Source organism: Etheostoma cragini, chromosome 6 (assembly GCF_013103735.1).
Source record: "Etheostoma cragini isolate CJK2018 chromosome 6, CSU_Ecrag_1.0, whole genome shotgun sequence".
In the NCBI taxonomy this organism is placed as follows: domain Eukaryota; kingdom Metazoa; phylum Chordata; class Actinopteri; order Perciformes; family Percidae; genus Etheostoma; species Etheostoma cragini.
The window spans coordinates 21,968,804-22,029,751 of NC_048412.1; the positions used below are offsets into that span (position 1 = coordinate 21,968,804).

The 60,948-nt window shown below is 39.7% G+C and overlaps 6 protein-coding genes across 10 annotated transcripts; 1 reads left to right on the forward strand and 5 right to left on the reverse strand.

Annotated features, from left to right (window-relative positions):
* Nucleotides 1–12,320: 12,320 nt before the first annotated feature.
* rragca (Ras-related GTP binding Ca) lies at nucleotides 12,321–25,342 on the reverse strand. Its single transcript, XM_034874618.1, has 7 exons — nucleotides 24,953–25,342; nucleotides 22,327–22,530; nucleotides 20,844–21,043; nucleotides 17,391–17,505; nucleotides 15,572–15,714; nucleotides 15,110–15,258; nucleotides 12,321–14,057 (listed from the first exon to the last, which is right to left on the reverse strand). Exons 1-7 carry the CDS (start codon nucleotides 25,133–25,135, stop codon nucleotides 13,903–13,905), a joined length of 1,149 nt encoding a protein of 382 aa, XP_034730509.1. The 5' UTR covers nucleotides 25,136–25,342; the 3' UTR covers nucleotides 12,321–13,902.
* Nucleotides 25,343–26,453: 1,111 nt separating this feature from the next.
* On the forward strand, nucleotides 26,454–28,189 carry LOC117946457 (c-Myc-binding protein-like). The gene is made up of 5 exons (XM_034874619.1): nucleotides 26,454–26,604; nucleotides 27,078–27,150; nucleotides 27,262–27,310; nucleotides 27,495–27,624; nucleotides 27,721–28,189. The coding sequence occupies exons 1-5, from the start codon at nucleotides 26,590–26,592 to the stop codon at nucleotides 27,760–27,762; spliced, it is 309 nt and encodes a 102-aa protein (XP_034730510.1). The 5' UTR covers nucleotides 26,454–26,589; the 3' UTR covers nucleotides 27,763–28,189.
* A 613-nt stretch (nucleotides 28,190–28,802) lies between these two features.
* Nucleotides 28,803–31,125, reverse strand: cx55.5 (connexin 55.5). 2 transcript variants are annotated; one of them, XM_034875127.1, is made up of 2 exons: nucleotides 31,108–31,125; nucleotides 28,803–30,598 (listed from the first exon to the last, which is right to left on the reverse strand). In XM_034875127.1, the coding sequence occupies exon 2, from the start codon at nucleotides 30,577–30,579 to the stop codon at nucleotides 29,092–29,094; it is 1,488 nt and encodes a 495-aa protein (XP_034731018.1). In that variant the 5' UTR covers nucleotides 30,580–30,598; nucleotides 31,108–31,125; the 3' UTR covers nucleotides 28,803–29,091. The 2 variants fall into 2 exon arrangements, with proteins under 2 accessions (XP_034731018.1, XP_034731017.1); XM_034875126.1 differs by lacking the exon at nucleotides 31,108–31,125 and adding an exon at nucleotides 30,873–31,101.
* A 1,619-nt stretch (nucleotides 31,126–32,744) lies between these two features.
* rhbdl2 (rhomboid, veinlet-like 2 (Drosophila)) lies at nucleotides 32,745–44,442 on the reverse strand. 2 transcript variants are annotated; one of them, XM_034875341.1, is made up of 8 exons: nucleotides 43,987–44,442; nucleotides 42,150–42,414; nucleotides 40,000–40,148; nucleotides 37,799–37,911; nucleotides 36,469–36,569; nucleotides 36,088–36,148; nucleotides 35,928–35,989; nucleotides 32,745–35,366 (listed from the first exon to the last, which is right to left on the reverse strand). In XM_034875341.1, the coding sequence occupies exons 2-8, from the start codon at nucleotides 42,378–42,380 to the stop codon at nucleotides 35,187–35,189; spliced, it is 897 nt and encodes a 298-aa protein (XP_034731232.1). In that variant the 5' UTR covers nucleotides 42,381–42,414; nucleotides 43,987–44,442; the 3' UTR covers nucleotides 32,745–35,186. The 2 variants fall into 2 exon arrangements, with proteins under 2 accessions (XP_034731232.1, XP_034731231.1); XM_034875340.1 differs by having other exon boundaries at nucleotides 42,150–42,393; nucleotides 43,987–44,440.
* cnr2 (cannabinoid receptor 2) lies at nucleotides 36,590–60,545 on the reverse strand. 2 transcript variants are annotated; one of them, XM_034875339.1, is made up of 5 exons: nucleotides 60,269–60,545; nucleotides 59,929–60,006; nucleotides 58,739–59,662; nucleotides 54,294–54,303; nucleotides 36,590–36,836 (listed from the first exon to the last, which is right to left on the reverse strand). In XM_034875339.1, exons 2-5 carry the CDS (start codon nucleotides 59,978–59,980, stop codon nucleotides 36,818–36,820), a joined length of 1,005 nt encoding a protein of 334 aa, XP_034731230.1. In that variant the 5' UTR covers nucleotides 59,981–60,006; nucleotides 60,269–60,545; the 3' UTR covers nucleotides 36,590–36,817. The 2 variants fall into 2 exon arrangements, with proteins under 2 accessions (XP_034731230.1, XP_034731229.1); XM_034875338.1 differs by lacking the exons at nucleotides 36,590–36,836; nucleotides 54,294–54,303 and having other exon boundaries at nucleotides 56,658–59,662.
* akirin1 (akirin 1) lies at nucleotides 45,498–55,704 on the reverse strand. Of its 2 annotated transcripts, XM_034875344.1 has the most exons (6): nucleotides 55,322–55,704; nucleotides 49,619–49,765; nucleotides 48,422–48,532; nucleotides 46,925–47,053; nucleotides 46,137–46,208; nucleotides 45,498–46,002 (listed from the first exon to the last, which is right to left on the reverse strand). In XM_034875344.1, the coding sequence occupies exons 1-6, from the start codon at nucleotides 55,524–55,526 to the stop codon at nucleotides 45,992–45,994; spliced, it is 675 nt and encodes a 224-aa protein (XP_034731235.1). In that variant the 5' UTR covers nucleotides 55,527–55,704; the 3' UTR covers nucleotides 45,498–45,991. The 2 variants fall into 2 exon arrangements, with proteins under 2 accessions (XP_034731235.1, XP_034731236.1); XM_034875345.1 differs by lacking the exon at nucleotides 48,422–48,532 and having other exon boundaries at nucleotides 55,322–55,700.
* Nucleotides 60,546–60,948: the final 403 nt, after the last annotated feature.

The following is a 60,948-nucleotide window of genomic DNA, read 5'->3' on the forward strand; positions in this document are numbered from 1 at the left end:
TATGGCCCTCAAGTTGCATCCACAAGGCTTGCGTAAAAGTGTGTGTCAGCACGTGCATGTGTGGATGTCTATGTGTGTATGCTTTTGTGTGTGTAGGTGTGTGTGTCTTGTGCTTCATCCACAGTGCTGAGGATGCCATTAGTGCTTGCTGCTGATCGCCCTCCCACATTTAAATAACAATAGTGCAGTCAGAGAAAGCATCGGTGTGAATCCAACCCGCAAAACACCCAGGAGCTGCAGGCCCCACTCCCGGTGTGTGTGTGCATGTGTGTGTGTGTGTGTGCGTGTGTGCGTGTGTGTTTGTGTGTGGGAGAGAAAGAGTTTAGTTGCACTTGTGCGCAAATATCCACACACACATTTAAGTCTGAGAAAAGATGGTTAGAGAGACAGGAAGGAGAGCGAGGAAGACAGCAAGAGAGGAAGGTGGGCTGCAGCAGTGTCTAAAATACACATAGTTACTGTGTTGTGCAGATACGTTGTATGATGAGAAACTGCAGGTCTATAGAGTGGCCGCATTAGCATGCACTGGTGGCCCTAGAGCCCTTAGGGAATGCTACCTGTCATTTCAATTGAATATAGTGCTGGATCACAGATAGACAGAGTACTGCTTGTAGGGTCTCAGTCTTATTTATCACCTCAGATATAATAGACATTTCAAGTTTTCCGCTCTTTGGGAAGTGGCTATATTTAAGTTCTGCTTTGGCACTATATCAGGCGCAGCGAGTGACAGCAGAACTTTCACTCAGTATTTCTGTCACTATGAAATCATTTGGGCGGAACATTAAGGGCATCACCAAGTGACCAACATGTGTCAGTGAGCTCACAAATGCAAGATCAGAGACAATGTCAAGGAACCTAGAACCCACCGTTATGTTAGTCCTGACAAAACACACTTCAAACAAGCAACACAGGAGCCAGATGTCCTACTACTTACCAGTTTATAATTTAACCACAATAACAACAAATCCATGCATCCATCCATACCAACTTATCCTTTTTAGGGCAGCAGAGTGACACCATTCCTGCTCACACTGGGCAATACAGATCTCCAGTCTATCCACAACCAACCATCCACAATTACATTCATACTTACTGAAAACTTAGAGCTACCACTTAACCTATAACCAACAAGCCTTTGCACTGTGGGAAGAAACTAGACCACCCATGCAGACACAGGGTTTTAATACCACGTGGAAATGGGGTATCTGAGAACACACAACTCATTAAGGCCTCAGCCAGTTGGTGAAAGTAGCATCTAATATAACTAAAAATAAACTATTATCTAAATTATATCCCTAAAAAACTCAGACCTATGAGACCTATAAGTGCTGGTGGACATTCCTTAATACCAACTTAGCATAGGCCTTTTTCACTGCAGATAATTTGAGTTGTTATAGTTGGAAAACCACAGGTGTTACTAATGACATTAACAATGGCTTCATTCTATTCAAGTGTCCAAGTAAGCTCGCCACTGTTGCACTGTTGCTTGCTCTGGAGGAGACTACTAGAACTGTTGGGTCCTTGTAAATTCTGGAGTGTGGTCTATCTGTAAAGTGTCTTGAGATAACTCTTGTTATGAATTGATACTATAAATAAAATTGAATTGAATTGAATTAAGCCATGACACTGAGCCAGGATGAACAACACTAAGACCCTGAAACTTCAGCAGCTAATCATTAGTGCTTGTCATACTATGACATGTCAAAACACAAGGGACTTCACTGGCACCTGTTCTATACAGTATATTCTGACACCTCTTTCCATGACAATAGCCTATTAGCAAACTGTCACAGTCACAGAGATATGCATGAAAACGGTCTTCATAAAGTAACAGTGGTCTTGATAACTTACTACTCCACCTGAGTAATGGATAATGATGATACGAACCATGTCCTACTAACTGTTATTCTGTACGTTTTCATCCACCAACCTAAACTGTGTTTTTTTTTTTCCAGGAATTAGCACACTAAAATGAATTTGCTTTAGGCCTACCACTATTAGCTAACGTTAGCTTAGATGCTGGGCTGTCCCTGATAGCCAACGTTAGCTCTCAAAAACAAACGTTCAATAAAGCTGCCTCGGGCAACAGTTAAAAATACAAACTCACCAGAGGTAATGTAGTTAGCTCCTCTGCAACACTTCGAGAGAATTTACGTCCATTTCAGCCGTAAGTCCATGTAGCCAAAAACTCTCACGTAACGCAGGTGGGGTGCGGTGCAGGCGAAGTCCGTTCCCGTTAAACTATATTGAGTGACAACCGTGTCCAATATGGCGCATCGTTTTAGTCAGTGCTTGTGATGAAGTGCAGAAACTAGCTGCTGGAAGGTAGTTGGGTTTTCTCACATTCTTTCATCAGCTTTCCTGAAAAGTTACACTTTTTTCTTTTATTTCCTGTCCATAGGCTTATTTCATGCAAAACAACATCACTTAGGCCTACCTACAGTACATCTCTACTAGCCTACTTTAGTAATCAACAAGACAACCCATTAGCCACTTTGTGGCACTCTGTCAAAACATGATTTAGGTAGAGAAACATATATTTTTATTAATTTAATTAAAGACTCAAATAGTCTGCATGTTGCATTATCAACAATCAATTTTTCTATCATTTAGGTTTGGCTCTCAATATAAGCACCTGTGAAGAACCATAGAGAACTCTGGATGTTTGCACCCTCATCTTTTTCACTTAATGTGTGACCCTAATATTATAGGCCTACCATACCACTACATTTACATAACATCTTAATAATGAACCTTTGTCATTCTGGCCTTTAGATTGGTTGAACAGCAACTGCACCCCAGCCCCATAATGCACAATGCTACATGCTTTATATATAGCTGAGTCATTGCTTGTAATTTGTTTGGACCGGAAAGAAGGTGCATCTGATAAAATAGATACATGCAAGTACACATGCAAGGCTATACATTTTCTCTCTCTCTCTCTCTCTCTCTCTCTCTCTCTCTCTCTCTCTCTCTCTCTGTCTAGGATGTGCCAGTGCATCCTGTAGTTTATGCAATGCATGTCCTAACATCTAAAATGCTCTGACACTCAACTCACATTCTAATCTACCGTAACTGCTTTCACTTATAATCAGAAAAACCATAATGCATCAGCATCTTTCCATCTACTTCTAATCTTCTTCCGTCCATCTTTCACACGTTCCGGGCCTACAGGCCCAAACAAACACAGAATACAGTCTCTCTTTTTTCAACTCTCTGTTACACTTTCTTAAAATGTTGACTGTCACAGAACACCTACTCACTGGCGTGTAAATACACTCAAACACACACACACACACACACACACACACAGAAACACAATAGCCATTATACTATATTGTGCATTTGTGAACATACTATGCACACAGTCTGACTGGTCCCATTCAGATTTTTTCAAGTAGATGTCACTGTGAATTAAAATATAATACAAATAATTAAATAAATAAAACATAGACAAAAGCACATCAAATTATAAAAAAATGTTTGAAGGCTGTCAGCAAATAAATACTTGAAAACTTTTCTCCACATGAATCTTCTTTTATTCATTTTGTGATGTGCAACAAAGTGATGCAGTCAAGAACTCAACACAAAGCAAGTATAGGAGGAAAGTAAAGACAGAAGGGAAGCAAAGTATAAGTGGGATGCTGTGGGTATAGGGAGTTCTGAGAGACTTTTGGGAAAAAAGACATAGACAAAAAGAGTGAGAGGCTGAGTCTAATAAGAACCAAGAGACAGCATGCTGGTGTCTTGTGGTGCCATTTGAATACAGGGCAGGAGCAGCTGGAGTCTGTGTCGAACAGCTCTGCACTTCACACAGCATCACCATCAGGAGAGCATAGCTCTAGTAGTACTCTGCTGGAGTCTTACTGCTTCACACACTCCCACAGACGAGTCTGTGTGCAAGCATAAGTGTGTTGCGTGTGCGTGTGTGTATGTGCACAAATGTGGGAATGACTTGGAGATCCATGGTTCTCATTACTCAGCCACTGTAATGTGCTCGCCTTTCTAGCTCACCGTATTGGGCCTGGTGTTCCCACTGTTGGCTTACAGAAAAGGAAAGGACCAACCTCACCTCTGTTCTGAATGCATTAGCACACATCGCATTTTCAATCTGGGCCCCAGCACAGGTTCCCTGCAAGTCTACCATGGTAACAGTGTTCCTGTGTGTGTGTGTGTGTGTGTGTGTGTGTGTGTGTGTGTGTGTGTGTGTGTGTGTGTGTGTGTGTGTGTGTGTGTGTGTGTGTGTGTGTGTGTGTGTGTGAGGGTGGAACTGGGCTCTAGCAAAGTTTAAAAATGACCATACTCCTGTTCGGTTCTGATAAGTTGTGTTATGAGAAACTGCCAGGGCAGACAGTAGGGTCATTAGCATGATTGCCATATTGAGAGGTAGAGAGGAAGGAAGTAGGGAAGGGCAGAAGGAAAGTAGGGAAGGAAGATGTTCTAAGGGAACAAGCACATATCCGGGTGTGATCGTCCGAACCTTTCCTTTCCTTTCTCAGCCACATCCACACTTGTTGATTGGCCCTTACATTCACATATGTCCACCACCTCCAAGCTCCACTGATTCCCTGTTGTGCATTCAGGGAATAGTGGAGTAAATTGATTTAGGTACTGTACTTAAGTAAAGTTGAAGTTTCTCAAAATTATACTTGAGTGTTTCCATCTCATTTCAGCAACTTTATACTTCTTTTACGTTATACTAAGTGTAAATGTATCCAATATTCCCCCACAAAATCAAAGACTACAAAAAGTTGTTTTTTTAAAGACAATTACATATTTGTGGCAGGCAAGGCAAGGCAAGGCAGCTTTATTTGTATAGCACATTTCAGCAACAGGGCAATTCAAAGTGCTTTACACAAAATCAGTTAAAAAATAAAAACAGTAAAAAAATAAAAACAGATAAAACACGTGAATTAAAAATAGAAACATTAAGACACATAAAACACAAGAGTAAAAGTTACAGTGCAGCATAAGAAATTAAACATTAAAAGAACATAATTTAAAGAAAGGCAACATCAAAAAGAAAGGTCTTCAGCCTTGATTTAAAAGATTTAAAATCTTTTAAATCAAGAAATTGATTTAAAACAACTGTGTAGCAGAACCCTTGCATAAGTTTTTTATTCCTTCGATTTATCTTGAGCTTTTGAAGGGACATGAACCCATTTGGAAAACCACTTGACCTACTTACCATTAACTATTGACAATCTATAAAGTAGTTTAAACTAGCTCCACTTGAGTTAACTACAAATAATAAAATGCTACACAAGTATTTATCTATCACTAATAATGTAATGTATGATAATATATTGGTCGCAGGGACCTTTTCTGTTTAATATGTATTTTTGACATTTTTTATTGTTACTTTTGCAATCTTTGTACATATTGTACTGCTGCTGTCCAGCTGTCTCACACCTAATTGCATCAGATGTATTGAGTGTATTTCATTTAAAACATGAACCTTATCTTTTATGTTTAGGAGACCTGGGGATTGTATGTGACCTGAGGATCCCTGTCTCTAATGTTCTGTTGCCTTACAATCCCCCTCAGTCTCTCTGCACAAGTCCACTCCATCATCTTTAAATCCACTTCTGCCCGGAAATTCTCAGAGGCCTTTTTTGACAGCTGTTACAACACTATTCTACTGTCTGGTGCCGTTCAACACCAAGGAGCCTGTTCATTGTTTTAATAGCAGCTACTTTAGTATTCTTTGTGCTGTTGTTGCTCCCTTTAGGAACAACAAATCAAGAAAAATCTAACTTCGATGGCTAAAGTACATGTCTGGGCTGCAAAGAGAAAACATAAAAAAGCCAAACATTATTGGAAAGGAAAATAAAGTCTGCATGTCCTACAGTGTTGTGAAGGACATTTTGCTGAAATATCCAGAGCTGGGTTAAGGATGTATGAGCAGGGTTTTCCCCCCCCTCAAATTTCATTTTGAAATACCACGTCCTTTTCAGTGTTACTAACTCAGTTGGTGACCCCTCTTATACTCCTGGAATAAAAGCATCCTTTGAAAATGATCAAAAAAGTACAAACACTACAGATTTAAGTCTCTGACAGGGACATACACAGGATACTCAGGTGAGAAATTAAAGGAAAAGCCTGAATAAATAAGAAGAGAAACACAACATGCAAATTCCTCCATACAGGGCGAAAAAGGGATGGTTTAATGAGAATGACAGTGATGTGAATCAAATTCTGTGGCATTTCCAGCCACCAGATCTCAACCCCGCAGAACATCTATGGGATGTGCAGGACAGCGATCACCTCGTCAAAACACCAAATCATATTTTAGAAAAATGGTTTTCGTCTCTCCAGTTGAGTTCCAGAGACTTTTACAATTTAGACAAAGGGGACGGCTTTGTCCTCGCTGTATCCCTGTATCCTCACCTTTATGACCCAGCAGCAGACAGTTTTCGTGACAGAAATGCAAATCTTGATTTGTTTTATGGCTGCATTTTGGGCTGCCGCGATAGGGACTGATCCTTTGTACATGGGGTGCACGCTCAACCAGGTGAGCTTCCCAGGTACCCCATAAGCTCTATTTGCGTACCTTGTTTGGCATGATTAGTAAAATCATTCGTGGTAAATGTCAGGTATTTATGGGACTATGATCCCTCTATTAAAAGATTCTGGAGGAAATAAGATTGGAAAGAAGTAACCCTTTTACTGTGGGAAAAAAGTTACAGTTGCTCTCTTTTGTCTGTATAAAGCCCAAATATTTGGTTTGAGACACAGCTTATGTCATCCTCTTCCTACCTATGGTTTTACTGATGATCTGGTTTCAGTGCAGACCTTGGAAAAATCCAATGCATCCATGAATCGTTAAGACGGCAGTCGTCAGTTATTGTTAGTCATTCCCTTAAATCTGCAATCAGTGCATTGTGCATCCATTACGTATAGCTCTCTAACCACCATTAGATTTTTCCAATTTAAAAAAAAATTGTCCTTAATCTTTTCTTCAGGTGGTGTTCACAGCAAAATACAGGCCTGCCTCCAAACTGGTGTAGAGTAATTGAACCAAGTTTTATTAAAATTTGCACACTCCAATCAACAACATTGGACTCTGTGAGAGGCAACCTCTGTTAGAGTGAGGATTTTGTTGACTTAGTTTTTTATCAATCTTAAAAATCCTCATTGAAGCCCTTAATATGTGTGTTGTAAAAGTTAGTTCATTAGTCTTGATATAAGAAAGCAAGCAGAATTTGTACGGCCGCTAAAAAAAAGATGAAAATATTACTGCTTGTGTTACTGCCATTAGAAGTAGGACAGTTTGACCTGTTTCGAGCACCATAAAAACTAGGACTTAAAACTTAACTCAACACTCGAGCGTCTCAAACCGAACGGAACACGGGTACAACAGCAAGACACACCGTCAATACAACGTCACAACTGTCTGGTTTGTTCTCTAACACTAATGAGCAAGTGAGAGAGAGGGTATCCTGATTAGTCTGGCAGCATCAGTGTCAGACACTCAGCGGGGCATTCACAGCTAAGTGAGTGTGTGTGTGTATGGGGGGGGGGGTTGTGTGTGTGTGTGTGTGTGTGTGTGTGTGTGTGTGTGTGTGTGTGTGTGTGTGTGTGTGTGTGTTTGTGTGCGAGCGTGCATGTGTTATATGTATACTCAAGCATTTGTATGGCTGCCAGTCTTTGTGCTCTCCTTTTTTTCTTGCCATTCCCCTCTTTCTCACTTTCTTCATCTTTCCTCTCTCGTTCTCTAAGCTCCAAAAACTCTGATCCCTGCATTTGCTCAGTCTGGCAAATGACTGCAGGGGCTGACAATCCACTGTCAGCATGCACCGCCATAGTCAATAACGCTGTCCCATGTCACCGCACTACACTGGCTAAAGCTCACATTTCTTATCCCTCCCCAAAAACTGCTGCTTAACAGCCCTTCTCTGCCTTTGCCAATCCTGCTAAACGCATTGCCATATCCCCCTCATATCCCCCCTCCAAAACCCCACCCTGAGACGTTTTTGGTTCTCCAAATGACCAGAACATCCTTGGGTGAAGTGAATGCTGCTGCATATTTTAAGGTCTAAAGTAGCACCCCAGTGAAATTTGGGACCAAATGTGATGTGCTTTTCACGATGCCCCTGAATTCTAAGCAAGTGATGGGTGACTGATCTAGCTGCCTTACTATAACAAGACAGGGTCATGTAGGCTATACTCAAGTACACACTCCAAATGCATATGCGCATGCAGGGGGTGCAAAGAAGCTCAGACAAGTGTTACCAAGAAATTGTAGTCTCCGTGATAATCCACTTCTCCTCTATCGTGTTCCATTAACCTCACAGTGTACACACACGTTCCCTGTCTTAGCCTACACGCACACACACACACACGTATAATTATAAACCTTTCATTGCTTGTTCCTGCAAGACGCTTCCTTCCTCAGCCTAAATACCCATCGCTGCTCCACTCCTCCACTAAACTACAGGAGAGTTTCACAGAAACTCAGCAAATACTGATGTCTGCAACTCGCTCACAACTACAGGATACCTGTTTATCCCCCTGTGCCACACCAGGGGTCAGTGACGTCGCCGACATATTATTCAAATCAACTTTGCACACACACACGCACACACACACACACACACACACACACACACACACACACACACACACACACACAAACCCAAGCAGAGTCATGCACGTCTGTCAGTGTCAGGGCCTGTGCCGTCCAGCTCCATTGTATCTGCATGAGGCTGAGATAATGGCATCTGTCGCCGCTCCTTTTGTCAGCCCTGTCCCCGGCCCCTGCTCACTGCTGGTCCCCATTAGCTGGCTGCTGGCCCGCTGGCCTCTCCGCTCCACGCTCTGCTGCCTGACCGAGAAAATATAGGAGATGGCTGTCCCTTTCTCTAACTCCCACTTCCGTTATCTTTCCCCTATTCTGTCCCTCCCCAACTCCTCCCCCGGCTTCAGATTAAGGGTAGTTGGGTAAACTGGAAATGTGTGAAATTAAAGGGGAGCATATCTAATCGCAGGTGTGTTTTGATTTTTATATTACCTCATATTAGACTCAATTGAAACAGAATCCTCAAACTAAGTTTTTGATCAGTGCAACAGCTATGTGTTGATATGTTGTAAGCGTTTTTGAAAAATTGGATATTCTAGGCTAAATCATTTATCGTCAACATCCCTTGAAATACATCATGTTTAGGCTCGAGCGTTTTCCAACACAGGTATTTAAACATTGAAAATAAATCAACCTTAGACTTTAGGGCTGCAGCAAACAGTTATTTTAATATTAATTAATCAATCAATCAATTAATCTGGCAATTGTTTTCTCAATTAATCAATCAATCATATGGCCTGGCAGAAGGGAAGATCTGGTATTTATGTCTGAAAAATAAACCTTTAATTTATAGTTGACAATTAATTTTCTTTAAAAAAAAAATTGAAACAGGAGAAGAGTGGTAAAGAGAAATGTGTCGCAGAAATTCCCTTTATTCCATGGAAATAGAGACGCATCAAAAATCATGAAAAACAGAGAGATTTGGCACATATTAGCTCATAAATCAGGTTTTTAATTTTAAGGATGTACAAATTCCTCCAACGTCAACAGCTAAATCTGAAAGTCTGCACTGTTACTGTATTGTCTGCTATTATGTAAGTTATATCTTTACCATCACTGGGCATATTACTGTGTTTTTGTGTTTACGATTTTGAAAGTTAAAGCTTAATATCACACCAGCAGACTTACAATCAAAGTATGTTGTCATTGCATTATGTCCCTTTCATGAACAACTGGAAACTTCATAATTTCTCATTTTGTCAAGAAGTGAAGTAGCACTGTCAAAAACATCATTGCCTTTAGAGACATGCTGTTGAGAGCTCTCTAAACTGTCCATCATAGCAACAACTTCCCTTGTCCATAGTACATAATTAGACTCACTGAAGCTGCATTACCTCACAATATAACAAATGAAGCCTGTATTACATTCATCACCTATCTTAGACGTCTCACTTAGTCTCATCATTTTCCCCTCGTCTCTCATAAGCATGGCTAATAAAATGTACAGATGGGAGATAAGACATGGCTGACTGAATTTTATTAAGAACCTAATGGCAATATCATTGTAGTAATGATAGTAAGACATCTAAGATGAAGGGTGGACCGGCGTTCGGAAGTGAGCGTGACATCACAGGCAAAAGTATGTTCTGCTGGCTTTATTTCATTATTGGTTAAGCTTCCTTATTAGGGACAGGGTGCGAAGCAATGTTGCCTTTGATAAAGCAAAGCAATTTCAGCAGCTGCTACGGTGGCAAATTACAGTTGTACATCATGCAGCTCCCTCTCTCTACTGCTACCTCAACTTCTGCTCAGTCTTCCTTTCCTTTGGCTCTCTCGAGCTGTGTGTGATGCTGATCTCCATGTTGCCTGCACTGTGAAGCAGAAAGGCTGAGAGAAGAGTGAGGGACAACAGCTGAAACAGCAGACAACAGCCCCATCTAGAGATTGTGTTGTGTCACTGTATTGTTTGAGTAGATATGACATGATCCAGGTGCACTAAAAATCCTTGCAGTGTAGGTGAGTCTTTTACCAATTTCATGATTCAAATTTTGACTCAACTCATGTTGGACATTTTGACCTGTCTAATGAGTTGTTGTTTTTTTAAGCTTTGACTTCAGCGAGGGCTGTTGATGTCATTTTATTACAGCCATCAAGTAAACACCTTGATTAAGAATGAACACACATATGGGACAATGTAAATCTTGGGATGAAGGTGTCTAACATTAGTTGGTCTAGATTATAGAGATGTTGCCATCTGTAATCTTTTACATTACTATCTTACATTATAAGACACACACTTTTCCCTTTCTGCAGTCACACAACCCTCTAAACACCATTCAATTTCACACCCTTGAAGTGTAATTTCTGATTTCTTTTCATATCAACTTCACAACCTTTTTTTCTCAACACAGTTGATAGTTACTTTTTATGGCCGTGAATATGTTTGAGACCTTTTTTCTTATTTTTCACTTGGATGTAGTACCTGTTCATAACTACAAAGTGTTATTATTATTGTTATTAAGTTAAACTTACTATTCTGTCTGCTGGTATAATAACATTGTGTATCTTATTTTATTAACATTTTGAGTAACTTCATTATGGGCTCCATATCCAAATGATCTTCAAAACATTGTAAACATGACCTCTTCCCTTTTCCAAACATGATGGGGTGGCCGATCAACACACCGTCAGACTGACAGGTCTAACCTATCTGCCATTAGGCGTAGAGATATCAGACTTTGCTTTAATTCACCATTTTTCAGAGTGTCACACTTTATATTCTTTGGCATGGGTAGTCTACATGCGGATGCATAATTTATCTCAAATTAGCGCCTATTTGAGTAAGCATCAAAGCAAGGCGGCTAAGGTTGGAGGAGAGCTTAAGCAACCGCAGGGAAACCGTGGCCAGGATTAATGCGGGAGATTTTTATAAGAAATTACTGGCTTAATGAAGTGGATAAAAAAGCTGTCAGTGTTTTATTGCATCTAAATTGTGTGGAAGTGGTGCTTAGCTGTCTCGCCTACTCCTCACATAATGGGTCGTGACAGTAGCTGTGAGGCTTATTTAACTTAACTGGTGAATAACTTGCATGGCGAAGCCTTTCATCGAGTTGTTGTTTTTATATGCCCTAAACCAGTAAGGGGATTTCTTTTCCTTCCCTTCTTAGTCATTATAATGCCAAAAGAACAATAGCCAACTTAAGAAAGCTGACAATTAACAGTACATCTATTTTCATATTAGAGAATCACTGAATCACTATTTTGAGCATTTTAGCAAAGGTTAAAAAGGTCATTCAGACTGTTTAGATATAGAAAGAAAATCCAGGAAACATGAAACACTTCTTTACAAATTGTATGCGAGCTAAATCTTATGTTACATCAATTCTAAATAATCCAATTTACTCCATTGCTGTGGTCATGCTACAGGCCCAATAAATAAATGCTTTCTATGGTTATGAAAGCGTCTGACATTTACAGTTGTACATTAACAGGCTGTATAATTCACCATACAGGTTCAGAAAGTGATGCATGCTTACTGTACATGTAATAAGTATGAAAACAGTTATTGGGCTTAGAGAAGGGGCAAACATGAATAACAATATATTGTGGGAAAACAATGGCACAGTCCTAGAGCGCCATCCTGTGTTCGCTTTTAGGTTTGCATTAGAGGCCTCTTTAGGAGCATCATTTCATTTCGCCTCTTATGTACTTCCTTACAAAAATACCAGAGACTGTTTTTAGATAGCATTAAGAGGATTCAGTATTTATACAGTTTGGCCAATTATTACATTGACAAAAATAAAATTAAAATGTTCATTTATTTCACATAGTATAACATCACATTACATGAAATCAATCATCCATCACAGTTCTGATGTGCAAGTGTTTATTTTCCAGGTGACTGTTAATGACTAGGCTGATAGGATCCCGGGGCCTGTTTGAAGAAGCAAGATCACAGTTACTGGAGTAACTTTGTAGAGTAAAATCCAAAAACACCTTTAAATCTGGAACACAAATGTTTTACAGGCGCTTTACTCCGCAAATGTATCAAGACAACTTGTTAATCCTGCTTTGTGGGTCAGGATTCTGGTCTAAGTCCTGATTAAAGAAACGGACATGAACATATAATGTGTCTTTGTAATGGCAAAAGTAATGAAATTTGGTCTTTTTCTTGTTTATCGGTTTAATCCTGTTGGTTAGTTTCACTTTCACTTTCTCACCTTTGAATGCAATGAGCAGTGTTACGGTCAAGAACAATACAAGTTGACAACAAACCGATGTATTCATGCTTGGAATGGGTATATTTTGTTCTTGTGAATCCTGCTGAACTGAAGCCAAACTAAATACAAAACATGGGTTAATCATTTTGGGCAGGACTGAAACTGTAGGTGGAAAAACATGCAAATTCCAAATCAGTTCATATCGTCATCCCAAAATGTCTTAAGACTGCTAATGTGGAGTGTGAACCCTTCCACCAGTCCTCCATGTCAGTCTAATATGTTCTTTCTTAGATGGTAACAAATAAGGTCTTAACCACAACATATTTCCATTGTTTCACCGTTTGAGTCATTTTGGCAGTGACCATTTCCAACCAAACAATTTTTATACAAAACCAACCAACCAACCAACCAACCAACCAACCAAGCGCACGCACACACACATACACACACAATCCCTTTTCAGTTTGCTCACAAAACTTTGTTTTCCCTTCAGAAGTGAAACCAAAAAGCGAGTTTTGGGCAGCATTCAGGTAGGGTGAGGTGAGTGGTGATTAGAGAAAGCTTGCACAGCGGACAAGCTTTATCTAAATAAGGCCATCTCTGAACGTATGTGTGTGTTAGGACTAGCAGTTCACATCCACCATCTTTTATTTCTTTTATCAGCACAGATGTGGTCGGGGTGGGTTCATCACTAGATAAGATTCCTGCAAACTGATATCACAGTTTGTCCATAAACAAGAGGTTACAACAAGGGTTTGTTTTCCCTCCTCCCATTGTTCATTAAGGAGGGACCAGCAGCTAATTATCACAGCCTTTGACTGCTTTAGGAAATCCAAAGAAAGATCCTGAACCTTTTCCTGTCCAGATACAGTTGGATTCTTTTTGACTTCTTCAGAGCCATCACTGTGCCTTGCATTCACCTGAAACAAATGCTGGAATTTCCCTTCTATTACAGCTTGAGAAGCATAACCCCGATGTGCTCCCGTGTTGTCTCACACCCGCTTTGCTCAAGCTGTCCCGCAGTACTTTGAGTGCTAGGAGCAAGGGATTGTGATTGGCGCGCCGGTGAGCCCCAGTTGAGTAGTCTCTCCTCCACAGGCACTCTAGCTCTTCTCCATCTTTCCTTTCCCATTTTTTTATTTTTTTATTTTGCATCAGTGTCTAGACAGTGTTGCGCGGCGTTCCATTCAGTGCAACGGCCTTGGTGCAGGGCGAGCCCACCGCCTGAGAGCCCGCTGGACGCTGGGTGGAAACACCCACCTCAAATACTTCATGGATGGCCTTCCGGAAACAGTGGAAGTTGTAGTCTATTAATCCTAAGGAGGCAAGAAAGACACACAGATTTTATTATGGCATTTACAGTTTGATTTGTAGCAATACAAAAAGGATGTTGATTTCCCTCTATGGTCACTTTTGAGACATTGAGCTGTAGTTAGTGGTCTGGGACACAGGAAACACCTTGTAATAATGACATTTCTCTATATGTAATTAAGTTATAAACCTAAACCTCATACTACAAAAATGCCAAACAATAAGGATTTCCCAGACACATAGTCACACAAAATCAGAACCTTCTAATATTTCAAAATGCAGCACTTATTGCAAAGTTAAAGAGGCGCTGGACCCATTTAATGGATCATGATCAGCATACTCATCATGAGGAATACTACCACGATCGTTTCATTTCTATTGTGGCTTTTGAGAGAAAATCTATCAGTTTTTTTTTGTTTACCATTTATTAAAATCTGTCTCTTGTAAATTCCCTTACTTAATGAAAGTACGATGTATTAAATAGCTGTGTTTTCCCTTTAGTGTACTTAATTGGAAACACATTACAATGTATAGGTGCTCTTGTTTTTGGCATCATACTCTCTATATACATGTAGATACAGACATGCTGCAGTTAGAATAATTTAAGACTTAAGGCTACATCACCATTAGCCCAGTCTATAGCCTCTTTCCGACAAGTTAGTTAAAGGAATGTAGTTATCGGAACAGTCCACGTCTAAACAGTTCTAACTACTCTTTCCCAAAACCGTTTTTTTTCCCATTTGATTTCACACTGGCCAAGTGGCCATTTGAACTTAACTTTTGTTATTATAACAGCCATCTAACCAACACTATGTGGAAAATGGAAAAGAAGTAGGAGCTTAAAGAGTTACAAGAACTGTGGTCGGAGGAACTGAATAATCCCCAAAGTGCTTGGCCCGGCACTCTGTGCTCCCCAAGACGAAGAAGAAATGCCAATAAACCAGAGCACGTTTTTCTCCTATCCGGAAGGTTGTGTGGACTAGGCAATGAGAGACTACCCTTATCCTAATTAAGCTAAATGAGCTCCAGGGGATCACTGAATTCTCTGACAGTTTACCTTTGCGCTCAAAGCTTTCTTCCCGCAGGATGCAGACGAGGGCCAGGAACTTGGTGACCTCTTTCAGGTACAGCACAGTGGTGTTGTTGAGCTTGATGATGGCCATGGACTCTTTGTCGTAGGCACTGCCACTGCCGTCCTCCCTCAGACTAGTGTGGCACACCACCACAGTGTTCGGGGGGAAATTAAAATGAAATTAATTGCAGCTTGTTTTTATGTTTAAAATAATAAGTAAATGCATAAATTAAAGTATGCTTCAATAACATCATCCTCAGAAAACCCAGGGTTGAACTCTATCTCAACTAATTAAGAAATGTACTTTTTAGAGTTAATTTAAAAAAAAAAATCTACTGTATCAATGCTCTTCCCTATGTCTTCAATCCACTTATTATAAAGTTAAGTTTAAGTCTGCAAAAATGCAAAATGCATCTGAATGACAAGGAAAGCTGAAAACACACTCACCCATAGATGCAGGAGACGTCAATGACCACGTCGATCATATCACAGCACAGTTCGTAGGACTGCATGTCTACAGGAGAGCTGTCTGTAGCGATGTAGATCTTACTGACCACATCAAACAGGAAGGCCTTCTCTATCCCTGAATTCTGTCAGGGAGAAATATTAGGCAAAGGATGATGGAGAGGAAGAGGGATGAAGGAGAAAGAGACAAGGGAAAGAAAGGTGTTAGAAAGGTATAATGCGGTAAAGACAGACATTTGATAGGGGTGAGAGATATGACGACAAATGCTGTGAAACAAAACTTATTTGGCAACAGTAATAGATTTTACTAGGGCAACAACTAACCATTTTTTCTTGATTCCTTGTTTGGTCTATAAACATGTCAGGACCATAATAAAACCACATTTTCCTGAAATAAATGTTGGCATGATAACATTAATTTGTCCAGCCAAAACCCAAAGGCAGTCAGCTTCCAATCATAGAAGATCAAATTAACCAGCAAATACTTACATTTCAGAATTTGGATCTGGTGAATTTTCAATGTTTCTGCTTAAAAAAAAAAAAAGTACCTGCACATCAACACTTTACATATTCTGTGTTGAGCACCATAACAGTCTCACACTGTCCTGCTAGCTACATACTACAGCACTGACTACAAACTGTACCATTGACCGTTTTAACTGTTTTTAAATGTTTTTATCTGGGTTTATATATATTTTAGTCTATGTATGTATTCTTACGTATGTACGTCTGTATGATTGTTGTCTTTTCCTGTAGCACAGCAAGAAAACTATGACAAATACACTAATCTTAATCTTACTAAAACAATGAAATTATGCTAATTGTTTTAGCCCTAGATTTTTTTATGCCACTTCTAGCAATAGTAGCAGCAGGAGGTAGTAGTTATCCATTTAATATCTCAGTAGTGTTATTGTCTGCTAATGTCACAAATCAATGAGATTAATTCCTTTGTTGAGAATATTTAATTTTTATATGATTATTGCATCAATGAAAAACTATTATTTGTCAGGTATTGAATTTGCTCGATTACACAAAAAGCAAATCCTCCCGTCTATACAATTTTTTCATTAACACTTTTTCAATCGATTTTCCAGAAATGTATCAATACACATATTTAATGTGACGGAACTTGTGTGAGCATTCCTAAGGAAGTCAAGTAGTGATGTTAAATTATGTTTTGACTAGCAACCTCCTTCATGTCCCCGTTTGTACTTGACAGATGTAAATATACTGATACTGTGGTTTAAATTCCATATACCATGATACAGGATTGTATTCATATCGCCCATCCCTATGAGAGCCACAAAAAAAGGGATATCCAAAAGAAGGACTGGGCTGCACCCCACAAAGCTTCAAAATACAAGGTTCCACTTAACGTTTTAAATGCAACTTTAACCCTACTGTCAAGGAGACAGGCTGTGTCCTGACAGACGACATATACACGACCAAAAATCAAACGTTTCAAAGCTGAATCTTGCAAGTCATTCCAAAGGCAGAGGCACAGAGTTCAATTAAATGCTCTTTGAAGAATTTATCAGTACTTAATCATGAATTAAACATCCAATAAAACGGTCTGGATAACCCGACTTGCAAGCTCATTTTGGAACACTCAAAATATATTAAAGAATTTGGAAATATCGTGTGAGGCGGTGCTGCTTGTTGGGTGTTATCAACAGCAATATTAAAATATTAAAAATATATGTGCAACATAATAAACAAAACAAAAATAAACTAAATCAAGCTGGTCACTTACGCGCTTACAAAAGCTTCATTCACAAAGTGTTGGCTGTTCTTAACTTACAGAAATGAAGATGTTAAGGAGGTTCTCCAGAGTGGGAAGCTGAGGGATGAGCTTCTGCACCACTTTGCTAAAGGCCTCAAAGATGGAGTGGTCGTAAATACTCGTCAAGTAAAAGCTGAATGAGACAAACAAAAAAAGGAAGTGAATAAGCAGTTACTAGTAGGAAACACGTCTCACTTCCTCAAACACATATGAAAGCAGGTAAAAATACAGATAGTCACGAGCCTGCATGACCAACAGACACAGGATGGCAGAACAGAGAGGTTAATAGAAGCCTTTCAGACATAAAAACACTGGAATGAAAAACAGATGTAAGCACAAAAAAAACATTTTCATATGACAAAAGTGGGCACATGATCCATTGGCTTTAGGAACTAACATATAAATAAAAAAAGGTCCTAAGACCTTAAGGGAGCAAGTGACTTGAGCCAAATGGAAAGGTCTACATACACTTGGCAAAGCTCAAATTTACAATGCATTACAGTGAAGAAAGCACCAGAGAGCCACAAGGCAGAGCCAAAAAAACAAAAAACATCTCAGCTCAGTTATATATCCTGGACTGCTCAGGCTGTCAAGCCGAAATAAACAACCATCTCACCCCATATAAAACACAGTGCAGCGTGTGCCAACCCAGAGCAAACATCAACGGTAAAGCTGTTGCAGAGCTGACCGGGATCAGACAGGCAGCCTGTTTAATGTTTCTCTACACAGTGTGTCAGGGGGAAGGCTGCAGTGACTCATTAGTTTTTATATTTGTTTGGGGCCGCAGCACAAGATCAATTCATCTGATTGATAGATACACTGCCTATTAAATGTAATAAAACCTTGAAAATCAACTGTCAATTTTGCAGAACCCCAATTTATTTCATCTTGGTGTCTTTTTGGTTTTATATGACCAGTGTTTAAAATCACCAAAATATTACATTTATCAACAATAAACCAGAGAAAATTATCATAATAGTGAAGCAGTTTGGTGGGCGGGGGATCTCATCGCTGCTTTATGCAGATGATGTGGTCCTGATGGCATCATCGGTGGACGATGGATGGATAAAGCTGGAACTTTTTATAATAAAGTTATGTTATATTATATTATATTATATTAATTATTTTTCTGTAGTTTGCATTGATAGAAAAAAAAAACGTAATTGATTGCATCAATTACTTAAATTGTTACCAAGCAATTGTCTTTACATCAGCTAATCTATTATTCTTTCAGGGCTATTATGGAATAATTTATTTATAACCTGATTAGTCATGTGATGAATGGCTATCAAAAATATGCCCAAAAGGTATTCAATCTACAGACTATAATGGCGAAAAGAAAAGAAATCCTCACATTTAAACGAGCAAATAATTATCGTAGTATTATACTTGAGAAATGACCTTAACCTTTGCGTTGTCTTCCCATAAAAATTGAAAATCAACAATCACGCTTTGTAACAATGTTTGTTCCTCTTTTCTTTGTCCCCTTTTCAACACTTTTGCCGTTTTTTCCCCAAATGTTTGTCACTTTTGACGTTTAACACTACGTAACAAACTTATTAACTTTAGTTTCAGTTATTTGGGGATTTTATGGTCAACAAACCTCATTTCTAGGAAATTATACCTAATGTTTGAGTTAGAAAAGCAGAAACTACAAATTATTGACACTAAAATTAAAGGAATTATGTTGATGGATAATCACAGACTTGTGTTTTATGTGTCCTAATGTTTCTATTTTTTTTTTAAACTGTCTATTCATGTGTTTTATCGGTTTTTAATGCTTATGATTTTTAACTGTTTGTACTTGTGTTTTATCTGTTTAACTGATTTTGTGTGAAGCACTTTGAATTGCCCTGTTGCTGAAATGTGCTATACAAATAAAGCTGCCTTGCCTTGGAATATGTCAACTTTTACTCAATACTATTTCACAACCACACGTCCCAAATGCTATAAAATTGAATAAGACCCCCCAAAATTAAAGATAGTAGAGAATTGTACTTGCCAAAGAGCATTGTGTGGAATCAATCAGGTTAGTTTGGGTAGTTAAAAAGATGATTGATATAGGAAAACGGGTCAATTTGACCCGAGGACAACAAGAGGGTTAAAGGACTTCTATAATCAATTAACAATACTGTCATGAACTAGGTTTTTGCTTATTGACATCATCACTGCTGTTGTGAACTACTGTACGATGACAATATGGACCATACAACGCACATGTAATTTAGCCTATACTTATATATTATATTAAATATATATATTAAATGTCAGACCATGGGACATTGGATCATCTCAGCTCTGGTATCTGAAGCATGGGTCATTGTTTCTTCATTATAAGGTCAAAGAGGAATCTCACAGTAACACTAAGAGTATGCAGACCACAGGCTGCTGTAAATCAACACTACAACCAAAAAGCTTCCGCCCTGAACTACTGTGTCACACACAAATATCTTCACACAGTCTGTACTCTCAAGTTTACGCTTTCTGAAAGCACCTCCCTACATTATCATGTTGTCTCATGTTACCACTGATACACACAAGCTTTTATATTAATGTTATTTATTTACAACGCTACTCAGGGAAGTTTAACATAATGTTGGAACCATCTTGATAAAATTCCTACTCTGGAATTAATTTCCAAGTCACATGCCTCAGATAATGATAGTGTTGTACTACACGTGCAGACTCAGGCGACAAGAATTAGGACACTTTAAACTGTTTGTTGAATGAAGCCTTATATTCAAATTTGGAACTTCTGTGTGTGCTATGGTTAATAAAAAAAAATTTGCAAATGTGTGAGCATGCATTGTGTAGTAAGTAGGTTGTTTAGCTCCAATTTTGGTGACTGATATTTCAGATGAACTGAAGGATTAAAAGTTCCTTCATGAGTTGATATCTACAGGTTCTTAAAATAAGTAACCCATGACGCTACAATGGATTAACTGAAAAATGAACCGTCAAAAGTTTAAAACTGGGTAATTTTTCTCATGGTGTTCATGGGACATTGACGCATATAGTAACCCTTTCATTTTGATGGCGTATGTAATAGATCTTGCAGTGCATCTGTGCAAGTGTCTGTTTTTAAGGCATTATTATAAAAATGAACATGAACATGCAGGCAGAACACCCTGGTGTCAATTCTTTTTTTCCCATATTAGATTAAACCATTATTTATTACAGGTGTTCTTTGCCCCTTTTTTCCTTAAATGTTACAATAGTAATATTGAGGGACTCTCATGTAGGAGAAAGAGCAGAGCCTATTTGCATGACTTTTACAGTAACACATGCATGAGAAATGATGACAAAACGAATATTAAATGGGTACAGATTACAGGTGTGTGTGTGTGTGTGTGTGTCTTGAAATGACTCTACACCAACATGTGCTTTCATAGACAACAGGGATGAAATTATGCAATCTTTAGCCTTTTACAGATGTAGAAAAACCAAATCAAAATGTTAAATTAAGTGTACCTGAGATGCAGCTTTTCTAAACTAGCGTCTGCCAGATCGTCATTGGCTCTCTGATGGATGTCTCTCTGAGTCTCGATCTTGTGATCGTCTGACAGGCCATCCACTTTGTGGATAAACACCTCGAAGTTGATCTCTGGATTGACCCGATAGGCCCGAGACACTGTGAGATGAAGTCTGCCCAGGGCCTCCACATAATCATCCTAACAGGTAGAGAGTAACACATTAGTACACATATTGAAAAAGTACATGTTTTCAGACAGTAAATAATAAATTGCCGCAAATACATTAGGGTATTCATAACATCCAAGTACCCTGCAATCCATATTTTGGTTCAATTTTCTTGCATGACTGCATTAATGCCCACAACTCACTATATAATGAATGGCCTTTATTTCTGCTATGCTGTTGGCTGGGTTAAAGCATTTGAGATGTAGTAAAACATAATAAAAATAAAATCAAGCTTCTTTAAAACATTTTGTTCTTGAAAATGACAATTTTGTCAAAACCCCATGTAAATCCTGCTTTGATGAACAGTAACAGGCTATTTTAAATATGTCAGTGCAGCAAACGATTATGCATTAGAGGTTAAATTACAAATACAACCATGCCACAGCTAAATCAGGTCAGTAAAATGAATAGGAAAAAATCCACCCATGTTGCATACTTAAAGTATGACAACACTCACACACAATCATCATCTTTTGTAGGTGAACATTCTCATCAGCTTTAAATCAGGTATGAGGAAATGTAGTGCTGCATTGTCTTCCAAAACAGCCAGACAAAAACAAGTCTCCTCAGATATCACTGTGTGACAAACCGCCGAAACAAACTGAATGCGATGCACCTCCTGGAGTACAAATAAACCCTGCAATCAGATCAGCTGTGGCTAACATCATGACAGATTACTTCTTGAAAGCACTGGCATAAAGGCCATGGCGTGTAATTGTGTTTTATCCTGGCTACACTGGCTGTCCCTTCTGGACGGCTTCTTAAGGGAACTTTTTTTAAATGCTCAACAGTGAACACTTAACAATAATTTAAGTTTATTTTATTACAAGATTTGTTTTGGGCTATTCCGCCTTTAATGGACAGGTGAGAAAGGGGGGAGACAGAGGGGGAGGAGATGCAGGAAATCGTCACAGGCTGGACCTCTGCGTTGAGTTATAAACCCCAACATAAATGTGTGCCTGCTCTACCAACTGAGCCACCCCGACCACAAGTTTATTTTCTTTCAATGTGCAATTTCACCTTGACATAAATGGAAACTGTGTGTGCAAGTGTGTGAGGCCATTGTCAGATTTTCTATTTGTAACATGAAATATCCAGTAAGTATGAAGATATTTCTGGTCAGCACATTTAAAACATGTTGCAGTTTGTTAATGGTGTACAGCTACTACACCACCAAAAGTGTTGCCCTAAAAACAACATCCCTTTACTGCGTTTAGGACCAAGTCATATCAGTCACTCTTATTCAGTTCTTCACCTGAGCATCGATGACAAATATCAAAGCCCCGGTTCCCCTGAAGATCATCTCGTAGTCGAAGGTGGGGTCAAAGAAGTCAACCTGACCTGGGAAGTCCCAAATCTGGAAGTTGACAAAGGAGCTGCTGGAGATGTCGTCCTTGTAGATCTTGTTGGTGCTCTCCAGGAACAAGGTCTCATTAGGGGACATTTTGTGGAACACCACCTGAAATCCCAATCATGTTCACGTTCAAGGAATGCAGATGACTTGTCTTTGTGATTTGGTGCAGGTAAAATAATAGTATGCAATAGAGGGATACCCAAATGAAATTAAAATTGTAATGCATTGCTAATGAAATTTACCTATTGCTATCAAATTTTGTTTTCATAATTTGACACTGAGATTTGTTTGATAATGTATCTGGCATCAACCAGATACGGTATGGAAATCCTCCTTGCTACCATGTTTACTAAAAGGTGGATGGCTGTATTGGTTTGGATCATACAGATACAAAAATTTAAGTTTTATGAGATCCAATTCCCTGTCTATGTTAGTCTCAAGTATTTGGGCTCTTTTTTTAGCTACTGTGCAGCACTTTCAGAGTACACTTTTTTGTCAGCTTTTATCTTTTTTGTTTTAATACTTGTTAAAAGGACTGGCGCTTATGACACCTTGTTACACATTATTTAATCTCCTTTGCCTATAAAATTACGAGGAATAGTGAGCATTGAATAATACAGCAACTTTATATACAGACAACATTTTTAAATAGTGTTATTTGGGTTTTCTTCACTAGTTACACAGATGATGATTTCCTCACAATATGTTGCATCTTGCAATATTACCTGTATGAAAATAATATTGTTTTCATGGGAAATATTATTTGACTGTTTTCTGGTTTAGGCAAGGATTTAAGCACAAAGACATCATTTGGACGTCACATGAAGAGCAAGCGGAGGGGAAAGGGCACAACATTGCAGACTCACTCTGATGTAACACATCACTCTACATTCAGCATTTTTCAGCTGCACGCTTTAAAACATAAGACAGTGAGTTTGCAGCTCTATAAAGTGAAGTGTGGTTAAGGGTTGATCAGGGTCTTGGTCTGCTGATTAGAGTAACAGGTAGAAAATAACCTGGACCGGGGAGTGTTCTCTCCACCACTGCCATTTTGAATCAGTGTGTGGGCCACTGAGGTCACAGGCCAATGAACCAGCAAAGAGCCAAATCCCATGTTTTCAGCCCATACTGGAGGCTTACAGGAGAACATTAATCTGAGACTTGGCGGTGTGTGGATTACAGAAAAATAGTACAAAAGGTACACTTCAGTACAGAAAACTGCCATTCATTACTTGGCGAGTCACGCTATATCCAGCCTGATTCTACTTCCTCCTTGAAATTTGACATAAATAATAAAATATCATAGACGGCACAACTGCATCTCATCTATTATTCAAATACAGTGCCAAGACTTGATGAATATAACGGACTCAGCTAACCTTGGAGGGATTACCGACTGTCCCCAAAAGCCCCACGCTCATTGCATTTCTATTAGTTTTGATAAGTGGATTCATTGCAAATGTGTTAAGGCATTTACACCACTAAAGTGTGTGGCCATTTCTTGTAGAGGGGCCCTGTGTCAAAATCAATCTATTGTGCACACATGATGCATATTCTTAATTAAGTTGTAGTTAATCACATTTCCACAAACAAACACAAATTAACTATGATAGCTGTATAGAATTCAGGATTTCGTGCAGTTGTTTTTTTTTTCCTGTAGAGGTGGACCATCTCACCTTAAACAGACAAGACAACCTCCACCAATACCATAGAAATGATTACGCTCTTAATAAATATTACATTAAGCTATAGGAAAAAACAGAGGTGCTATTCCAAACAGCATAAGTAATACTTGTGAGTACTGTTTAGACCTTCAACTACTAAGTAGATTGATCACAAGACGTGCTGCGTCAGGATCTGGGTAACAGCACAGCAAGAATGTCTTGTAGGAGAACTGGGAGTACTGGTTAATCAATGGGAGCTTGGAGGCCACAGGGTTCATATTTCACAGGGGGCAGTTGATGGAGGTTCACTCGGGGCCCTATAAATCATGATTCCAGCCATAATGTAAACACATAATTAAAGAGCACGTTGGCCACACCGCCTGTGCTGTGACTAATAGTGCACGGATTAAAACAAAGTGTTTATGACTTGAAGAATGAAAGGTGTGGTCAAGTTACAGTCATGTGAGAGAGCTACACATCAGACCTACCTCACAGCTGGGTGGGACTAAGATATTCTAGGCATGTGGGACCAAGTTGTGAACAAGACAGTCACATGCTTTATGTCGATAGCTATATCAGTTAAGATGCACACAATGCGTCTCCCGTCCACCTTGTTAATAATGTACTGCTACACTAACGTTAGCTAACGCTAACACTGAAGGCTAGCTGCTCATTCGCTGCGGGAGGGGTGTTTCATCTCAGTTATCCCCCTCTTATGTAGCTAGACATGTTATCTGCTGGTTCCTAGCTATCATCACTTACGACATGCTAAACTAACTCGCTAGCTAGCTATTTTGGCTAACGTCCTGTTTACTGTGTGAAGCAGGGGGACGGCGCAGTTTAACGTTCACGTCTTTCCCTACCTTCTGTATGGATGATTTACCACTTCTTCTCAAACCCATGAGCAGGATTCTCGGTTTGCTGTCGGACGGCGCCGGGCTGTCCTCAATGTCGGCCTCCTCTTCACCATAACCGAAATCTTTGGGGAACGAGTCCGCAACCCCGTAGCTGTCAGCCAGCTGTTCCACCTCGTATTGAATCGACATTTTGACCTAACGACGGTCGCTTCCCCTCTTCCCCCCCTTACTTGTCACTCACCACACCCGTGTTTGTATCGGTTGATCGGTGTGCACCACAAACTCCCGTCACACAATGAAAATAGTTTATTAATAATGCCCAGGACACTCCGAAACAACGAGCGTGATCCCACACATTTCCTAAGGATTTCCTCTCCTTTGAAAAAAACTCAACCTTTGCTCCCGCCCCTTAATTCTGATTCGCTGTCTGAATTACAACACGAAAGATTATTAGTTGACCGCCTGTCACTCCACTGAGGTTGGTCGCTGTCACCTGACTAGTGACCTATCACCCGAATGTGAAGCAATACACGTTCGCAACACACGCTTAAGGTGATTGAGTTTGCCAGAATTATATACAAATTAATATATTTGTATTTCTTGTAAAATAAGTGAACATTTGATCACGGTAGTCAAAAAACAAACAAACCAGATAGCGTGCAGCGCTGGTGTTCTGCAATATCACCGGCAGATGGTAGCAGAAATCCACCACAGTAAAGTGAAGACTTTAAAGACATTTTCAAAGTGTCGGAATAAATCGACTCGATGGATTACATTTAGAATGACGTTTGTTAAGCGTAGACCCACTTGAGATGGAGTTTTGCGTCTTGTATCTATAGGATTAAAGCCATGCTTTTTATTGTTTCTTAATTTCCTTGTTGTTTGCTAATTGTCTTTTTTAGTCATTGTTGTTTCAATTGCTGTGTTTAGTGATTGTAACGGGTTGTCTGTCTGTTTTACATGCCGGTATTAGGCTATTGTATTGTGTGTTTTATTTCTTTAAAGGTGCCATGGCATGAACATTTAACTTTATGAGGTTTCTATGACGTCCCCCCGCTCCTCCTCAATATCTACAGACACAGAAAAGGCACCTCCTAAGGAAAGTTCATTGTGGGACTGGCTCTAGTGGCTGTAATTCTGCACCAAGGCGGAATTTCAGGAAAGAGACTTCAGATAGAGTATTAGGGAACCACTAAGGTCTATATGAAACCATCCAAAAAGCACCATGTCATGGGACATTTAAAGCCTAATCAGGGAAGATTTCTGTAAATTATACAAATCCTAATGTCCTATATATATTTTTATTTTTATCATATATTTAATCGGTTGCAATTCATTTAAATGTAACAATGCGTGCATGTATTTCCCCTATCAAATTAATTAATTATAAAATATGTCAAATAAAATAAAATAAAATTGTAGAAATACGGAGGTCTGCGCTGCCAACGGCTTATACATGTTTTTGTTTTTACCTATTTTAAGATGAACAAGTGAAGGCAGCATCCTGACCATTGCTTGAAGCTAGGTGATAAACGAAACATAACTTCTCCGGCGCTTGAGTTTCAAAATTCAGACGGGACACAACAACTTTTTGAACATTTGACAAAAAACAAATTCAACTTAATAGCCTATCTTACATCAGTATGGCACATTATAGAGTAAGTGTATTTGTTTTCTTCTTCTCTTACACTAATGCTCCGTAATCACTTTTCAGTTTCTTGTCTATTAACCACAAGTTTGCTAAGCTAATTTTAGCTAGCTAGGAGGTTACAAGGTGTTCATCATCAGTGATTCGAAAGGCCACCTGTGACGCCTCATGTTTTGGCTTCGGTGTCGGATGAACTTAGTTAAATGGATGTCAGTAAACTAGCTTCAAACTACTTTTTGGCTAATATTATCTGCTGCAGGTTGACAATTTAATGTTTAATAACTGTTAACTCTGAAAGTGATATAAAAAAGCAGGGCATTCAGGCAAATAAACGACTGATGAGAGATTAGTCTAAAGTACTTTTTCTAAAACCAATTTTTGACATTTTCATTTCTCTGGTGTATTTTAGTTATCTTGACTTGACAGTTGGTTATTGGTTAATAAATAAATGATGAGTAATAATAAACTTTTGCCTTCATACAGGGCCCAGACCCTAAAAGGGAACAGTTTCGGAGATACTTGGAGAAAGCTGGTGTTGTTGACAGTCTTACTAGTGGTATGGCACTGCTAAGAGTTCCAGTATAGACAACAAAACGATATATATTTTTTTCAAACCTTGAAGGAATACTAACATTTTATGTAACCTTTTTCCCCTCTTGGATTTCAGTTCTAGTGGCTTTATATGAACAACCTGAAAAGCCCAACAATGCTCTGGAGTATCCTTCTATACACACATCCTGAACCATTGTGTCATTGCAGAAATTGTCTCTTGGTTTATTTGGTTGTGAGTTGAGCCTTGGACTGAAGTTTATGCTTCTGCCCCACCACTCCAAACAAAGATAATACTAAAGCTAAATGTTACAAAGTTAATCGTAGGTTCTTTAACCAAATCATTCCCAGATTTGTGACGCAGCACCTCAATGCTGCTGGTCAGACGTCAGCAGACGCTGAGGCTCTGCAGCAGGAGGTGAATGACTTAAGGCAGAGGTGTGCACGTCTGGCAGAGGAAACCAAAGACCTCAAAACAAAGGTACGCTTTTGCTGGTTCTCATCATAAAAGTTGTGTATGTCATCTGAGACAACGTTCTGTTTAACGTAGATGCCCTTTTTTCTCCCATCTTTCTAGCTGCAGCGTTACGAGCCTGAAGATGGAGCCACAGCTGACTAGGCCACAGCAGCGCTTTGGCTTCTTTATCATAGTTTTTGTTTATTTTGCTGTCACTTTCAAGACGTGAATCCTCTTTTAAGAGAAGGCCAACCCTTTTTATGTGTCTATTTTTTGTAAATCTTATTTTCTGCTATGTTTCTTAGAATTTAACTTATTCTGTACATATATGTATATTTCTGTTGTTATTCTGATGTTGCTTGTTCAGCCTTTAGCTTAGCTTTACTGAAAGTGCCCTGTTATACCGACTGGACAAGTCAGTTCATTTTTTTGAGGGACGTTTGTTAGAAAATAACTAATGTGCTAATAATTTTATTTTTCTGGCATAGTTATGAACAAGCATAAAATCTGTCCATATTTTATTTCCAAAGATCTGGTAAAACACTAAAATTTAAGACACCAGTAAAATAAAGCACAGTCTTGTAATTATTGTCGTATCACTGATTTAAGTCATTTCTAAGAGCAATGTATTACTTAGGCCTTTTATTGGAATATCAGTATTTTAATAGTGTGGTTACTGGGGCCCGATGCAGCTGTGTATTTCAATATAACAGTCATTGCTTTCTACTAAAAATGATACAAAGAAAAATGAAGACTGGAATCAGCACAACTCGTTTGTTTAGATTTAATAATTTATGAGTCAAAACTATGAAGCCGAATAGTGATCAAACAATATTCTTGTTGGTGAGGTCAATGCTGCTGTGTTAGCTGCTTATTGATATGCTCAGGTTATGGCTGCTTGTGGATTTAATCCCCTTGCTAATGCTGTAAAACATAGAGAGGAAACTGAACTGTGAACTTCAAAATTATATTAATCTGTTTATTTAGTTTGACTTTATGGCACAAATTTATCTTTGATGCTGTTACATTTTCAAAGGCGTACTAACTATGTGACTTATCAAAATGTCGCCGTTATGAAAAGTAAATCTGTACTGAGAAAATGGAAGTTGCCAGCCTAAAGAGCAATTGCAGTAGCCAGAATGAACTAACAATATTGGAATTTTTTCAATATTATGTCACACTACAATTTCAAACAGGTTAAAAAAAATATCCTGTAATCCAAAATCTTGTATTTCTTATTTAAATACAATATGTCACTAAAAGCAATTTAAATGTCTATTCCATTGGTTGAACTGTAACAGGTTAAGGTTAAAGCATGCCACATTAGTAAGCATGAATTGTTAAACATTTAGAACAAAAACTAAAACTAAAATATGAGTAAACTCTCACCAGGCAGCTTATAGTGTGTTAAATCCTTAATGCAGATATGGCAGTCGTATCGATAGGCCTGTTGTTGCTCCTACTGCTGTAAGGAGAAGGTGCATTCACAGTTTAGATTTGCAGGTCTGCTGCTCTTTTGCTTGCGTTACTTGCCACTGATGTTTTGCTGCTGGAGGAAGGTGGTCTGGGGTTGTGCCTGGATCCTGAGCTGGAGTCATCCACTGACTCTGGGGTGGGGGGCCGACTTTGATTCTTGGCATCTGATTTTAGGTGTCTTCGAGTGGTGGGAGTTCCACTGCCGGCTTTTGCACCCTCATAGGAGTCTACATCAGAGCTTTTACCCTCTGACACTGTAGAGCAATTAAAAGAACCATGAGACCTCCACGGCCTCCTTGATGCACTAACTATTAGTGTGGGAGTGTCAGCAGCCTTCTGTGGGGATTTTGGAAAGTCTGGGCTCCCTCTTTCACAGCCACTATTCTCTTTATTGTGTGGGCGAAGATGCAAAAGGTCCTCAGCCTCAAGTTTTAGATAAATCAGGGAGTCGCAGCACGGCGAGCAGGGCTCGTTGGTAGTCAAGGGGCAGTCACAATGTTCGGGACTTTGAGCTGAACATCTGGAATCATCCAAATTGTGCGGAGTGGCCAGCTCGCCCTGAAGAGTTAGACAAGTAGAAGGTTTGATTAGGTTTGGGTACATAATTGTGCCCTGTATCCTCTCCATCATGAAGTTGTAGTCACTTGGTGCAGAGGCAATCGTTGCCTTTCGGGGTAAATTGGAGCATATTTGCACAACAGATTCTTTTTTACACTTGTTGGCATAGTAGTCATCAAGTTCATCTCTCTCGTCTCTCAAGTGAGGGTAAAAGTCCAAGATGCCCCTTTTAATCCTTTTGTAACTCAGATGTATGATCTCCAAGATGTTTAGGAATAGGGAAATTGCAGCAATGCTTTGCATGAACACCATGAAAACACTTTTCTCTGTTGGTCTGGAAACATAACAGTCCACAGCATTGGGACAAGGGTCCCGCTCACACTTGAAGAGTGGGTGGAGGTGAAAGCCATAAAGGAGGTACTGTCCTGTCATAAAGGCCACTTCCACAACCGAGCGAGTGACAACGTGAGCAACATAGGTACGCAGCAAAGAGCCCCTCAAAGGAGCTTTGTTAAGCTTCCCCTGATCCAGCTGTTTCATTTCCCGCTCAATCCTCTTCCTTGCTTCTGGCAACTCCACATCGACCAACTCCAGCTCTCTCCGCAGCAGCACCTTCTTCTTCTGCCGTGCCTTCTCCATCGCCCGCAGCCTGTAGAGAGCGTGGCCCATGTAAACCAGCGAAGGAGAAGACACAAAAATGACCTGCAGCACCCAGTAGCGGATAAGGGAGATTGGGAAAGCATGGTCGTAGCACACATTTCTGCAACCAGGCTGCTCAGTGTTGCATATGAAGTCAGTTTGCTCGTCATTCCACACGTCCTCAGCTGCCACCCCGAGGACCAGCATACGGAAGATGAACAGGATAGTGAGCCAGATCTTGCCTACCATAGTGGAATGGATATGCACCTCCTCCAAAACCCCCCCGAGAAAGTTCCAGTCCCCCATCTTCACTCTGCCATTGTTACTGGGAAAAAGTCAGTGAAAGATAGGGATGAAATAATTAGAAGAAGAAATCTGATTAAAACACTAGGTACAGTACACCTTTGAAGAAATAAGTTGGATTTTAAGACAGTGAGCAAAGGTATTTTGACAATATAAGCAGCCCTTTTAGATTAAAAGAACACAATATAAAGGAGCACAATATACAGTAAAGGACCAAAAAAGAAGAAAAAAATAGTTAGTGATCATAGTAATGTAGATTTCCAAGTTCCAATGGAAGTTTGAAGAAATTACAGTACCTCTCAATTGGAAAAATGAAACATTAACTAGTAGAAACGTTGTGAAGTAATATGTGAAGTGTCACATATTTTCCAAAAAAAAGATATATTTAAAGTAGACAGAGGACTTGTACATCCAGTGATATGTTCCCTTGGCTGGTCAGCTATCCAGTGTTGCCTCGATAAAACCATTCCCCTCAGCACTGTCATTATATAAACCAGGGCAGAGTTCTGTGCAATTGTCGTTTCCATTTACCTTGCTGCAGCATGGACAGACTGCCGGTGGTGACTTAAATCTCCTCAGGTCATGCAGCCCTGGCGCGCTCACCAAAAAGTTTAAAGAAATCGTTAGCACCCTCCACACGAAGCCCAGTACATCACCTAAACCTCTGTGACCCGCCTCTGCTTCAGCGTTGCCAGAAACAAAGTGGGAACAACTGAGCTGTTGAGGGGAAGTTGCCAACACAACTCTGGGCAGAGAAAGTCAATACCAACAGCTTCATCAATGCATTTGGATCACAGCCGCACAGTGATGGGGCTGTAACCGGTTGTAACACAGAGATATTGACCTCACTGTTTGCGGGCCAGGACTGTTTTTTAAAAACTTTTTTAATTCAGTAATTCATTATTTTGTTGTTTTACCTTTTCGAACAGAGATGCTGCATTCAAAAGCAGAGATGATAACTCACTGAACATATTTGTTGGTGGTGCATTTAGGTGTGCATAACAGGTCTGGGTGTAAATAACCAAGCTTTTTCCAAATAGATAGACTACCTTGCTGGTCTAGACTATAGGCTTAACATTTGTTAGCACTCAATTGTTTGGGCCTATTTGCTCCACATGTACAAACAAAGAGAACAGTCACTGTGGTTAGAATCACCACATTATCAATACCAGTTAGTTAACCACACAGCCCTTGTACGATCAATAGTTTTCTTCTGTAGTGATGTAATCAATGAGTCATCATTTCCAATTTCATACCCTGCTGCACCTCTCTGGGTGTAATGAAGTTCTTATGCACTTGACACATAATAATGTGTCATCCAATTTTAAAAGAAATCTATTAGAATGGATAAGTGCGCTTGCAAACTGCTTGTTGCCAACTTTGCACACTGTCCCACTTTAAATGCCTCTGTGTGATCAACATAATTGTTATCTAAGGTCATGATGGTACAGCTTAATGTCCATGATACAAAATGTTCATTAATTGTTCTTTCGCTTAACAGAGCAAGACCAACTGTCTACAAGAGTGGGAATAGTTGGCCTAATTTGTGAGTTGACAACATTCAACCCACCAGCTCAGATTCCCCCCCCGCCTGTTACAATGAAGCTGAACTTTTCCCTTCCGACCTAGAATCTGTCATTCTCCGCGGAGCAGGATTGATTGAAACTAGTCTGGTAAAAACACATTATAGGTGCAGAGGTTCACACTGGGGTAACATATTGGGAAAATCCCAATGTTATTTCCCCCCATTTGAATGCAAAAAATCAATGTTGGCATGTACTTGTACCCCAGGACATCCCCTGGCGGACTGTCTATCAGCACAACTAATTGGTTCAAAAATACTTTTTGGTGGAATTTCATATCTGCAATCTGAAAGTCTTTTATTTTATCAAAATATTTTGGAGAAGATGTTTGCAAAATGTGATATATACTGTATACTGTATATGCATCACACTTCCTTGCACAGTATGTAAACTGGTTTGGCAATAAATTTACTAACCCTTACATTTTCATAAAAGATTCTGGACAAATATCCTTCTCGTTTTGCTTGTGGTTACTTCACTTGGATGTTTGACCTTTACTATGCTGATGTACGATGCATTCTATGAAACTAAACATATTTGTTTAATCACAGAGTCAACATTCAAGGCAGAAGGAGTAAGTGTATATAAGAATTTCTAAGTTGTTCATTGAACTTTATTCTGTAGAGAAACCATATCAGACAATTTTGATGTAAAACATCAGTGGAGGGGATCTTTACATTTAGCTTCAGTTTCTCACTGGCAACAGCACAGCATTTAAAGTCTAAAAGAATGAACGTATATCAAAGTATAAGATTGTCACTTTATGTTAACTCTGGAATTATGGTTCATAATAATAAAAAATACGGGATGAACAAATGAAGATATTTTGAACCGGAAGGTAATGACAATGGATTCAAACAGTGGATAACCAAGGCAATCGCAGCAGATTTTGTATCAGATTTCCGTTTTTTTTCAATTTCTGGACTACAACAGACCATTTCCCACTGTTTCGGGATGCACTAAGTTATATTGGTGAGCTACATTTGGAAACTATAGAACGTTCCACATGTAAAAAAGCAGTCACTCTCATGTAGAAGTCAAATACATGTAACAGAATCCCAGCACCATCACACAGCAGAATGTAGTACACTGTTATCTGCTAATTCACAAATTGAACATCTCCACGGCAAATTCTGTATAAATATGCATCAGACAAAATCAATACCATTCCTGCTATTTCTATATAAGTTCAGATTCAATTTGACAAAAAAATACATTGAAAACATCCCATTCTATTAAAAAATATTGAAACATTGAGCTGTGGAATTCAAAACCAAGTGTAGGAAGTTTGTTTAGTCTTTGGTCATAGTTAAACCTGTAATCTTAAATAAATCAAGTACATATTTTAACTATCTTATTCTATAAGCTCTGTTCCTTTATTACAATATGTACCCATTGCCCTTCTTACACCAGTAACATTAAAGGTGCCCTGCCGGTCTTTGGTGTTTTTTGCCCCCAACATCTCCTTCCAGGCAGCGCTTCAATGGTTATGTTTAGGGTTAAGGTTAGTTGTCTGGAAGGCACTGTTGAAAGCAAAAAACACCACTGAGCTGCCCTGCCACACAAAAACATTTTTACTTGCATTTTTTGAAATATGGTAGATCCATATGTGTCTGTGCCATATTGTGAATGTGAAAATGAACTGCTATCTCCTCTTTCAGCTAAAGCCACTGAATAAGCAGAGAAATCAGGCCAATTATAGAACCTGGTCAGTCTGACGTCATGTTGCCTAAGATTTTTACTATTCATGAACTCGCCCAGTTGCGCTCGGTAAAGGATTCTGATAGCCAGGCTCTCATTGGCTAGCTGTTAGCCAATCAGAGCAGCTTAGCTTGTTAAATATTAGTGAGAACTGGCACAAATCGAGCTAAGTCTTCCTGCAGGCTTTCTATACAACGCTAGATTGGCTTGAAACAAGGCAACCAAGGCAATTTTCCACAGTAAATGTCACATAGTCCGTGGTAGAACTTCAGACATTCCCACGACTTAATGAAAAACATGTGGCAGGGCACCTTTAAAGATTTGACATTTATAGACATATGAAAAAGAATATATACCGTCACTAAGCTATAACTTGCACTTAAGATTCAAAGATGTCCCTACAGTTTAGTAGGGGGATTGTACAATATCAACCACTGTTTAATTTTAGCAACAGTATCTAGTGTTTCCAAAACCTGGATGTTAATGTTTAAGGCCAACATTTTGTATTGCCAAGGTTAAAAAAAAACAAGTATGACAGAGAAGTATAAGAGAAAAATGAATCAAGTTTTACAACTCAACATGTTATTAGCCACGTCCTGTCAACAGGAAGTGGCTGAAACAATGTCATGGCATTAAGCCATGGCCTATTGGTAAACCAGCCCTTTTGCTTACAAAAGGAAGATCAACTCAAACAGTTTAGGATTCATCTCTTTCTTCTTGTCAGTGTTGTCAAACAGTCACGTCTTTATGAAATTTCACGTTTTAATGCGGGGATTTCAACACGTTTAAGGCATATTTTATGAATACTAAAAGTCCATTATGAGTCAACGGAAGATTAGCACAGAATAGCATACAGAGATTTTAAAAAAAAAAGTCTGAGTGTCATTTCCTACTAAACTTCCTGATAATCATGACAAGTACAAAGAGGTCTAAACATTTTTTTATAAAAACATTAAAAAAACACTCAAACACAGAAAAAACAATAACAATTCAAAAAACAAAACCCATTCAAAATGATCACAGATACAATTGAATTAAGTACTACATTACTCACTTTTAAAGGCCTATTGTTGTCGACATTGTCTAAAATGTTTAAATATTCCTTCTGCAATTCTACAACTCTATAAACAGCAGATTGAACCTTTCCCCATGAACTCCCACATTCAGCTTTAAGAAGAAAATCTGATAGCAAAATATAAAAAACCCTGTGCATTAGATCGCTCTGAAATGCATCAGTATAAAATACAGCTTCCTGAGTGTGATATTAAGGCGTTTAGTGTTAATTTAAAAAAAACAAAATTGGTTGGTGAGTGCAGCTTTATGTCCCTATGGTGCTGGGGACAGGAAGATATTAAAGACCACCGCAAAGACCACACAGAGTATATAGCCTACTATACACAGCCAGAAACGTGGGTCTTTGAGTAGCTTCTGGTTGTAAGCGCTGAAGAAGACATAGCCGATGGTCATCCCAGCCACGATTCCTCCAAAATGAGCCACAAAGGACACCTGGGGGGAGAAGACAAAGACAGGTTGCAGAGCTAGCGCGTAGGCATAATTACCCAAATTAAATGTAACATTGGCCCCTTGACTGTTACTGTCATCTGACCTCACACCCAAAAAACACTTGCAGAACCAGTTCAACAAATAACACAGAGTCTGTGAAAGGAAAATGGAAATACCAAGGAGGGGGAGGGAATCCGGTTTTTAAGAGTTCAAAGCCTTCTACAAACGGGAATAAAATACAAGTTTTCATATTTGTTTTCAAAACTGAAAGTATGGAGTCAAAGGACAATGTGGATTACAGATTTTTAAAAAGAAGTGTGTTGTGGGGGAAATGTGTTGTTTTCAAGTCTTTGTACCAATATAGAGAGGTGTTTTTCAGGAAGTACAATCAAGTCCCAGCAAGAGCTACTAGTCTTGCCTGTAGAAACAAGTAAATGAAACCCATCAACAAACAATGTTAAATTTGGGGGAGGCTAGCTGCATTAGCTGGATTGGGCTTGAGGTTCTTTGCTTATCTGAAAAGGTTTAGCAAGTGTTTTTTATTCTGAGGTAGGAAATTCATACCTGCATACCAGCCTCCTGGCTGACAAATCTTCTGTAGAAGGCAAATCCAAAATCTGTGCCAACTGTGAAGAAACAAAGTAATACATGAAACATTTCTAAAGTGTGATGTCAGCCGTTAGACAACTAAAAAAATGGGTGGAAAACACAGCGGTGAACGTACCAAATATCACAATGGCGAGGATACGAAATATTCCAAGGAGAGGAATCATCTCTCGGAAATTCTGTGAAATGAAACCATGTTATCAGTCACTGTGCTAATATTTTTATGTTGCAAAGTGCATTGAACAAAAATAAACTTGAAAACAGAGTGAATGCTTCACAGAGCAGAAATGCCACAATCATTGTGCAGTAGTATAAGTAAAAATTGAGCGTTTGCTCAGTAGTTAAAGAACATACAGTATATTCTCTTAAAATTACATTAACTATCAATCACATTTCTTTTCAAAAACTTTGAAAAATTAAGTGGTACTGTACACACAATATTTTGAAATGCACTGAAATACTGATGTGCGTACCAACTCTGAACTTTATGTAAACTTACCACTACTGCGTTCATAAAATAGCCTCCTAACAGGGCATAAACACCCCCGGAAGCTCCCACCAAAGCACTGTAAGGATCAAAGATGGAGCTGGCCAACGAGCCTGAGGGGAAACAGAAATTATCAGTTTTAAAATCAGTGGCATTTCAGATGGCAGGGACTTGCTCCAACACAAACAAGAAAACACAACTTCAAGGCGAGTAAAAGTTGGGTGCATTCACAAACAATGATCAAGTCCAGCTAGCTTAAGCTGCCTGTGTAACAAATAAAATTAAAGTTTCAACTCAATTTTATTTACAGTGTAAAATCACAACATGAGTTATCTCAGGAAACTTTACAGATAGAGTAGGCCTAGACCACACTCTTTAATCTACAAGACACAACAAGCCCCAAGTGGAATAATTACATCTGGCATGACCAGATATTTTATAAATATTTTAAATAATACAAAACAACTAAATGGTGGAATACATCTAATTTCATATAACAGCTTTAGTACAAAAAAAATGTTCAGCGCTCTGGTTTATGTGACAAGTAGCTCTCACTTAGACCATTGTCGACGCATAAGCAGGACGCAAAAAACGAAAATTACTGTTGCGCTAGTCTGGACAACGTGCCGTGCCAACAGCTTACTAATTGATAAAAATTGCGTTTTGTGTAGATTTGGACTTTTATACCTTTTATTCCACTTTGTTTAAACGGCAAAGTGGAGAGGCCTCGATCACATGTGAGCTGGTCGATCACAATGTGACGATGCTGGATACACTGGGACCCTTTCTGTGGATCTACTGATCGCTGTGGATTACTTTTATTTTTGTGTCATTGGATTACGTCAAAATACAGATCTTTTTTTCCTAACGTGTCTTTATGTTTTATGGTGTGATTGCGCTTCTTTTCTGTGTTTGGAGAGGCGAATTGTGAAATTGTTACGATGTAATTTAAAATCTGCCTAGATGTTTATTTAGCATGTTTGTTTTGTCCATATGTGCTCCTGCCTTGTTCCCCAAGTGTAAGGCCAGATCTCAGCTGCTAGAATAAGTTTTTTTTGCACTCCACTGGTTTGAATGTCAAACTCTGCCTATGACAGAGACACTGATACAGATATGAAAAAATATAAAATCAAAACATTTTTAGCAGTTGGTATAATGAACAGCAGCAATTATGGTACCAATACAGATAACTAGAAAGATAGAACTAGACTGGAAATAATGGTGGTAGCAGTGCAGGGTGTAGAAGGGGCATTGAGCAGGACCACCAATAAAAAGCATCCAGGTGCAACAAATGGGCTATTTTTACTCTATAAGGGGAAAAAAAACGTCAGGTGATGCTTACCTGCCAAGACGCCACAGAGGTAAACCATTCCCACTTCAAATCCTTTGTGGACCAGTTCCAGCGGGATGCCCACCAGCAGCTGCATCAACAGGTTTCCCACAATATGCTGCACACTAGATGGGTGGAGAATAAGCACAATATACTTCATCGTGGAGCTAAAATGTCATAAAGGGGGGGTGGAAGGAAAATCAGAAACACCTGTGGCTCTGCAGTAAATAACAGGTGGTTATAATAATACCAATGTAGGGATTTTAAGGGTGTTTTTTTTCTTTTCTATAGTTTCGTTATTTAAAAAAAAAAAAAAAATCCCATGAAAAGACCACAAACACTTCCCTACTGCTTCTGTGGCCACAAGCCTATTTGTCCCACTGGAAATGCAAATCTTTAAACACAGTTGTCAAATAAACGGTAAATGTATAATGCAACCTGTAGGTTTTAACAAATGTTACTCAAACAGGAGTAAACAGTGTTTTTAGTGGGGACTATTTTCAGCTGTGGATTAACACACATGTGGTGCAGTAGTGAGGATTTCGGGATACAGGAGGTTATATGTGAGATTGACTCATGGGATCTGTTGGGAAAAATATATATATCACCAGCCCTATCCTCTAAGCAAATATCCTGTTAGGTGTGTTTAAGTTAGTGTTGGCGTGTGACTGTGACCACTGTTCCTCTTGCTAATCTAGTTTTCCTATGTGCTTCTGTGTAGTCATGATTTTTAGTTTTTCTGTGTTCCTGTGGTTTAGAGTATTGCTCTAATGATTTGTAACTGATGGTTTGCTTGCCACATCACATGCAGTATTTTGACAGATGAGCCGGCAACTTAGGCAATGACTGTCTGGCCTCTGTGTACCTCTATAAACTCCCCTTTCTAACTGGGAATAGGAAGTAATACATAAGCTTCAAATTAACAATTCAGAACTGTCAAAATCCTGACGACGTGTACCAAACACAGGAACGCTAAATAAATAAAGAGTCACAGTGGTTACAACCTGCAGTCTCAAAAATGACCACCAAATTTAATCACCACCTCTGACAGCATTAAAAAAAAACAGACAAATAAAAGATTATGAGCTTCACCCAACCGATATTTGCTGTGGGGCCACAATACTGTACTGTACTGTCTGCGGGTATTTGTCCACTCTTAACACTGACTCAAGCTTTCAACGTGTAATTAAAGGTATATTTAAAGGTTTAAAGGCTTATTCTGAACCTCGTCATAAGAACTCATCTTGATACTTTTCATTTTGAGAATATAGGGTGGTTGAAAGTAGAAGCTTCAGTCTCTCAGATTCACCTGTGCATGCTACATAGGACTGTGCATGGGGCTGTCCCCAAATATTTTATTTATTATTTTAACAGAGTGAGAGATGTTCATAGCTACTCCACCAGGGGAAGCTCTACCCATTTTTTTACAGTACCTCATAGTGTTGTAGATTAAAAGTCCTTTTTGTATGTGTCACTACCCAATGGGAGTCGAGTGCGGATGTGAGTTGCAAATGCTCAGATTTAAACGGTTTACGGCATAATGATCTCAATCTGAAATTTGTGAAATCCATAAAATAAAAAACTTTTCTCATTATAAACAATAATAGAAGATGGAAATCATTTCAAAACGTTTTAACTATTTATGATGGTTTGATTGCTAACATTAGCTCAAAACGCCATTCAAGTGACAGCCTTTGTTGTGTTTAACTGCTAACTTGTAGCCAGCAGTGAACAAACTTTGATATGTAGGTCCATTTTTGTATTGACATTACAAAAGTCTCTCGTTAGAATCTTGTAGGCTTCATGTTGCAAGATGATGCATGCGCAAACATCTGCACTCACATCGGGTGGTGACAGTATGTAGCAACAAGCCTGTGGAACAGCTTGCCAGGAAATCTAAAAGATGGTCAGAAGTTCAGGAGGTTTTAAGCAGGCACTGAAAAAATGCTTCAAATGCCAATCTTACTATTTTTCGTATTACTGTATTGTCTTGATGGATCTATTTAATATATGTATGGATGTGAGGATTTTTGCTTGATCTGCTGCCACTTGCTCTGCCCCCAAGGGACTACAAGATAAATAAGCCGCAGGGCTTTCTGTTATCTTGACTTTTTTTACGTATGGTGCAAAACTTCATCGTATCTTATAACAAAAGGGTCAAATAAAACCAACCAACTAACCAACCAATCAACCAAAGAAACGCCCTTGCTTACCCAGCATGGACAAACATGTAGGAGACAAAGCGCCACGCCTCCTTCCTGGACTCAGGCTTGTATGAGAGCGGGCTGTTCCAGATGCCTTCATCCAGGGTCACCCACTGCTTCTGAGGCTTCCACACAGCATAGTAGATGAACACTGCCAGCTGACCAGAATAGCAGAATATACACACAAGTTAGTCTTTAAGAACAAGACAAAAAAAAGTCAAACAATTTTGTCCAAATGACACTGTCTGCCTTTAGAGTGCAGCAGCAGCAACAGATGTTGGGGTCAACGCTAAGTCCCAAAACATCTGTGAAAATAATAATTGGAAGGATGAATCAGAAATCCAGATGTTAGTGTGTTTAACCGACAGAAAATCCCCCAGTGTGATCGTTCATGGCAGCTCATACGTCTGAATGCCTGCCTCTGTGGGAATATAAACTGACGGCATGCTGGGAACAAACAATGCAGCTAGGTGGATCTTCTCTGGGTAAATAAAGTGCCTTCTCCCCCAAATAAGACAACATTCACAGACATTCAAATGCAGTGACACTGGACATCTGTGAGCTACAAAGAGTGAGCTGTTCATCAAGTATGAGCAGGCTAGTGTGCAAAACACTCAGTGATAAGAGTTAAGCAACAGCTACAATTATTTCACATGTTAGAGGCATTTGGTTTCATCCACAGATAAGTAATATCCAAATGAATTCAATTTAAAGTACTTAGTTTTTAAAGAACGTACTTCTCCCAATCTTAGGCATTACGACTGTGTTTTACAATAAAGTCATTTATTGTGGGTTTACACACCAGCCTCCAAAAGGTGTCAACAGGTGGAATTATGTTGTTGAAGAACAAATTAATAGATACTTACATCTGCTTCCAACTACATAATAGTGCATTACCATTTTTTGATAATTTCATATCCTGCCTGTTATTGCTATATAAGGGGACTCAGAGTAAAATATTGCAGAAACATGATAATATAAAGACAAAAGAAGGAAAAACACAAAGTAAACTGACCATCTATTCTGCTACGCCAGCTCACAATTCTTATGGCTTCTGGACTAAAACCCAATTTGCTTCTGTTTGTTTTTCATGCAGACAATCCGAGTTGCATTCCTGGTGGCTTTAGCCTAAAGTGTTTTTTTTAAAAGACTGTATACCTCCGTTTAAAGCCATAGGGTTCGATGCAAAATGATTCCACACCATCCCTCCTACTATTGCAACAAATCACCCACTAATCCTCCACATTCCAAAATTTATTTACCTGAATCTAAAAGTCACAGACACATGCTGGCTTTCTGTTCACATAATCAAGAAAAAGCATCTCTGAATCCTTCCAGTGAGGATCAACTGCACCAGATCTACCCTAATGGCGTATTTCCATCACATGGTACCTGCTTGACTCAGCCACACTGCCCCGTACTCTTTCCGTTGCAGATGAGTACCGCCTCGTGCGTGAGGCGAGCGTGGCTGATTGTCATATCCGGAAACTGCTGTGACCTAACGCGACATGTACACAGAATGCCGCAGGTGTGTTGTTTTTGATTCTCGGCGTGTGGCTGTTGCCACAGCCAGTAAACAAATTTAGTAGTCCTCATCAGCCGTATGCTTGTCCAGTAAGTGGTACTTCAGACTAGAGGTGCTACGATGATAGCTCAGTTCAAAATGACAAAACACACAGATCACTTTGGTCTTGTCAATGGATCCATTTGGCAACTTTTAAAAAGTAAATTTGCCATTCAGAGTCTTATTGGCATCCACTTCGGCATCTCGCACTCGCCATCCACTCAAAACGTAACGTTACTATTCCTTGTCCTGCTCGCAAGCCCAAACAAGTGTGTGTGGCGTGCCTGTTGTTGTTTCCGGTCTAGCTAGATCCAGTGTGGTGTTGTGGCTTTTCTAACATTACTTGTTATTGCAACAGCACGTGTAAAAACTACAAAATTTACTAGGCCAAAAAAATATCACACCTAAGCTTCTTTAAATTTGGCTCAACATCTGCTCTATTTAATACAACCACAGCAAGTCTATACAGTAATTAACACATTGGCTGCATGTACACAGAGTGTAGGCTGGATGTATAATGAGATCTAAGAATTCATACTAGTTGTCCCTGAACTAAAACAATATGTGTGTCGTGTACATTCAGGGCAACAGCTACCTCTGCAATACTGATGAGGATGATGAAGATGGGCGGAGGAAGGCAGTTGGCCCGTTCAACATAGGTTTCGCGAAGATCCTCTGGAAGCATCCATCTGGACATAGAATAATGGAACTTCTCACAACATCCCATTTCTCTCTTATTATCAGGCTGGTCTTCTTCACCCTTAAACTGTCTCCCATCTCGGTCCACGGGAAACGGCTCCTCTTGCTCGATGTCAATGTCCTCCATCACTGCTCCAGTCCTACACAGCAGATTTAATAGTGAGAGTTAAAGATGAGTGAAATGACTCCAAATTAACCATTACGTTGAAACATCTCTCTAAACAGCTTCAATAAAAACATAACCTTCGCAAAGGTACATTTTTTTGCAAGGCCTGCTGTATTATACTGCATTTGTTTAAACTAGTTGTACCTAAAAAACTGGCAAATACTGAAAATTACATATACTGTGACATCTATATTGTCAATATTCTAACACACAAATGGATTAAAGTGCCTAGAAGCTGATCACCATAGATTAATAAATATGCTATAAAAGGCTAATCCCTCAAGTACTTCTGTCCTAAAAATAGATAGACCTGTCAGCTAGAGCTGCAAACCACAATTATTTATAGTATGGATTAATTGTTTTGTCTATTTCATTTTTGAAAATACTGATAAATGCCAATTATAACTCAAACAGCCAAAAGTTTGGTCAGTAGATTTCTTACTTAGTGCTGGGTACCAAATCCAATACTTTTTAGACTGAATTGCCTCTAAAGTATCGAGTATTGAAAAAGGGCTCATCATTCATTACCAAATTTCAATAAGTAAGGAGTAAATCACATCAGCGTCAGTGAGCCAATGAGTAGGCCTATGTCCCATGCTGCTACCATGATCGAAAAATGCTGGTGATTGGCTGTCTAACTTTCTAGGAACCGGTATTGAAGTCACTGTTTTGGTACACGATACCCAGCCCTAGTCTTACTTTGTTCAAAAGCGTGAGATATTCAGTTTACTATCATGTGTGATAAAGATAAGCATCAAATTTGAACATTTTAGAAAATATTAAAATAGTTGCAGATTTAATTTTCTACTGAGTGACTACTGAATTTATTGACTAATCTGACAATAAAATTGAATACATCTATTCTACACATAAAACATGCATAATGTTCTACAATTGTCAGACCCCAGAGTCCAAGAGTATAGCCTACTACAATGTTGTGTTCAAGTGGAAGAGACGCCATCTGACTAACCTAATCTTACTCTTGGAAAGAAGAACATCCTACTGAATGCCAGATATCAATTTGTCACATTAAATCTTATAAACCACAATTCCAGTGGAATGATTTATTGAGTGTAAAATAGTTTACAAGAATTGACACTTACTGACTGAACGCTCACTACAATTGACTCCTGAAACGTCCAGTGTTACACTACTGAATACATGTATCTCAAAGTAATTAAATACACTCCTTTAGCGAGGCCACGTTCAAGTGGCCTACAACTTGTAGATAAATAATATGAGCAAAAACTGCATGTTTATACAAAACCACACCAAACATGAAATAGCATTACTTCCCCTAGGCTTGGACAGAAGATGATAGAGAACACAGTTAAAGTTCCACTAATCTTTCAAAGGAGCCTAACTGACATCGACTTGGAGCCGCCTGTTGATTTGCGTTTCCTGTTTACTGGGCGTTGCTGATGATAATCCTCTAGTCTGAATGTCAATTTTGTGGGATAGAAACTACTCCTGGCAACTTTAATAAAATGTAGTCTAGTTAAGGACATTGTAAAGTTATCTATAGTTTGTTTTGAATGAAGTCGACCTAACGTTGGCCTTTACTCACCTAATCCTTCGACAGGAAGAGTGCAGATGGCTTAAAGCGGTCCCAAACGCATAAATATAGACTCAATTGAACTAATTCAAACAGCTCGATGTGTGTGCTGAATAGTGCATAGGTTCATACACTGTAGCCTACTCGAGTTCAAAATACTGAACAAAAAACGTTTTCAAAACCATTCCTCCATGTTTTCGGACAACACGCGGACTCCCTTCTTCGACCCGCCCGTCCGTCACTCTCTGGGATCCGAAGGAGAAAAAAGAAAAGCAAAAAGCACTTGGAGATAATTATAGACCTTTCATTACTTGTTCCTGCAAGAAGCTTCCTTCCTCAGCCTAAATACCCACCGCTGCTACACGATTCCACTAAACTACAGGAGAGTTTCACAGAAACTCCGCGAATACTGATGTCTGCAACTCGCTCCCCACTACAGGATACCTGTTTCTTCCCCCGTGCCACACCTGGGGGCAGTGACGTCACAGATATATTATTCCAAACACACACACATACACATACACAGAACCATCTTCCCTCCACACACACACCCCAGCCAAGAGGAAAAAGGCAATAGCGATAATTTTTGATCCATGGTGCCATTCAAATAGATTTTACAGCGTCTAATGCTTTAAAGTGCAGTGAGGTTAAAGTTCCAATTTAATATAAATGTTGCATCACCTAACATCTGCCGCAAGGTGGAAGTAGTGTCCACAATTAGGAACCATGGGATGGTTGGATACGTTTACAATAGAGATTGCTAGCCTAATGAAAGACTGTAGATACATTTTCAATTAATAATGTATTTTCTTAATTATCCTGATTGCCAGTGGATCATGTTATTCTCATTTCTTAAATTCATTTGTTTTAAATTATATTGCACATTAATAATATATTGGCAAATATAAAAATTAACCTTGGCTAGAATCTCATTGAGAAAACAAATTTATCTTCAAAACTACTTACGACCATATCCATTCTAAAAATTGGACATAGACCTTCTGGGGAGATAAAGCCGATGTAATTAACAATTATTCTCAATAAAATATCAAACATATTCCATTTATAATTATTTTTATCAGGAAAAAAGAAACAAGATTTGGCATTTTTGCTTGAAAAGAAGTAGATCACCAAAATAGTCATTTTTAGTCTATCACCTGCTTCATATTTATTCATTTTTTGGGCATTTTAGGCCTTAATTTCTATAGGACAGCTTAGACATGTGAGGGGGGGATGACATGCAGCAAAGGGCCGCAGGGCAGAGTCAAGGACTAGACGCATGCTCTACCAGGTGAGCTAACCAGGCGCCCGCCTGCTTCCTTTTTAGGTGAGATTGTCTTCAACTTTTAAGCTAAGATGGATTCTTTATGGGTTGCGGGGGAAATGGAAAGTAAAACCACCACAGTTCAACTTAGCAAACTGCATTTGCTGAGAAGATCATGTGATAGAAGGGAAGCTCCAGAACTACTCAGATTACAAACCCAACAACGCACATGTTTTAAGGAAACATCACAGTCAACAGATTTTAATCACAGAACTTTTATTTTTTTCAAAAGGGAGAAAAATCCACATTCTCAGGTAAACAGTTGAGGGAGGGGAAGAAAAGGGGGACAATGTGAGAAGCAAGAGCCATTAAATACAGCTGCTGAAGGTTATACAGAATGATCACATGAGCTAATAAGCTTTTTCTACAGCGCCGGCAAGAGATTTGACACAGATTTGCTTTAGTCCAGATTTCCAGAAAGAGCTTATGAACTTAACAAAAAAAGGGTTCAAAAAAGAAAGTGTGGGCTTCATACATAGTTTATCTTTCAGATTCTTCTAACTTTTGGCCAGCAGCAATAGTTTTAAAGTAAGAAATCAACATTTGGATTAAAAATAGGATAAACCATGGCACCCAAACAGTTTGAAATGGGGGAGGGGGGGATAGGGAAATAAAATGAAAATCAAGTGGAAGAGAGGGCAGTAGAAGAGCAGCTGTCTCGTGAGAGGAAGCTGGAATCTCATCATGGTGAGTTCAAGAGACATCTGAAACACACAATGTTTGATATTGCAGTCAGACACGGCAACAATCAAAGCATCCCTTTTAGGTCCGAACACAGGAATGGATACTTTACAAAGAATTGTCTTTCTAAAAGGAAATGGTGGTTTAAAATACTTACAACTAGCAGGCCGGGCTCCGTATCTTCGCATGATCTGGTCTTGTGTGAATTTCACAAAAGATTCATATTGTTCTGGAAACAGAAGAAGGTGAAGGTGAGGATGAGTGGATTCAAACGCCGTCTTTCTAGATCGGTTTTTGTGCACCTGCACAACAGGAAAACTGCTAAATCTCTTCAGCTGTGTCCCCTTTCAGGTGGCGAACAACAAAACGGTGCACAGACAGCAAACATCTGGCCAGACTGCTGAGTCACAGCTTGTTAAACTACTGTTCAGTCTCCTGCTCCTTCGACTGTACATTATGAATGTACAGCCAAACTCCCAGTTTAAATTCTCATTTATATAGTTAGCAGTTTCTCTGATAAAGAAAAAAAAAAAAAGCAGCTTATAAATAATACTTGACAAAATCAACATTTATATAGCCTCATGACAATGCCTCTACAGTGGGATTGCCTATTTTGACATTTACACAAGGAAACTGCTTAGTGGGGATTAAGGGAAAGTTTGCTTCAGTTGCTACACCAAAGTCTACCATCTTTATTGCACCTGATTCCCGCCCATTTACAGTCTTGGCATCGAGAAGCATAAATAAACTCTAGGGGAAGCATTGATGCCAGCGCTGCAGACGTTATCAGTTACGATATGAAAAGAACCTAAAAAAAAGGGGCGGGGCAGAATGTTTCTCACTTTTACTGTACCTCACTGCCAGAACGTTGAAAGTGCTGCCCGGGTCAATTGAGAGTGTGCTGGTTTTATATTTAACATATTTTTAAAGAGTAATGTTGATTACCTGCGAGTTTTGTGTTAAGGATCTGTTCATATTCCTCCCGGATCTTCTCCTCGTGGTCTTTCAGCAGCCGCTCACACAGGTAGCTCACCTGCTTCAGTGTAAACGAGGGCTGGTCCTTCCTTGAGGCACCTGAGAAAAAAAAAAAAAAAATCAGATCGGCTGTGAAAGGGCTGAATTGCTAACATATCCGGCGCAGCAATAGGTCACAGAGACAGAAGTATCCTCTCTCCAGAAATAGGTGCTCAGCCAGCTGCAAATTTACTGCTTTGCTGTGGGTTGTTCCTCACCTCTGCCAGCCAACAGGGTCATGCAGCACTAATGTAGACCCTTTCTCTCCCCTGGAGCCAGCTTTAGCTAGGCGATCCTTACCCAGAGGCCTTTGAGGGCTGCCGTGAGCCATTTTAAAAGACTAAAATGTTTGTAAATCACAGGAGAGGAAGGCAGTGCGCAGCTGAAGGTTTAACGGCCGTCTCAGAGACAGAGAGAGGCCGGGTTAGGAACAGCGCTGTCAGTGTGATCTATGAGGCCATCATGCAGAGCGAGAAGGAAAAACACCAGAGGGGCTTGGATAACATCTTGCACCCAACCTGCCAAATTGTGCCTTAAGCATCAAACTGCATCAGGAGCAGAAGCTAACAGCAAATGTACGATGTTTGTCATTACTAATGGTACATTTCTTTTTGTGATGGGCACACATTTAAACAAAAGGTGGCTTGTGACAAACTGTTAATCCACTACATTCTGCACACAGTTTAGGTGCCAGTGTAGCAAGTATTATATGGACGGCAAAACAACAAAGTTGTGATTATATGCATTTTGAAAAGAAGAGAAAAACACAACCAGCAACCACCTTAACCTTTTGAGACACACACACAGAGACAGAGACAGAGACAGAGAGAGAGAGAGAGAGAGAATCACAATCACAGCATAGCCATGCCCTGAAACACCCCCATCCTTTGTCGCCGATTTTAAAAATCAACAAGACCATTATTCAAAAAATTATCATTCCGTGCTGCAGAAGACCTAAAAGTAGCAATTGAGACAATAAAAACCATTTTGAAAATGTTTACTGAGATAATAAATCAAGTGAGACGTGGATCCCTTTCTCAGACTTCCACAGTAAACCGACCTCCCTTTACAACCGCACGTTGCCCTCTGCTGGAACTCAGATGGAATGCAGGTTTCTGCATTTGCAGCACTTTGCCAAACCAGATGCTCTGTCCATTAATAAAAACAGTCTATGATCACACATAGTAAATTATCATTACACAACACTTTTTTTGCACTTTATATCCATTTGATAAGTTATCCTTTTGGATATGCTAAAGCATGAGATAACTGTTTTTGGAGATCCATCTGAAACACATCTATTGCACATAACATTAATTTGAGACAATGATAATAGTCTTTTGTCTGAAGTCAGATGAGAGAGACATCTCCATTTCAGAAGTGGGTTGGATTTGGCACAAACAACTATAAATCTTTTAGCAAACTCACATCTGGAATCACAATCACTCTGGCCTTGTGATTGGTTTGATGAGCAGCAGTAGCCTGCCTCTTGAGACACGTGTTGGGCATGCAGGTCCAGCCAAGGATCTTTTGGCAGGCCTTGCAGAATGAATGACCTTATCATTCGTAACTGTTACAAAGGTTAGGCTTACAAAGATGTCATTCTGTTTTTTTTTTGCGATGGTTTTGGTGTCTGAGTTGGCTGTCACTTCAAGGACTTGCTAACCAGAACAAAACAAAGCAGACATGTTATTTAAATCACCCATGTAGCAGAGGTATTTACCTGCAGAAGTAAAACACCCTCCTACAGCTCTCAACAAACAAACTGATCTAAACAGCGACTTAAATGTTACTGCACTCCGCACCCAACACCAAAAGAGGGACGTTTCTGTAAGTGGCAGGCGTGCTGAGGTACTCAGTGTTACTGCCGTTACTGTGTCCAATAAAATTTCTTGCCCACGCGGTTTTGCCATATTTTTATAATAGAAATAAAACCCATTTAGTTAATCTGCTCCACTCAGCAGCGTTGCAGAACAGAGTAGCAGGAGTTAGATTTCACTCATTACCTGAGGAGACTGACAAGACAACATAGGATTTGGTGTCAAAGTGAAAAGCAATAGTGCGGAATACAATCCTTTATATCGTTTATAATATTATGTGCGTTTTCTTGCCAGATTCAGTTGGGGTGAAAATAGACCAGAAACCAGATAGTGAGCCAACCACGGAGCTCAGTGCCTATTATGGTCTAAAACAGCCCAAATTGGTCTACATCATATCTATATCCAGCCTATGGTAACATAGGGGCCCGAAAGGGAAGCGGGCAGCGCTTTGGGGAGCTTTCCCTTCCTGTCTTAACCTGGCGGTTGCAAAATGAGTCGCGCGGCAGAGGCTCGACAAGAGGTCCAAAGAGGCCAGGCACAGCCTTGGTGCATTTCCTGTGTAATCAGTAACACCGGTGTCGCCATGACTTCGTTAACAGATGGGAAAATGTCCTCACCTGTGAGCTGCTTTCACAGAATGCACACTTGTTTGGCATGTTTGTTTGGATGGAGAAAAGCATCTATAAACTCGCACCAATAGTGCCAGGCTGGTTTTATTCGAGCTGTACATGACCAGAAGCTGTGGCCTTAGGAGTTAAAGCCATAAAGTTTATGTGTGTGTACAGCCAACAGTAAATTCTCATACCTGGTGGGGAGCTGGGAGCGTTGAGGGAGGAACTGGGGCTGGGGGCATCACTGGAGCTACAGGCCTCAGTTTGGTTGAAGGCCCCTTCCAGCTGCCGCCGCCTCTGGATACGGCTGTACTCCTGACGGAGGTTCTGGAAGATCTGCTCTGTAGGGAGCAAACAGAAACAAGGACACAAACCATTTAAACTGGGACAGAGGACACCCAGGAGTGGTGGTTGCACACATTTCTCAACCCTGTGGCAGTTATCAGTGGTGCGCCTAATGGGCTGCAAAAGTTCAGACAATGTTGAATGTATTCCAGCATTAAAATGAAGTATAACGGGAAGGAATAATCACTCCGTTCTTAAGCTGAACTACAGCTATGCTCGCATTCTCTGTGGCATCTCTAACCAAACATAAGTTCCAAAGAATCATTGACAAAGTAGTGACGTTAAAGACTGAGAGTGAGATACTTCCTACAGCTGTGACCAACACACAAAGCAGACATAACAGACTTTCTGATCCTGTGAATTTCACTTCTTCTCCAAAATAGTTTTTTATTTTTTACGACGTCATCATGCAAAGGTACAGCTGGGGAAAAGGCTCACACTGAAGTTACAACTACAGCCCATTTAACCTTATAATAGATATATTATAATATAAAGATAAATTTGAGACTGAAGTCACACTCCCTCTGTGGGTGTGTAATCCGAGCTTCTCTGTTCTTTGTTTTGATAACCGGCCCAGCAACACGTGTGTGTTGCCATGACAAAATGTAAGTATTTCATGTACTGGTGAGCCATGTGGAGGCAATCCGAGCACGTTTTTTTTTTTTTATTAAGTATTTTGAGTACAGTCCCTTTAAATGTAGAGGAGGGACTTTATCTTACTCAAGTCATACAGGGGATGGACCATAGTCTCTTTAAATGTGCGCCTCTATCTGAGGAACCGTGCCTCAGATATCTTGGGAGGGGAGAGGGCTAGAAACCATGTTCCACCTCAGCCTGTTCATCGGCAATCTTGTTTAGATGGTGAGAAATGCAGCATCTTCTCTACAGAGCCATTTTAGGAAAGCCATGCTCTATGTCGTCATGCCCCTTTAAACGGGTGCCTTCGCGGAGACACCCTCCTCTTGCTGCGTGTGGCGTCTGAAACCTTTCAGCATTAACAACACAGGACCCTGATCTGACAGCCTGTTTAGATAGCTAACACAGGGCCTTTCACTAATGAAGCAATGTCATTGCGGAGAGAACAACGGCCCAACCAACAAACGGGCTGTGACAAGGACAAACAATTAGCGGATTGACAGGAAATGTATCAACAATTTTGATAACCACCTAATTTATGTCATTTCTTGTGAGAAAAAAAGCTAAATATGCACAGGTTCCAACAACTTAACTGTGAGGACATGATGTTTTCTGTGTTTATCTCCTTTCATTTGAATGTAGGTCTGGCAAAGCAAACAATATGAAGACATGACCTTCGGCTCGGGGAAATTTGAATAATTATAATCACCAGATTGACAAAATATGACAAGAAACAATAGCTAAAGCCCAAAATAAATATTGCTGCAACTAATGATTTTTTTCATTGCTCAACTTAGAATTTTGTCTGATTGAGTTTGTGACAAAACCAGGTAAAACACATTATTTATTATTAATTCCCATAATGCTGTAGTCCTTTAGGTTGGCAGTTTCCCCCCACTGGTTAAGCCCAATCACAAATCTCTGAATATTAGGGGAAACTGTGTGTACATGTACACAAGCCGAGAGTCTTGCCTACTTAATTGTGTAGGACGGTGGGTGTGAGGCTGCCAATCTTGCCACCTCTGCTTACCAATTTCCTGGGGAAAACCCTGCATTAGAAATGGGAACTCAATGTGACTGTTGTTTGAACAAAGACTTTTTGAGCAAGATTGAGCAACATGCTAACCCCAGAGAGAACTAAAACCAAAACTAACTTTATTTGGTACTTTACTTCTGTTTAATTCTATCATGTAGTATTTATTCGTATGAAACTTCGGAAGATTGACAACAAGGAAATAACATGTGACAGCAGTCTAAAATGAATGCGTCCAGTTGGATATCACTACTCCTGGGCACATCTGATTGACAAGTGAAAACCGTCTTCTGCTGCCTGTCGATTCCAGCTCTGCCAACCACTAGTAGCTCAATTGTGGGCGTTGCTTGGCAACAATGACCCTGCCACAACCAGGCCAAGCAATCAATCACAGACTTCCGGGAGCCAGGCGAACACAGTGGAGAAAGCCTTGACTAAAAGGCTTAGGCACAGCCCAAAGCGTGAATACGACAGGAGATCGGCCAGATAGATTGGACGTGGTGGTGGAGAGAAAACAAAGCTGACTCATTTCATTTCAACCTCCACTGCTAAAGAATTGTGGGGGGAGGTGGGTTTCGAATGTCCCAACTGCCAGGAAGTAGCTTGTGATGTATGGGTCAGTTGAACTGCCCTTCTGCAGTTAAGACTTAAAGTGACCGCTCACAGTTTGAAAACAGCAGACATGGGAAAGGGCAACTGAATGTAATCAAAAAGCTAAATGATGTCTAGAGATATTTGACTAATCCAGTCTGGTGGGACTCACGCAGTGTTAAGTGCTCTAGCAGCCAAAGGTCATTGTTCCTCCCTAGACTTTAACTAAAACCGGAGAAGAGAAACTAATTCTTTTTTTAAATTGGTCCACATTTAACGCCAGTATCCATTAATAATGTGTAAGGTTTTTATTAGCAAGCTTCCCATGTCTGTTTACTACCCTTTTGATAAGCTGACCAGGAATTGTTTTTAAAAGGAATAAAGCTAGCAATTCAGCAAGCAATTCAGTCAACGTAAAAGTTTAACAGTTTAAGTAAAGGTAGTCATATACAAAATTCTATAACACTTAACAAAAAACAGTAGTGGGACTACTTTGTAACTGTTTTTAAAATGTCATCTTCCAGACAAAGAGCTTTCTGACCAGACAGCAGGCAGTGTTTAGCTTAGGACACATGAGCAGTCTTGCAGCCTGACCTCGGTTTCAGGTCTAAACTATGAAATGTCCACTTTTCTACCCAAGCTGTAAATGGGACCGCCTATTGGATAACATCATGTCTCAGGAAAACACCAGCCTCAGCTGCCATCTGGGGAGATTTTACCTCCAAACACACGCCCAGACTGGCAGCGGAAGAATAAGGCAGATGAGAACAGAGTGATCCTATCTACATAATGAAATAATTATCTAAAGATACCTTGGCAGAGTCCGATTCCTGTGTCTTGCCTGCACACACAGTCTTGTTCACCACAAGCAAACCCAGAGCTGGAAAGCATGTGTGGGTAAAGATGGGTGAGAGGGGTGACAGCTGACCTTTCACTAACTACAAAACTGCTTTCACTGGGCAAACCACAGCAGAAAGGCAGGCTGTCTGTACCAGTCCTATAAGGGGCCTCTTTCCGGGGGAAGGTGTGTATAATACCTGGTATGTGGACCTCAGGTTTGCAGCAGACCAATTTACATTACTTCACCCTTGCAGCTTCTGTGCTTCATTTCAGCTCGGTAGACATGGTCTGAACAAAATCAAATGCAAAAGAGTCCTGTTGGATTATTTTGCATAAAGTTCAGGCTAAATACGCAACAATCTGGGGAAACTGATCCTAATTTTTTTGTATTGATGTCAAATTGCCTAAATGGTGTGTGCAATAACAGGGGCATGAAAATGCATCTTCACCTCCAGGCCTCTGCAATTACAAGGAACTGCCACATACCTTCTCAGAAACAATACACTTCTCAACCACTGTAAGTTGCTAACCAGAATGAGAATTACACCGTTCAACAGACGCAGAAGCAATTCACAGGAAGCCAGTTGGGACAACACCTCCACAATCTCCTAATCTCCCATTTTCCTGTGTGTGTTAATGCAAGTCTTCCCTGGCATTCTCTTTGAGCGCTGAACAGTGTCATTTTACAATGATGTGCACCATGAAAAACAGTATTTCTTACAGTGCAAGAGCAAGAGACCACAGTTTTGCCCTCGTCTTCATAAAAAGATACGCGAGGCACACTGTGCAATTTGGGGGTTTTATGATCTGTAGTTTATTTTTTTAGTGTTTTTCGATAAAGATAATCCTCACTAATGGCTCACATTTCGCTTTCATTTTTTAAGTAACAGGTTATTCAACTCCCTGCAGGTAAATCATCTATGACGAACGTTAACTGAAACCTAAGCCAAGAAGCACAGAACTAGAGGGATAACTTACCATTTACCCCATCCTTAGTTCATTCTCATGGAAAGAAGTTGATAATCTATTCATTAATAACATTAAAAAAGGGAAGCATTAAGGAGTTTTAAACCCCATTAACGGGTTTAATAAAAGGTTAAGTGGCTCATCACACAGCCACTGAGTACATATGGAGGATGGATCTTTCTCAAAACTAAACGCTGCTTCTCCAAGCAGTTCCTTGCCAATGAAAATTAGTTATGAGGACTGCATCCGTGCATTTCTGACTTCCCTCCAGTCAAGATGAAAGCCAGTACACTTTATAGCAACAAAAGGGCCATCAGTAACCCTGCTCTTTATAAGATGCCGTGCTATTGGAAATGCATCTCTTATCATTGGTGAGCACATAATGACAATGTAGGCGTTAAAAGCATGGTGGAGCCTGTGTATCCATCTCGCAAACCTCTCCCATTTCATCAAATAAATTAAAATGACGTCCAGCGTTTTTTTTTAATTAAACATTTAAAAGAGTTTAGGATTATGCCTCACTGCCATCATGCTGCTCAATCTGAGTGACTGGCACATACAATAAGCCTCGCTGGATCTCATCGCAGACATCTAGGTAATTATCTGGTGTCTAACGTTACGTGTGCCCCACACCCGTCCAACGCTTACAGTGGAGCTTTTCAAGTCAAAAGGGAGAGTAGACGTGCGACATAAAGGAAATGAACTACGCCTTCCAGGCCTGAACAGGACAAGAAATGGTTATGGTGCATAATGGTAACCCCCAACTCAATGCAAGACAATTGTGGCACTAAAGCCAAGGAGCATTACTATAGACAGCTCCTCATTACCAGCCTGCAATAATGTGCCTGCTGCTGTGATGCCATTTGTCTTCTCAGGAGAGCCAACATGCTCGATCATCACTCATGTGCTAAAGTAAAAGCAGGATCTTTTGTTTAAAGCCTATCAGTTTTTAAATAAACGTTAAATTGAACAGTTTATGAGATTTAATAGCCATGATAGTACAGGCGAAGCTGAACAAGGCAGTCGTATACTTAGATAGCTAACGTAATATTCAATTTTCCCAAATCCAGCTAGTAATAGTATTTGATTTAGCTAGCTAGCTAACGTTAGCTATGCAAAGAACTTCGAAGCTAATATTTTCACAGGCAGCTCAATATTAACCTATGTAAGCTTGCTAATTCAGCCAAATGTGCAACAATACATTGAGCCATTCAGCTGGCAAGGTGCCACCAACGAATACCGAGAGAGATAGCTAGCTACATATCTACTTTTGAGCATCTACTGATTTATTATGATTTGTAAAACGATCTGTTTCGGTAACTTAGCGACGACGCTCTTCCGCTAACGTTTAGCCTCCAACCCCCATTCGGATTCTCTCAACTAGCTAGCTAACGTTAGCTTTCCAATTCACTCCACCCAAACCCCCTCCCCCATGACACCCACCCTGAAACGCAGAAAAAACGTTAAATCTAGTTTAATTGTATACCTGGAGTGAGCCTGTGTTCGCCTCCTATGGCCGGAGGAGACATCGAATGCGTTGGGCTGTCGACCGGCGGACGGAGGTTGCATCTTTGCGGGGACGGAGCGCCAGGAGTCCCCGGTAGCGGATTGCACCTTCTCCGCTTGGGAGACTGGGGACTGAGGAGGGCCTCAAACTCCATCGACCGCTTTAACGTTGCTCCACAAGCCATGTTAGCTAAAGAAAACGGAAAAAAATAAGTTGGAGAAAAACGACCCTCAAAAAGTGGGGTTTACCGCTCGTGGTTTGTACGTTAAACGTTGCTCGGATTTCTTGAGCCTTTCTTGCTCTCCACAACAACGGATCTTCTTCTCTGAGTAGTAAGCCAACTGCCGACCCTGACTGCTGAATTTTTAAAAACGTCACAATGGCAGACCATACCATTGCTGGAAAGAGGGGAGTTCCTAAATATTTACAACACATCTTATTGTATATTTCCCTGATGTAAATTGTCCTTTTTATCCAAACCTACTTTTTTCAGAATTTTCGTAATAAATAATGGAATCCATTGCAAATTTGTTTTCTCTATTTCCGTTTTTACGCTACAATGTCTTGCTGCCCAACCCTATTGATGTTGGTGATTGATTTCCGTTGAACTTAAATTTAAGGTTCACGAGACGTCTGGTGATGGTGGTCAGGTAAATCGGGTATATTAAAAATGAACTCCAAAGTGATGTTAGACCACAGGTATGTACTAAAGCTTAATCTGTAGAAGGTAGATTTTATTTACTTATTTACAATGTGCCTCAGCTTTATTTGTACATCACCTTTCATGCAAGATGCAGCACAAAGTGCTTCACTGAACAAAACTAAAACAACAGACGAAAACAATACAAAAAAGAACTAATATAAAAATAAAACAATTTAAGCAAGACTAAAAATCACGACAATAAAATGTTAAAGATAAATACATGAAAGCCAACAGAATAAAATACATACCAGGGTTAAAAAATTAAATACCTTAACTAACAGACTTGACATTCTATTTTATTTTTTCCCCTGCAAATTAAACACAAAGTTTGTGGATAATTCATTGATGGATATTAGCCAGATCTACCTACCCTTTTACAAAACAGAGTGTTGCTGCATGGTGATAATGACCTAAAATAGTCCCCCCACAAAGTGCTCAATTCCATTGCTATAGTGACTGTAAATATGAATTGTATTGTTTGGTATGTACAAAACATTGGTATTGTAAATAGAGATTACATCCTGGTCTTAACTTGCTTTGAATTTTCTGCTATATGCATACATCCTATTGTATCGCAGGCATCAACAACCAGCCAAACACTTACTGAGGTCTATTGTTTTGTGATTATATTTGTTTCAGTCTCTACGGCTGTGTTCATCTGGCTTTGACCATTTGTTGCATGTCCATGACGTTTCCTGAACACAGAACTCTGTTGATTGGAGAAAAAAAAACGTGATAATCACTGTATCAACAGGATTGAAATTCTTTTAACAGGAAGGTTGTGGCTTGTTAATGCATACAAAAATTACTGTAGGTAAATACAAACAAAGTCTTATGCAGTTATAATGTTATGAAATAACCTCAAGAAAGTAAACACGCAGCCACAGAACTGTTATGCAGAATGTAGCTTGCAACTAGAGTAGCTATTTAGTATTCAGCAATATCAATTAAAGTGCGATCAAGCATCTCCTCGTAAAAGCAGTAAAAGAAAATGAACAATCATATTCTTGATTTTCCACTGAGCTAGTCTCGCATTGCCAGACACATCCACTGAGCTATCTACTGTATTCTTCTTATTTGTAATGCTTCATACTGAGAGGTAATTCATATAATTGGGGTATAAAAACCAATGCAAATGCCTCCTCACAGTATCAACAGTTTCAACAAAGATCTGTACATTAAACCTTTATAAATGTAGAATTTATTGCAAGTCTGTTTTATTAAACCCAATAATAAACTAACTAATCATCCTCTACATAGTTCTGTTCTCAGTTCCCCCTTCTTCCATCTCTTGTCTCCAAAGAAATATGTATTTTCTAGCTGACTTTTTGGTAAGGCAGACCCAGGATCCAGCAAGTCACCTATGACAGCAAAGACTCACCCAGAAGAGAAGAACCTTACACTTTTTTGCAGGCTGCTGATTTGTTTGGTCACTTGACAGTGATTAAGGATGGCAGATGAGTAAGATATCCTTTTTGAATTTGCTTAAAAAGAAACATATAATGAGTCAAAATAGATTAGGATTAAGTATTATTTTTCAATCAGCTGAGTTAGCATTTGGAACATGAGTTCTGTCAAGCGTGTGCACCTGTGAGTTTAAGTGGATGTCAATATGTGATTTACTGCAGCCGGCAGTTGTCCCTATTGCAAAGAGTGTTCTAGTGTCTGTACTCGTTCTCTTCCTGGCATGTGCTCCATTCACCTCGGGACACTGCTTGGATTCATGCAGTGAACATTGTGTGAAATCCTCCCGTGCATAGAGCTTTTGTAAAGTCCGGGCATTCATGTGCAGATGGCATAGGCAACCCAGAGGGCCCTCTGTTCCTACATGTTCAGGGACAAATACTCAAACATAAAACACACAAACAACAAACCCACCTTTCTGCCATGAGGTGAAATCAGAAATTAAGTCAGCACTTCAGTTCGTGGGACACAGTGTCATAGGAGTGAGAGTGTTAAAGCACTGACATGGGAGGCAGAGAGGTCAAAAGGTTACAAGTTAGATGGCCACATGAGATCATCTCACTTCCATGCACTGAACCTTTTGTCTGACCTGGACACGAGAGGCTTTAATGCCAATGGAATTGGTTATATACTTATTGTGAGGATTTAAGTTCCTGTGGAGATAGGTCTGGCAATGGGAGACTATGATTCACGTAATGTGTTATGATGACAAAATATTTCGGTGAATGTTTTCTACTTACAAGCTGCCTTTCCAGTGTATCTTCTTACTGCAAGTAAAACACATTATGTAGGACATTTTCCCACATTTAATAGACTTTCTGATCTTCTGGAACACTTGTTATCACAATATTGAAGAGTTATCGTTTGATAGCCTTTCACATAATAGCCTTAAATTATTTGCCAGCACTAACAATGTGATGGAATGATCCCTGCTCATACTGTGTGTTGACTATTGAAGATTTCATTCTTAATCTACAGTGAAGTTCTCTGTGGTTTGCTTTTACACACCAAGCACACTGCCAGACGCTTATCCATCGGTACAGCTACTCTTTAATTCAAACTCACTCTCTAAAGTTCAGCTTCTGAGCATTTCACTATTTCAGAGATTGAGTTGAGTCGGGTGGTTCTGATCCTGGGCAACTCATCATTCTCGGTGAAGGCAGTACAGTTATCTTCTGTGGAGGGTAATTCTGTGGTTAAATCATCTGTAGTTTTTGTACACCTCCCAGTCTCACACAGCCTTTGTAGCAACTGCAGCAGAGCAACTCTCAGCTCTCGACAGCGCAGTGCATACAGTAGTGGGTTGACTGCAGAGTTGACCAGGCATAGGGTGCTGCAAAAGGCGAAGGCCCTCTGTTGGGTGTGGGTCAGGAGTACAGAGACATCAGCTAACATGAAGGAGAGTGCAGGAAGCCAGCAGCCCACCAGTATTAGTAGGATCAGGCCAAATGTACGTGCTAGCCGGATATCCATCCTCATGCAGGCCTGGCCTGTCCCTGCTGCTCCCTGGAGGCTGGTCATAGAGGACACATGGCGGTGGGCTTTCCACAGGATGAGAACATAAGCCCACAAAATGAGAGCCAGAAGAACCAATATGAAGCTTGTCCAACATGCCAGATAACCCTGGTTGATGTAGGGAAACAGGTGTGAGCATTGTGGAGAAAGCACTGTGGGACACCTCCAGCCCATCAAAGGCAAGAAGGAGATGAAGATGGTGGCGCTCCAGAGGCTGAGCAGACTCAGCAGGGCTCGCCGACGGGTAAGCAGCACCTTATAGCTGGAGGCCTGGTGGATGCAGAGGTAGCGGTCCAGAGCGGTCAGCAGTAAACTCCCCACAGAGCTGGTAAAGGCCATGGTGACACCACCTAATTTGAAGAGGTAGGCAGTAGGACCATCACTGCGGCGAAAGAGGTGAAAATCCAGGAAGCTGGTGGTGAAGAAGCAGCTGGCGAAGACATCAGCCAAAGCAAGGCTGGCAATGAACAGGTATGAAGGCCGCTGGCGAAGGGAGGCTGTGGCAGTGATCACTCCCAACACAAGAGCATTTTCCAGCAGTGTGATAGGACCTGCCAGGAAACAGATGGAGCCGATGGCTGTCTTCTCTGCCTTGGTGAGAACCATGTAGCATTCCAGATTCTCACAAGACCTGTTAACTGTGAGAAAAACACAAGTTCAAATCAAGTACTAAAACTACCACTTCCATTATAAATGCAAGTATTGTTTTTCTGTTTAGATTATTTTTTTTGGCATTTTAGGCCTTTGTTTTGATAGGACAGTGGTACACCTCCTTTTATGGCCGCCCGCTCAACCAGATGAGCTATCTGGGTAGGGCAATGGCAAGGCAATGTATATGTACACATATATACAGTATATATATATATATATATATATATATATATGTATATATAAGGCTGCATACCTATTGATGATGAGGTGTTCTCTTTAGCTTCTTTGATCTCCCATTCCTCCATTTCAACTGTCACTGCTTGGGCCAACACTAATACAAGTAGATAGAAAAATATAGCAAGAAATTTAAATCTATTATTTTTTATGGATTAACAAAAAAAACTGAATATATCTGTAGGAAAACAGATGTTTGGATGCAGGAAACAATGTTAAAAAAAAAAATGTACTGCAGCTGTCACTTTTTCCAGTATTACCTTAATTTCCAGAGCACATAAAAAACAACACATGAAAAAAATGATACAATCAGATTTGATCCATATGGTTATTGTATCATTATATGATTGATAACAAACCTGGTTTACATTAAGCGGATGAAACGAGCAACTTCCTGTGGAGAAACAAATAGAGTTATGTTACCGTTATGTCTTTTCCTCTCTATGTAAATATTGAAATTGGTGCTTAAAAGGAACATTACCATTTAGGGGGAAGACAGAAAGTCGTTTAGAGATCAGGGCAAACAGACAATAATCATTACAGAATCTGCTGGGGCTGATATTGAAGGAAATAGTGGCAAGGAGCCGTGGTTTAAAGCAAGCCATAAACCACTTCTCAAGAAAAATGACTGAATTTTGTTTTTAAAAAAAATTAAATGCACATATCCCATTAATATTTGAGCATGATATGCTACAGCCCATACTATGATGCTGTTGTATTTTTATCAGGTGTTTCCAATGAAACTTAAAAACAACTTTGCAAGACATTCTCTGTAATTGAAATGCTTTCATAAATGAACTAAGCTAGTCAGTGAATTCAAATTTAATCCATATTTCCACAATCACTTTGGCATGGATTGTTCGGTAAGGGCAATCAGTTATCTGCAAATGAACATCATAACAAACTCAAGTTTTTGGCCCATTGTCATGTTTAACCGGATGATGACTGCCCTCTTTTGGAATTAGATGGGATTGTTTTGCAATGAAACTGAATTGGTGAGTGAAGGTCACCATAGAGATGAACCATCTCCTGCAGAGTG

Coding starts and splice junctions, on each gene's coding strand:
- rragca (XM_034874618.1), bottom strand. CDS start 25,135: ATGTCGATTCAATACGAGGTGGAACAGCTGGCTGACAGCTACGGGGTT. Junction 22,531..24,952: donor GTAAATCATCCATACAGAAG/GTAGGGAAAGAC, acceptor TTGGGATTTCAG/GTGGTGTTCCACAAAATGTC. Junction 15,259..15,571: donor GACGTCTCCTGCATCTATGG/GTGAGTGTGTTT, acceptor GTGCCACACTAG/TCTGAGGGAGGACGGCAGTG.
- LOC117946457 (XM_034874619.1), top strand. Junction 27,151..27,261: donor TGTTGACAGTCTTACTAGTG/GTATGGCACTGC, acceptor CTTGGATTTCAG/TTCTAGTGGCTTTATATGAA. Junction 27,625..27,720: donor CCAAAGACCTCAAAACAAAG/GTACGCTTTTGC, acceptor CCATCTTTCTAG/CTGCAGCGTTACGAGCCTGA.
- cx55.5 (XM_034875127.1), bottom strand. CDS start 30,579: ATGGGGGACTGGAACTTTCTCGGGGGGGTTTTGGAGGAGGTGCATATC.
- rhbdl2 (XM_034875341.1), bottom strand. CDS start 42,380: ATGGAGGACATTGACATCGAGCAAGAGGAGCCGTTTCCCGTGGACCGA. Junction 37,912..39,999: donor TACATGTTTGTCCATGCTGG/GTAAGCAAGGGC, acceptor CCACCCATCTAG/TGTGCAGCATATTGTGGGAA. Junction 36,149..36,468: donor ATTTTATGAACGCAGTAGTG/GTAAGTTTACAT, acceptor TTCATTTCACAG/AATTTCCGAGAGATGATTCC.
- akirin1 (XM_034875344.1), bottom strand. CDS start 55,526: ATGGCTTGTGGAGCAACGTTAAAGCGGTCGATGGAGTTTGAGGCCCTC. Junction 48,533..49,618: donor CGCTCCCAGCTCCCCACCAG/GTATGAGAATTT, acceptor TCATTCTGCAAG/GCCTGCCAAAAGATCCTTGG. Junction 46,209..46,924: donor CCTTAACACAAAACTCGCAG/GTAATCAACATT, acceptor TTCTGTTTCCAG/AACAATATGAATCTTTTGTG.
- cnr2 (XM_034875338.1), bottom strand. CDS start 59,980: ATGGAGGAATGGGAGATCAAAGAAGCTAAAGAGAACACCTCATCATCA. Junction 59,663..59,928: donor GAACACCTCATCATCAATAG/GTATGCAGCCTT, acceptor TTTTTCTCACAG/TTAACAGGTCTTGTGAGAAT.